This window comes from Lissotriton vulgaris, chromosome 6 (genome assembly GCF_964263255.1).
Source record: "Lissotriton vulgaris chromosome 6, aLisVul1.2, whole genome shotgun sequence".
Lineage (NCBI taxonomy): Eukaryota > Metazoa > Chordata > Amphibia > Caudata > Salamandridae > Lissotriton > Lissotriton vulgaris.
In genome coordinates, this window is record NC_141694.1 from 1,905,116,948 (window position 1) to 1,905,189,036 (window position 72,089).

Sequence of the window (72,089 nt, forward strand, 5' to 3'; positions counted from 1 at the left end):
TGAGGATGGCTTCAAAATTCCCGGGGAACAGCGCCTTCCTTGCCACATACCGTCATGCCCAAAAAGCATTTAGGAGGGCAGTCTCCCAAGAGAAACAGGCTCAGGAAAACCAATACTGGGTAAAACTGGTGTGGGAAAGCAAACAAAAAAACTCAAGGAAATTCTGGTCCCTTGTTAACCACACCGACCTGAACCTAACAAACTTTGGCTCAGCCAACATCCAGGAAGCAGAATGGTCAACATACTTAACAGCTCACTTTCAGGCACAATACCATCACGACTGCACTAGACCACCGAGGGTATGTGGGAATGGAGATGATGTATCATTGAACACCGCCCTCAGTACAACCCCAGGCCCCAACCTTGCACTTGTACTAACAGAGGAACGAGTGGTCAAAGCAGTGACAAAAGGAAGACAAGACGGAGCACCAGGCCCGAATGGCCTGCCACAAAGGCTATATAAATCAGACATCCCTTTCTGGTCCACAGTCCTATTAAATCTCTTTAATTACACCTTGAGGTCATCGACAATCCCGGACTCATGGAGGGGCGCAATAATCCACCCCATTCACAAAGCTGGATCTCGAGCTTTGCCAAACAACTACAGATTAATCGCCCTGCTGGACATAGAGGCGAAACACTTTGCAGGACTAATTCTGGAGGATTTGAGGCAATGGACAAAGGATAATGATCTGATTCCTCTGAATCAAACAGGGTTTGTCGCCAAATCAGGTACCATGACAAACTTACTGGCAGTTTCCATTATCATCGACAAAGCTTTACTAACACGCAGGCTGGTCTTTTGCTGCTTTGTTGATTTCAAAGCAGCATTTGATAGAGTACCCAGGGCGGCCCTTTGGAAAAAACTGACACAGTGGGTTATTCCAAACAAGATACTGAACCCAATCATTCAACTCTACTCTGACACCTGGGTTCGAGTGAAGCTAGGGTCCGGCTCGCACCTCTCGCGAAAAATCATGACCTCACGTGGTGTCAAACAGGGATGCGTACTGGCCCCCCTTCTCTTTCACCTATTCATAGCCGACCTGTCAAGTACCCTAGACAAGGTAAACAGTCATCCACCCAAAATAGGAAGTGCGGCATTATGCAACCTTTGATATGCCGATGACCTGGCCCTGTTCAGCCTTACTAGAGTAGGGTTACAAAGGCTTCTTGACGCACTGTCGCAATACACGTTTGACAACCATCTAGAAATTAATATGGAGAAAACCCTGATAGTACCATTTGGTAAGAAACGCTACAGTGGCGGTGGCTGGTCAATCAATAAAACAAGTCTTAAGATTGACCAATCATACAAATATTTAGGCGTTCACTTGGACTCCAGGGGCAATTTCACAAAGCAAAGCAGTGCGATTGCAGCCAAAACTACGGCTCTAGTGTTATCCTTGGCCAAACTATCAAAGAAACTTTCAGGCCCAACCCTTGCCCCCTTACTAGAAGTCCTTAGAGCAAAGATCGGGCCAACACTCTCATATGGCATAGAGATCTTTAAAGGTAAAATGAATACTGCCTAAACAAACACACCACTAAAATCTACAGAAAGGCACTTCACTTGCCGAGTACCGCTTCCCCGGCCCAGATTAGATTAGAGCTAGGACTAACTAACTATGAAGCCTCTAATGCCGGCACCTATCTTAAGCTGTGTCACAAATTAAGACAGGCCGAACCAGGTACACTAGAATCTCTAACCTGGAAGGAAATCTGTAAGACCAACCTAGGGGGAACATTCGGCCGCCTCTTGAATGACTATATTCACCAAATGTCAGCTGTCGAACTCTGGGCCCTTAACCCCAGTCAGATTGTTTTTAAAAATGTAATAAAAAAATGTGTAAGAATGAAATCTCTGGCTGCAGACAAAGCTCTAGTCACAAAGCGTAGTCACTCCTGGGCAGTAGTCAATTCCTACAAAAGACTAACCCCTGCTGCCTACCTCTCCACGACTTTTTCACTTCATCTAAAGCGCTGTCTGATTGCTCTAAGAATGGGAGACTGGCGCTTTTTTCAAAATCTACCCACTTGGCGCCGCAAGAAGGAGGCCACAACATGCAGAGGATGCGGGTTAGCAACTGAAACAATTTTGCACGTGGTCTGCCTCTGCCCTACATTTAATTCTCAACGCAGGCGTCTGCTTAAGCCAGAATGGAACAGGCTGGGGGTTCGGTCCTGTAGGCATGCCATTACTGCTGCTTTGTCTTTAGATAATATTATTTTAAACATAAATTTGGCCAAATTTATTCCGCAAGTATACCGTAACCTAGACAAAATGGACACTGCTGAGGTCTCTGCTCATCGCTAAACCTGAATATGCACTCTAATAGAACTTGCAAAGACCGGAAGGGCTAACCTTCGAATTGTAATGTTTTAACTGGCATGCTTTAAGCCACATTTTATTGTCTGCTTTTCTTTTAATCATTCTTTTACTTCATAAAATTGTATACACTGTGATTTGTGCGACCCTTTAAAGATATGTTTTATATCTAAATGAAGGAATTATTATTATTTTAAAAAAAAACAGAAGAAAACAGACTGTAAATTCAGAGCTGAACCTTTAATAACCACACAGCAAAAAGGTACGATGATAACAGCCGAATCAGAGAACAAGAGAATTACACAGAATGTCTCACATTTTCAAAGGTGCACTCCAGCCGTTAAAGATGCCCTCAACAAAGCGATGGAACGGCTGGCTACCGAGAGGCCTGAAACTGTCTCCGCAGCACAGATTCCTGAGAATCCGACGGAAGCTGAATCTGAAAGCGGAGGTGTGCTCCTGCGGCCCAAACGAACTGTTCGCCGACCTACCTGGTTAATCGAAGAACTTTAATCAAGTCAGACTTTGCTATTTTTCATTTGTTAACAAAGGGGGAGATGTAATACGGTGCATGCAGTCTAGTCTTTGGTGGGTGGAGTTAGAGGGGTCACAGGAAGAGGATGAGCGGTGACAAGAAGGGGGCAGTTAGGATAGGGACGAGGTCAGGAGCAGAAGCATGAATAAAGGCTCTGTGAATAATATAAAGCGTGTCTGTCGGGATTTATAGCAAGACACTACACTTGCTTAATTATTATGTTTTCTCCCATTATGTGGTACTTTAGCCCGTCACCATGGTTGCACGGCAAAGCTGTCAATTAGGAGCAGCGCCCGCCGATGACTCCCGATTGCTCTCGACTCCTGTTGTAACAAAAGCTGCCTTCTAGCCTCAACATGGAGACAGCAGCGGAAAAGAAATGCCTCTCCCCTCACACTTCTACACACCAGACGCAGCCAGGCATTCACAGAGCATTTAACACGCACGTGTTGGTAAAGTTTCCCAGCCCCTTCCCTCTGTTGGCATCCTGGTGACTTCGAGCTGGGCTGGAGGGGAAAGGAGCTCGCGAGGCAACGGAGCACCTCTAAACCCAGCAGAAAGACGGCCCTTTATGGCACCGGGTGCTTCAGAGATTGAGTCCCTGCCACGGCCCCTTGTATGAGCACCAGGAGCCCCAGCACAAACCCCCCCCCCCAAAAACAGAGCATGTGTCCCATAGCGATTAATAAGCGTGAATGGCAAGGGTGTCCCGGCACAACGAAACAGAAAGCTTTGCGCTCAATATAAACACAGCACGTTGTCCTGCCCGCAGCGGGACAAAGTTCCTGTTTTCCAGACTTTTGTCGCGCATGCGTACTATGTACGGTATCGCGCATATAAAATGTTAATAAGGGCAGCTGCTGTAAAATGTATATGTAAAGGAAGTTGTGGGCTCCAGGGAGGCTCCAGCGAGGCCGAAGTAACACGCCCTGCCAACCACAACCAGGCCCAGGGGGGACCGCAAAGTGCATTCTAATAGAGAAGCACTCTAGTAGGCCCCTGCTTGTGCCCCACAATACCCTGGAAATAGCCCAAGGACTAGTCCATGCATCAAGCATGTGCCAATGAACAGGAAGTAGTGGTGTAATACTTGGTGTCACTGTCATGGCTTAGCCTCAAAGCACAATTACAGTAATAGCAGAGTCATGTAATGAGCACCTTCATTCTTTCAGACCAGATCTGGGCAACACTTAATACACACTGCATACTCTAAAATGCATACATTTACCTTGGAGACATTTGACTTAGTGTATGAGCTGCAGAGCTTGGAAAGAGCAAGACGTGGGTACCTTTCCCTGCCTTTAAGCTGTGTTGTCTACAGCTCAAAGAGTGATTTTCTTATTTATTCCTTCACTGCGGCGTCTATTCCGCCGCAGTGCTAAGGGGGCGGGGCGGCCGCACGGCGGTTGCGCTGTGCTCATGACGGAGCTGTTCCGTCACAGCCCCGCCCACTCAATGGAACGCTTGGTTATTCCTGCGCGGCGTGGATTCCGTGCCTGCTCTGAGCGTTCCATTGAGCGGGCGGGGCTGTGACGGAACCGCTCTGTCATCAGCACAGCGCGACTGCAGCTGATGACGGAGTGGTTCCGTCACCAGCAGGGGAGGGGTTAAGGCTTGCATTTTAAACAGTGAATGTCTCCAAAATATTTGCATAGCACATCAGCACACCCTTTCATAATATGACCTCCAGGTTATATCAAGGGAATGTGCGTGTGTGTAAACAATTCGCTACTTTCTTAAAAAATCAAGCAAAAGTTATCAGCACTGGAGCTAATGCATATTTAGACTATAAATCAAATAAGTACCAGCTCTACTTCCTTATGTGAACTGCTTTAAGATGTGTGCAAACACCTTTGCACAGGCGCATCCTTCTTTGTAACAACTCAGGGCATATATCATTCAGGCAAGTAACTGATTCTGTGCGTTTGTAATGTCCAACGCTCGTGCTTGTAACACTGACCTGCACCAACTCCAGACAGCACATGTGTGAAACAGTGAGCACTGATTGTCTTTCCCTGTTTCAGAGATGCACTTTCTGAAGTCCATGAATTAATTCAGAGTTAAATCTATGGTCGTTATTTCAACTACAAAAAAACAGGTGCTTCGCTCTGTGCCACGCCAGGCCAGCCATTCATAATATGGCATGTAGGGGCGTATCATGATGGCTCTGTGCCACGCCAGGCCAGCCATTCATAATATGGCCTGTAGGGGCGTATCATGATGGCTCTGTGCCAAGCCAGGCCAGCCATTCATAATATGGCACGTAGGGGCGTATCATGATGGCTCTGTGCCAAGCCAGGCCAGTCATTCATAATATGGCATGCAGGGGCATATCATGATGGCTCTGTGCCAAGCCAGGCCAGCCATTCATAATATGGCATGCAGGGGCATATCATGATGGCTCTGTGCCAAGCCAGGCCAGCCATTCATAATATGGCCTGTAGGGGCATATCATGATGGCTCTGTGCCACGCCAGGCCAGCCATTCATAATATGGCACGTAGGGGCGTATCATGATGGCTCTGTGCCAAGCCAGGCCAGCCATTCATAATATGGCCTGTAGGGGCGTATCATGATGGCTCTGTGCCAAGCCAGGCCAGCCATTCATAATATGGCACGTAGGGGCGTATCATGATGGCTCTGTGCCACGCCAGGCCAGCCATTCATAATATGGCATGCAGGGGCATATCATGATGGCTCTGTGCCAAGCCAGGCCAGCCATTCATAATATGGCCTGTAGGGGCATATCATGATGGCTCTGTGCCACGCCAGGCCAGCCATTCATAATATGGCATGCAGGGGCATATCATGATGGCTCTGTGCCACGCCAGGCCAGCCAATCATAATATGGCATGCAGGGGCATATCATGATGGCTCTGTGCCACGCCAGGCCAGCCATTCATAATATGGCATGTAGGGGCATATCATGATGGCTCTGTACCAAGCCAGGCCAGCCATTCATAATATGGCCTGTAGGGGCGTATCATGATGGCTCTGTGCCACGCCAGGCCAGCCATTCATAATATGGCACGTAGGGGCGTATCATGATGGCTCTGTGCCAAGCCAGGCCAGCCATTCATAATATGGCCTGTAGGGGCATATCATGATGGCTCTGTGCCACGCCAGGCCAGCCATTCATAATATGGCACGTAGGGGCGTATCATGATGGCTCTGTGCCAAGCCAGGCCAGCCATTCATAATATGGCACGTAGGGGCGTATCATGATGGCTCTGTGCCACGCCAGGCCAGCCATTCATAATATGGCATGTAGGGGCATATCATGATGGCTCTGTGCCAAGCCAGGCCAGCCATTCATAATATGTTATGCAGGGGCATATCATGATGGCTCTGTGCCACGCCAGGCCAGCCATTCATAATATGGCATGTAGGGGCATATCATGATGGCTCTGTGCCAAGCCAGGCCAGCCATTCATAATATGGCATGCAGGGGCATATCATGATGGCTCTGTGCCACGCCAGGCCAGCCATTCATAATATGGCATGTAGGGGCGTATCACGATGGCTCTGTGCCACGCCAGGCCAGCCATTCATAATATGGCATGTAGGGGCATATCATGATGGCTCTGTGCCAAGCCAGGCCAGCCATTCATAATATGGCATGTAGGGGCATATCATGATGGCTCTGTGCCACGCCAGGCCAGCCATTCATAATATGGCATGTAGGGGCATATCATGATGGCTCTGTGCCAAGCCAGGCCAGCCATTCATAATATGGCATGCAGGGGCGTATCATGATGGCTCTGTGCCACGCCAGGCCAGCCATTCATAATATGGCATGTAGGGGCATATCATGATGGCTCTGTGCCAAGCCAGGCCAGCCATTCATAATATGGCATGTAGGGGCATATCATGATGGCTCTGTGCCAAGCCAGGCCAGCCATTCATAATATGGCACATAGGGGCGTATCATGATGGCTCTGTGCCAAGCCAGGCCAGCCATTCATAATATGGCACGTAGGGGCGTATCATGATGGCTCTGTGCCACGCCAGGCCAGCCATTCATAATATGGCACGTAGGGGTGTATCATGATGGCTCTGTGCCACGCCAGGCCAGCCATTCATAATATGGCACGTAGGGGCGTATCATGATGGCTCTGTGCCAAGCCAGGCCAGCCATTCATAATATGGCACGTAGGGGCGTATCATGATGGCTCTGTGCCACGCCAGGCCAGCCATTCATAATATGGCACGTAGGGGCGTATCATGATGGCTCTGTGCCACGCCAGGCCAGCCATTCATAATATGGCACGTAGGGGCATATCATGATGGCTCTGTGCCAAGCCAGGCCAGCCATTCATAATATGGCCTGTAGGGGCGTATCATGATGCCCTGCACAGAGTCACGCACCGGTTATTTTCGCTCTAAAATTCAAACCTTCTACTCACCTTTTGTCCGAGTTGATGCTGCACTTTAGACAGGCCACGTAGGAAACACGGAGAGGGGCGATCTCTGCTCACTGTTTCCAACTTGTTTAAAGTTCGTGCATAAACTCGGAGACATTCAGAGTTAAATGTTTTAACTGTAGAGGTCTCCAGCTCAAAAGAACAGACGATCTGCTCTGCTAAAATCCAGCATTGTGCACCCCTGGTTTTCTTTAGGAATGGTGTACTCTATTGTATGAACTTCGTTAAAACAAAATACCCTGCATTTGGTCTTAGAGAATACATGTTTCTACAAATTTAAAACATTCATGGATCAACATGAGAAAGCATCTCATTGCATATTATTTGAAGGAATTGTCCCTGACAAATACGACATCCCCATATTAAAAAAAACTTGACATTGCAGCATTCCGAATATGTGACATCGATTGCGATACATGGGTATAGCAGAGCCTTCTTGTTTCTCCCACCGGAGAGACTGACGGAAATGAAGCTGCCACTGTACCTTGTCCCTTTGCCGAGCCCCGATATAGCACCGGTTATCACCACCACTCTGTTGAGCACAGCTGGCTTGGACATCAGTCTGACAACTTCTTGATAAATGTAAATGATCCCACTTGTTGTGTTCTAGCTCATGCACGCCTGTGACGTAACAGGCGTGCAGCGTAAGTTGCACGTGACCCGGTTTAATAAAGAGGGGCCCGCACGCACGCTCGTCACTCGGCGGCGGTGCGCAGAGCCACAAGCATAACCTAGTGTCCGAGTGCTCATTAATGTAAGGCCACGTACTAGGCCTAAGTTCAGACCCCAGGTGCCCCCTGAGAGTAGGCCCCCATAGCTTTGGCCCCCTAGCTGTCACTGGCCCCACCCAGCGACACAACAACTGGCGACGAGGGTGGTCGCGCCCTCGCTGTGCGTGTGCGTGGCATGCACCCTACTTCAGGGCGGCTGCGAGCTCCCAGCCTCTGCTCGTGGTGCTCGTGCCCCTTCACGGCACACGCTGCGCGCGGGAAGGAGAAACGCTAAGCCTCCCGCTGGTGCCACAGGTGAGCTGCTGCCGCTTCCTGCGGCCCGCTCCCGTGCACAACGGCCTACAGCCTCTACAATTGCTGGAGTGTGCTGCGGCACCTACCCTGAGCTGGCCCCATCCCTGCCGTCCGCCGGACTGCTTCGCACGCCTACCTCTGAGTCCCGTGCAGCGCCGCACACGTGCAGCTTGCCGGTGCGTGAATCGCGCTGCTCGGGTGAAGCGGCGCCGCGGCACGTACAGGCCTTGACCACGCCCCTCGCTACTAAACATGCGGGGCGCAGCCTGCCATACTCCACGCATCGCGCGGACGCGACTGCACGGGGTGACGCACGCGGCTGGCTCCCTCTGGGGAAGCGCGGTTGGACCGCCATGCCCCAGGGTGGGCAGGAGAAGAAACTTGCAGGTCGGTGGGCACTGCTGGGAGGACGATTAGCAGGTCAGCCCCGGAAACCATACGCATGAGTTGTACAGTCTCTCGTCGGCACCACACAAGCACTGGTAGCGGCGCCGTCCATCCCCAATTCGAGGGTTACACTCAAGGGAACCCACGACTCATCGCTTGGCACCCCGGATATGGTGATCCTACACCTGAGGTATGGCTACAATACCCCCCTCGAACCCTTTGTGGTGGAAGGGTCGCCATCGTCGCTACCCCTTAAGTGGAGAGACTGGGTAGACCGCCTGCTCATATTCTTCGAAGCCACGAAAGTTCATAAAGAACAAAAGAGGGCCTGCCGTACTACAGACACTCCTACTACCCTGAGGATCCTGAATTTGAATGTTAGGTCTGCGCTGAAACACTATCAGAACATCTATGACCTTATTGAGGAGGAAGCTCCAGACATATTTGCCATGACTGAAACATGGCTACAGGATGCTGACACCGCTATTACTAATCTAGCCTGCCCACCCGGCTATTCTATGTACACCTTGAATAGGCTGTCTAGGGGTGGGGGTGTTGCGTTAGTGGTAAAATCCATCTATTCCTGTGTCTGGAGTGCCCTAAGCATCTCTGGGTGTGAAAGTGCCTTGTTCAAGGTTTCTGTCAGCCCTGAGTTTACCCTGTCCGGGATGGTCGTTTATCGTCCACCCGGCAGTGATGTGGCGTTCAGAAATGCTTTCCCCGATATTGTTGGCCCTCTGGTCGCAGACTGTGCCAACTTTTCTATCATGGGTGATTTAAACCTGCATTTCGACACTCTCTCTGGCTTGACAGTGCGTTCCATCTCCTCTGACCTAGAGGCCTTTCAACTTCCCCAGATGGTTTCCCAGCCTACCCATTTGGGGGGGCATATTCTGGATCCCTTGTTCACCATTTCTGCCGGGGATTCAAATCACCTCTGTTTCTCCGGTGGAATGGACAGACCACTTCTTGGTGTCCATCCTATGCCCTGTCTCGGCCACTCCTTCCATCTTTACGGCTAGACGGGTTCAGAAGAGGGCTTGGAAAAAGCTTAGGTTAGAAGACTTTCATCGTCTTCTATTAGAGGAGCCGCTGGGCCCTTCGACGGATGTAGAAAAGGGGTATGACCTCTTCTGTTCTTTGATCACTAGGGCCTTGGACTCTCTGATACCTATTGTATCAACTAAAATCAACTCCAGAGAGTCGAGTCCCTGGTACGATGGCGCACTTCGGGCCCTAAAGGGTGCCTGCAGACGAGCTGAGAGGGCTTGGAGGAAAACCTATGGGGCTGATCTAAAAACTGCATATGCCAGGTCCGTCAAGCTCTACCATCGAGCCATCTGCCGAGCCTGTGCGGCTTTTTACGCCACTGAATTCCGGAACAGTTCTAATCCGTCGAAAGCCATCTTTAAGGCCGTAAAAGATCTTATGATGAAGCGGACTACCTCTATGACCGTAAGCTCTCTTTCCCACTGTGAATCCCTTGCATCCTACTTCTTGGGGAAGGTCCAAGCTATTTATCGGACATTCCCTAGCATAGGGTCCAGTGGGGAAAGTACTAATGGGGCCCACCATCAGACTACTCTGCTTGTCTTCCCCCCCCTTACTTTGGACGGCTTTGACAAACTTGCGTTGCAAGTCAAATCTGGATCTCCATCCGATCCAGTAAGGCCTGCTCTCTTCCGAGATCAGGCTTTTATGGGGCGTCCAGCTGTATGTTCCCTCGTCAACCTTTCCTTGGAAACGGGAGTTGTTCCAGCTAAATGGAAACAAGCCGTGGTGTCCCCAATTATCAAAAAGCCCACCCTGGACCCATCCAAGCCTGAAAGTTATCGCCCCATCTCGTTGCTACCCTGGCCAGCCAAGATCACTGAGGCCCATGTCAATCTGGCCCTATCTGAACATCTGGTACGGACCAATGCCCTCGACCCCACACAAAACAGATTTCGCGCCGGTCACAGTACGGAAACCGCGTTACTTGTGATGGTGGAACATCTCCGGGCAAGGCTGGATGCTGGTCAAATGGCGGCGCTTATTTTATTAGACCTTAGCGCCGCCTTTGACACGGTAGACCACAGCATCCTCCTGCATCGGCTCGAGGAGACTGGCATTGGCGGTCAGGCGCTGCAATGGTTCCGCTCCTTCTTAGATGACCGCTCCTTCTGTGTTGCCATCCCTCCCTTCAAGTCCAATTACCAACCGCTGGCCATGGGGGTTCCGCAAGGGTCCTCGCTGAGCCCCACGTTGTTCAACCTTTACGTGAGACCGCTGGCTGTTGTCGCTAGGCAGTGGGGCCTAACTTTGGTCTCATATGCCGACGACACACAGCTGGCGGTTACTCTCAGCGGGGATGCGGAGATTGAGGCCCCCAGGTTTCAGTCTGGACTGAAGGCGGTGGCTAGCTGGCTGACAGGCAATTGCCTTCAGCTAAATGCCACAAAAACAGAGGTGATGGTCGTCGGTAAGGGAGTGGAGCTGTGGGGTGACCACTGGTGGCCCTCAGAGTTGGGACCTACTCCGATCCCGGTATCGGAGGTGAAAAACCTGGGGGTATGGCTGGATGCGGGCCTCTCCTTTGTAGGGCACACAAAAAAAACTGCGGCCTGCTGCTTTGGACTCCTGAGGGGCTTGAGACCTGTTCTCAAGTTCTTTGACGCCCCAACCAGGCAGTTGGTGATCCAGGCTACTATCATCTCTCGCCTGGACTATGCCAGCTCTCTCCTGGCTGGGGCTAACCAGGCCGAGCTAACCCGCTTGCAACGGGTTCAGAATGCTGCGGCGAGGGCGATTGTTGGCCTGCCCAGATTCAGCTCGGTGACAGGTGTCCTTCGCTCCCTACATTGGCTTCCGGTTAGGAAGCGCATCCTCTTTAAGGTTCTGTGTCTTGCCTTTAAGATCTTGAGAGGTATTGGCCCGGAAATCCTGTCGAGCTGTCTTTCCTTTTCTGTTCCCACCCGTAGCCTCCGTTCCCAGGGCTTGGCCCTCGCGGTGGTCCCCAGATTCAGGCTCAGTCGCATGGGAGGCCGCTCGTTTAGGGTAATGGCCGCGTCAGCATGGAACTCCCTGCCTGTTGAAATCCGTCTGATGGAGGACCTTTTGACCTTCCGGAGGGCTATAAAAACCTTCTTGTTTTAGCTGTTTTGTTTTTATTCTCCTGTTGTGTTACGTTCTACCTTGTCTCTGCGCCGGGACGCTCCTTGGCTGGAGTATCTGTGCGCATAATAAATAACCGTAACATAACATAACATAACATAACTTAGGAGGCAAGGATGTTCACAATATTGCCAAAACGTTAGTTGAGGCCACACCGAAGACTCACCACTCACTCATCAATGCCCTGAACGCATACTTTGAGCCCATGGCTAATCAGGACTACGAGAGGTTCCTCTTCAGACAAGCCAGACAACTGCCGGAGGAGTCGATGGACACGTATCACGCCAGACTGAAACGGCTGGCATTGTCATGTGGGTTCGCAGACACCACGGAGGAAATAAGGGGACAGATAATTCAGGGCTGTGCCTCAGCCAAGCTCCGGGAGCGAATTCTGACCCTAGGACGCACGAAGGAATTGTCCAAAGGTCCAGCCGCTCACATGGAGGCGGCTCTCCAAGCGCCGGTAAAGGCTGAACCAGTCAACAAGATCCAGGTAAAATCACCGGCAAAATGGAACAAAAAGGTCCCTGGGAACTCAGCGGGAGCAACTGGGAAGTCCTGTGGATACTGCGGGGGCCCACCCCATCAAGCATCGGAATGCCCAGCTCGAGGGAAGTGGTGTTCAGGATGTGGTCGATTTAATCACTTCGAGAAAGTGTGTCGCTCAAAGAAGTTCCGCAAGCCACGGCATGCGGTGAACACCGTGCCAGAAGGTGACCCCAGCCAGAGTGATACGGACGACGACGAAGAAGAAGAAAGGATCGTACACAAAGCACACATGATTGGCACGGCTACTCGGCGAACAAGGAAGCTTCCTCAATGCTGCATCAGAGTAGCGGAACAAGAGATCATGGCTGTGGTCGACACAGGAGCAACCATCAACCTCATGAGTGCAGCCCTATACCAGACAATGGATCATCCACCAATGCTGAGTCCCTCCCCCATCACCGTATTCGCATACGGCCAGGACACTCCTCTCAGAATCAGAGGAAAGTTCAAGACGGCGATAAACCATGGCGACAGGACTGTCACCACCAACGTGTTCGTGTCAGAGGATGGGCAGGGCATGCTCCTCGGATGCCGGGCTGCAGAAGACCTGGGAGTCGTCACGTTTACATTCGGAGTTCACCAAGAATCAATACAAAAGCTCATAGCTGATTTCTCGGACATCTTCAAGGGCATCGGAAAATTCACAGGTCGCGAGGTACACCTAAACATCGACCATGCTGTTCAGCCAATAGCCTTGCGACATCGCCGCATTGCCTTCCATCTCCGACCCCTTGTAGAAGAAGAACTCAAAAAGCTAGAAGCAGCGGGCATCATAGAAAAAGTGACAGGTCCCACACCGTGGGTATCGCCCATTGTGGTCACCCGGAAACCGAAACAACCGGGAGCAGTTCGGATTTGTGTGGATATGCGTCTTCCCAACGTTGCCATCAAACGGGAACGTCACATCACGCCCACAATTGATGACCTCATCGGAGAAATGGCAGGAGCGTGCTGGTTTTCGAAATTAGACCTCCGGTCCGGGTATCATCAACTGGTACTCGATGAAGATTCAAGGAATATCACCACCTTCTCCACCCACGTGGGACTCCAGAGGTACACCCGACTCGGCTTCGGCGTGTCCAGCGCTGCAGAGGTCTTCCAGAATGTGATCCAAGAATTGATTGCTGACATACCGGGTGTGATCAACGTCAGTGATGATATCATGGTACATGCCCGCACCATAACGGAGCACAACCAACGGCTGATACAAGTATTCAAGAAACTGAGGGAAGCTGGCCTCACCTTACATCGGGGAATATGTGAATTCCTGAGGCAGAAAATAGGTTTCTTTGGGTATACGTTTTCAGCTGAAGGGGTCAATCCTGACCCCGAGAAGGTAAAGGATGTCAAGGAAGCTGCTCCCCCCACCACAGTCACCGAAGTCCGCAGCTTCCTGGGAATGGTCAACTACTGCGAGAGATTCATCCGAGATCTCGCCAACCTCACACTACCATTGAGAGAGCTCACGAAAGACTCCACGCCCTGGACCTGGGGACCGGAGCAAGAAAAGGCATTCAAGGACATAAAAGAAGCTCTTTCAGACACCACCACCCTGGCATTCTTTGACCCCCGGAAGCTAAGCCTAGTGGCGTTGGACGCTGGTCCAGCAGGTCTAGGTGCAGTACTCATGCAAAGACCACGGGACGAGATGGACTGGGCCCCGGTCGCATTTCCCAGCCGTTCACTCACAGACACTGAACAACGGTGTTCCCAGATCGAAAAAGAAGCGATAGCCATACACTGGGGGTGCAGACATTTTCATCTGTATCTATACGGGAAGCCATTTACAGTAGTCACAGATCACAAACCATTGGTCGCCCTCTTCTCTGGGACCTCGACAAAACCCCCACCTCGCATAGAAAAGTGGATGCTACAGCTCCAAGACTACAACTGCCAGGTGAAATACCAACCAGGATCACGTAATCCAGCGGATTACCTCTCACGGCATCCAAGGACAGCCACACCGGCGGAAATGGAGGATGCTGAGGATACAGAAGCCTACGTCAGGTGTGTCACTGCGCGATCATGCCCGCGGCCTCTCTCTATCAGCAATGTCGCGGAGGCCACGCTGAAGGATGACTGTCTACAAAGAGCGCGTAAGGCCCTTCAGAGCGGAAATTGGCGCCGAACCAAGGAGGAACGGAAAATACTAACACCGGATGCCCAATGCATCATGGAAAGCCTATACCACGTGAGAGGAGAATTGAATGAAGACAATACCGGATGTCTGCTGCGAGGTCACCGGCTGGTGATACCCTCTGCCTTGACAGACCAGGTGGTGCAATTGGCTCATGTCGGCCATCAAGAAATGGTTAAAACCAAAGCAAGGCTGAGGACCAAAGTGTGGTTTCCACTCATGGACGACCTAGTTGAGAATACTGTAAGATCCTGTGCAGCCTGCCAAGTCACAGGGGATGTCCCGCGAGAAGTACCAGTCATAGTCGAGCCTCGACCTCAACAACCATGGGAGCGTGTCAGTATGGACTTTGGGAGCCTTCCTGATGGACGACACACCATGGTTGTAATAGATGATCACTCAAAATATCCGGAAGTGGAAATAATAGCCACCACCAGTGCAACCGAAGTAATACCCAGACTGGAAAAAATCATAGCGGCCCACGGAGTCATGCAAGAATTTAGAACGGACAATGGCCCGCCATTTCAAGGCCAGAATTAGCCAACTACCTGAATGCCCTAGGAACCCGGCATCGCCGCATCACTCCTCGTTGGCCCCAAGCCAATGGTGAAGCTGAACACTTCATGCGGACTCTTAATAAGGTAATCCGGATTGCGCATGACAAAGGACAGTCGCTGGAAATGGCGATATTCACATTCTTGAGAAGCTACCGACAAACACCCCACACCAATACGGGGGTGGCTCCGGCACATGCTCTCATGGGACGGGTGGTAGCAGACTCCATCCCTCATCATCCCCAGTGGACACCTGCAACGGCCAATGAAAGCAAAATTGGGGCGAAGCGACAAAAGTCACATGCACAAGCAAGCCGGAGGAGGAGAGCTGCTCCTGCCCGAATTGAACGAGGTGATTTGGTGTTGCTGAAGAACAGAATAACCAGTGGAAAATTCAGACTAACATATGAAAAGAAACCATGGAAGGTCATTAGTGTGAAGGGCACTCGCATCATTGCTGCCAGAGGCTGCGAAATAGTGACCCGAAATGTGCCTCACTTTAAACTATTTCACTTGGGGGCAGAGACAGCTGTACGTCCCGAACGTCCTGAGTTTTGAGTGACTGTGCGTCCAGTGGTCGAAGCAAGCCAGGACCCTTGTACCGAACCTCTGAGGTCCACCTGTCCGGACGAAGCAAGTGAAGGCCTAGGTGATGATGAATCCTCCAAGGTGGAACCAAAAGGTCCAGTGGGGGGTCCCGCTGGCCGATGTCCCTCCCCAGCCGGGGGTGAGGTCCCCACAGCTCGGGGGACCTCTACGTTAAAGCTGAGGAGCAACCCTGAACCGTCCTGCCGACTCCGTGACCACCTCATGTAAGACTGTTCTGATATATGTATGTGTATTTTCATATCGAACTACCATGTATGCTAGCTGTGAACCAGAACTGTGCAGTCCCAACCAAAGATCCGGACAGTTAATTCAAAGATTGCACTGAAGTGCCTTTCCGTGTATGCATGTCTTGTTTTTTTTATATTTTAGGAGGAATGTTGTGTTCTAGCTCATGAACGCCTGTGACGTAACAGGGGTGCAGCGTAAGTTGCACGTGACCCGGTTTAATAAAGAGGGGCCCCGCACGCACGCCACTCGGCGGCGGTGCGCAGAGCCACAAGCATAACCTAGTGTCCGAGTGCTCATTAATGTATGGCCACGTACTAGGCCTAAGTTCAGACCCCAGGTGCCCCCTGAGAGTAGGCCCCAATAGCTTTGGCCCCCTAGCGGTCACTGGCCCCACCCAGCGACACAACACCACTGATTCCAAACAGAAGCAGCGGCAAAACCAGAAAAGCCAAGACGCCCATCGTTCACTGCAGAGGAAGAAAAGGCGCGTTTGCTTTACAGGCCCTATGCTAGGAACACAACCGTTAATAAATCTGACAATATTTACACCACTCCCAATCGAACTATTATATCCGAACCATAACGACTATGGTATAAATGGTGGAAGCAATCCTGTTTTTAGATTGCCAAGTTGTCCTGCCCGTAGCGGGACAAAAGTTCCTGTTTTCCTGTTTGAGGTGGAAGTAACACGCCCTGCCAACCACAACCAGGCAACTGCTGCCTGACTTTTGGGGCCCTGCCTACCACAACCAGGCAACTGCTGCCTGACTTTTGGGGCCCTGCCAACCACAGCCAGGCAACTGCTGCCTGACTTTTGGGGCACTCCTGCAGCCTCGCTCAGACATGCTGAAGTGGATGCCTGCTTGTGCCCGGGGGACAACAAAGGGCATTCTAATAGAGAAGCACTCTAGTAGGTCCCTGCTTGTCCCCCAGGGGCACTGCAAAGTGCAAGCAATGGAACCAAAGATAAACCCCTTTAAGAGGCTTGTTTTGAAGCAAGGAGAGGTGGCATAACATGTAAAGCTGCAGACTTTGGACCTGCAGAGCAGGGTTCTTGAGCTGTATTAATTATAAATAATTAAAAGGTCTGTATTAATTATAAATAATTAAAAGGGCCACGCGGGCTGTGTTAATCATATATAATTAAACAGAGATCTGAGTTGAGAGACAAATAAAAAAGCATTGCCAGAGACAAATAAAACAAGCATTGGAAATAAAACAAGCATTGGCACAGACAACTAAAACGCATAGACAGAGAAATAAAACAAGCATTGGAAATAAAACAAGCATTGGCAATGCAGTATGGGGGGTGTCAGTTTGGGGGGGTGTGAGAAGGCATCAGAAGAAAGTAGTCGGTGCAGTAAAGGGGCCAAAAGCCGTGGAAGGACACAAATGAAGACATGTCCATCATAAGGTGGGACTAACAAGCCTACAAACCAATCCGAAGTAACCATTTAAGACACCAGCCAATAAAAATGATGGGTGAAGAGTGGGCAGAGCTTATATACACTATAGTATATACAGCATGTTTCAACGAGACAGCGCAAGCGCTGCCTAGGCGAGACCTAAAAAGTCAGTCCTAGAGCTTGGAGTGAAATTTGTTCCAGTAACAACAACAGACCTAGTTAATCTGAAAATCGAAGCATTAGAATTTTGCAGGAAAATCCGGCTAACAGCCTTTTTCCACAGTAAAGAGAGCGTTGAGATTCCAGAGCCATCAGGCTTGTCCAATAAATCGTCTTTCATACTCCCGGCATATAGCATTCCTAAATAAATATTAGCTTTCGAACAAACAGTTCTATCATCTGTTACACAACTTGAAAAGAAAAAGACATACTTCAAAAGAAATATCACACGGCACCAACAAGCTGCCATCAGAGACTTCCGAAATGATGATACAATAGTGATCAAACCCGCTGATAAAGGGGGAGCACTTGTCATGTGGTCGAAGGAGAAATACATTGCTGAAGCAAATAGCCAAATATACAATGTTGAGTGGTACAGACAGTTGAAGGAAGACTCCACTAGTCCTATACAGGAAGAAATACATAACAAATTCACATGGGGGCTAGAACAAGGGATTTTGGGACAAAAGGAGTTTGAATTCTTAAATAAAGCCAACCCACGAACCCCAGTCATTTATTTTTTACTGAAAATACACAAAAACCTCAAGGAACCACCCGGAAGACCAATTGTGTCCGGGTGAACTTAGTTCTGGAGCCAATTGCCAAATATGCGGATGTATTCCTGAAACCGTTCATGAACCAAGTTACATCATACCTTAAAGACACCACAGACTTAAAAAAAAAATTGACGGCCATCCATTTGAGGTCAACAAAGAATGGATGGTCTTGTTCGACGTCACTTCTATTTAGACCCAGATCCCTCAGGATGAGGGTCTGGAAGCGATAGAACTCTTTTTAGAAACCCTACCAAAACCGCAAAGATTTCCTTCAGAATTCATAATGGACTTAGCTAGAATAGCACTTCAAAAAAATGACTTTCGATTTATTGACACGTTCATCATGCAGGTCAAGGGGACTGCCATGGGGTGTCCCTAAGCTCCGGTGATGGCGGTCCTCTTTGTGGCCCTGTTTGAAGATGTTTCATTCACCACAACAACCCTTACTGTCAATACCTACAATGTTGGTATCGTTACACTGACGATATTTGGTGCCAGTGGGGAGGCACGGCTGAACAACTATCGCAATTCTATGAGTGGCTAAACACGAGACACCCAGACATTAAATTCAGCATGACTAAAAGCCATACGTGGTTGGCGCTCTTAGATGTTGAGGTTTTTCCACAAGATCAGAAATTGACAACTACATTACATAGAAAACCCACTGATAAAAATACCATCCTTCATTATCAAAGTTTCCACCTACAAAGTTTGAAAGCAAATCTTCCATACAGTCAATTGCTAAGAGTAAGACGCAATTGCTCCCGAAAGGATGACTTCATGGCGCACACTAAAATCCTGTACGACCATCTGAAGGCAAGAGGCTACCCGAAGAAGATGCTCAAACATGCCAAAAAAAGAGCATGGTATACACGAGAGAAGAATTATTAACTAAAAAAAACAAAAAAACTTCTCGATAAGCTCATGTGCGTGACAAGATACGGTCCACACACTATTACATTCCGAAAGATCATTTTGAACAGATGGTATCTATTGTACAGATTAGAGTGCCCAATGGAAAGACCATTATTTGCACTAAAGAAAAATAGGTGCATTAGAGCTGACCTGGGCACCTCCAAAGTCAAGACGGATTTATGAACAATATGTAACCTTAAACCAGAGAAAGGAGACCACAAATGTGGTAATTGTACATCACACACCAACACAGTGGAAGGGATAGAGTTTGAATTCAACTCTATTAAATGGACTCACAAAGAGTTCACAAATTGCAAAAGTAGAAATACAGTGTGTGCAATTATGTGCCCATGCCCCAAGCTGTACATTGGGAAAACCAATCAACAAATAAATCAAAGACTGACACAATATCGGTCTAGAATTAAACAAAAAGTGTTGACAGCACTAATGGTTCAACACTTTATTGACATGAATCACACTGAAAAAGATCTCAAGTGGACCGTGCTCTCGGGTATCAAAACCCCACCCCGAGGAGAAAGTGTGGAATCAATACTTCTCAAGCGAGAAGCCTATTTAATACTAAAATTCCACTGTGTAGTAGATGACAAAACTTCAACAAACATTGCGTTGAGCCCTCTGTACTTATGACTCACCATTTAATTCGTTTGCTTAACCTAATCCCAAACAAGCTTTTTATTTTGCTCAAGTAAATGAGGTTCTGTTGTATACATAATTTGTTTACACTAACTAGTCAGCCACCACGGGAATAATTTTTTTCAGAAAGTATGTAAATACAACAAAATGAATATACACTCCGAGCAGGTAACCCGTCGTGGCCACACCTCCTCCCAAACACAGAAACTACAACTCCCACAATGCAACGCTCTGACATAAGCAGTTCCTGTTCAAAGGTACAAATTTAAGTGGTAGTCTCCGCGCTCCCGCTCGAGGCAACAGAACGACAGGACGACCGTTAAGGCATGACAAAAGTTATGAGTTAAGGTAAGGTCCACTGACCCTGTTAAACCGTTAGTAAGAAAATATCCTAAGGCGCACAAACTAAAACGCTCATTTGTGTTTCCCCTCCTCCTTTGATTAGACTAACTGAATCAAGTACGTGTCAAAGGTTTCCCGCATTTCCGAATACAAAGAGACCCAAGAGCGTGCACACTATTGTAAGTAAGTCCAAACGCGGCATAAACATACATAATGCAACAGCACACCACTTTTGTGTGCATTATTCAGATTAGCAAATATGTATCACAGGTATTCTTTTAAACAGAAGGTGCCGCAAACAAGAACCGCCCTTCCCCTTCGTACAGAATGTAGGAGAAAGCCACTGACATGCTCTGAAGTAGCTTTAAAATTAAAAGCCCATCCATACGATTCTGTTTTACTGCTTTATTGAACTAAAACACTGTGGTGTTTCTGTCGTTAACTCACACCTAGGTTAAACTGTTGAAAAGACTTGAGGCCAACTATCTACAAACAACCCAAATCAACATAAGTTTCTACGCTTTTTAGTTTTACTGGAGCAATATATATTTCATGGCCGAATATTATTCGATACTGAGACAAGATGTCTGTGTCTCTTTCCGTTTTTTCCACTACAGGTCCAGCCTTAAGGTTCTTGAGAAACTTGACTGAGTTTCTTTACTGATAAAGGTACTTTACCCACTCCAATAATTAATAGTCTCAATAGCGAGAAAGAGCCCATATTTATTTGTCTATTCTATTAAACCAACAGGTTACACCGTGCCCAGCCCTGATGAAAATCCCACGACATAACAACGGGATTGGGAGCACGTCAACTTTTCCTTTTCATTCACAAAGGGTCATTCACTAGTCAATGTCTAGCTAGTTTTCTGAGGAGGCCTTCACCTAAAGATTTAGCCCCACAGAAACACTGCCCTTGTGATAGCAGTCCTAACTAACTAAGGCGTTAAGTAGCAGGCTTCAGGATTGCTTGTTGTAACTGATTATGCTGGTATAATTATTACATGATGTTATTTAATTTTTGTAACATTATTTGTTGTAGCTTGAATAATTCATGTCTCTTGCTCACTATTCTTCAACTGTTAATTGTCTAAAATATTGGATGTAAACTGATTGTGTTGCGCTCAGATATATGCTAATCAAATGGAGAAGGATCACTTGTCCTGCACAACCTTTGGTATGCAGGAGGAATGTGGGGTGTCCCAAGTAAAAGACCCTCATGCACGGGATGGGTATGGTGGTAAACTGAGCGGTATATCTTGGTTTTCCGCTTTTTTAATCGCGTGTGTGCATAATCATCAGGTCAGTCAGGTTATGCAGCCTCCACCAGGAGGTTCTTACCCAAGGTTGGTACAGTAGTGAGCCAGTGACGGGGGAAGGGGGAAAAAATTAAAAGTCCCGAGAAGTCAGATAATGATTTTATTAGTTCTGTATTCGGGACTGGTAAACTCTGTAATAGTGCATCTTGTGGAACTTGTTATGAGTAGTAGATGTACTTAGAGTATTAAGGTCATAAAAAGTAAGCTAAAAGATGGTTGACATGTTTCTGCCTCAATTGCCTTGACTAGGACTTACGGGCATTCATCAGGACCCATAGGTGAATAAGGTGAGGAAAATATAAATATACAAAGGTGCTCTTGAAAATGGTGATAAGAAATAGGGATTTTTTTAAACCTGTTTCTCTGTTAAGGAGGTCACAGTGTACCTGTAAAAAATAAACAAAGTTGCGTATTGACAAACAAAGGGCGGGGTACAAAGGGACACACATTGAGCAGAAATCTGCTTTGTCCGTCTATTCCTTAATAGACTCATTCACAACTAAAAAATGGCAATACTTCATAGATCAGCTAGTATATGGCAATGTCAACTCTTTCATTACCATTCCAAACTCATGCAGGGAACTGTAGCATTCCTGTGGTTGAAAAAACATGCATGTATTAACCAGTGTTTCACTTGTGTTACGAGCGTTCATAGAATTATGCAGACAACAGTGAACATGCGTATGTCCTAAGGATACCAACACAACTCATTCCGTAAAGTGAATATATCTAGGTGGTTCTCTTTTGGTTTATATCACGTGTATTTTATCCTTAGCGAGTCCCGTCCTGATCTTAAGCTACGATCGGGGAACTCAGTTATCTCGCGCGCTTTTCTAACGCGCTCCAGTCGGGTAGTGGAGCTTCAGGCAGACTATGGGAGGAAAAGGTATTGGATTAGTGGTTTGTTGTTAGCAGAATACTTGCGGTTTTCGTTTTCAAATCTCTGTGCGACCGGCACCTGTTGCGTCTTGCACTGGCGGCCTCTGTGTGCGCTCTGCTCTCGCTGACCCGGAAACGGTGAAGGTGAGTTTCCGGGTCGGGATAAAGACGCTGCTATCGCGTCAACAGAGCTGATTGGCTACTCGTGATGTTACTATGGAAACCGCAAAGTTGTTAGCGACTCTTTTCTTTTAGTTAGTGCATTTTATCAAGGTGAACAGAAGAATTTGTGAGAAGTGTTAATTGCTATGACAGCGCTCAATTCGTACACAGACTATAAAGTGCCAGATGGATTCAGATTTTGTTTGAGCGTTTTCTATGTCGCTATTGTGAATTTTGGAAAAATATTGGAAAGGTATCCTCATTTTTCTCTCATAGGGAGCAATTATTATGGTGAATTCATCTTGATTATAGGTCACCTAATCATCTTCTTGTGAGACTAAGCCACGGGATGTTATCATTCAGTCCTTCACTGTGGGTATTAAGCCTATGCACCCACCTCTGCTCTTTCTCGAAGAGAATCTTTTCGGCATTTCTATCTTTTGTGGTTAAGGTCTCGAGGATGACCCACTGTAGATCTTCAGTTGTATGGCCGATCTCTAGGTAGTGGTTTGCCATTTTAGTGGTGCTCTTTTTGCACTTCACGTTACTTCGGTGTTCACACAATCTCTGCTTAATCTTCCTGCAAGTCATTCCGATGTATCTGAGGTGACAAGGGCATGTGATCATGTAGACCACATGACTGGTGTTACAGTTTGTGTGACTCCTTAAGTACCATTGGAAATCAGGTCGTAGTTGTAACTCTTTGGTGGCTTTCGTTAGACTACAGACTGAGCATGAACCACATGGGTAGTGTCCTGTCACCTGTGGGTTCCCCCATAGATTCGTCATGTCTCTGGGTTTCTGTGGGGCCGGTCTAGTATGGACTAGGATGTCCTTTAGGTTTCGACTCCTTTTGTTAGCGAACCTTGGTTTTGGCCAGGTCAGATCGCCCGATGTCAGAAATCGCCAGTTCTTGTTAATCATTTTCTTGATGCCATTCGTCATTGAACTGTATGTCGTTACACAAGTCAGTATTCCCTCAGCTGGTTCTTTTGGGGTAGTTTCGAGGAGTGCTTCTCTATTCTGATTTCTAGCACGTTTTTTGCATCTGTTTATCGTTTTTCTTGGGTAACCCTGGGCTTCCAGTTTTTTGCAGAGGTCACTAGCCTGTGATTTGTACTCGGTGGTGTCGCTGCAATTCCGCCGCAACCTGAGGAACTGGCTGTATGGTAAATTTTCTCTCAGGGAGCGGGGGTGAAAGCTATTGTACGAGAGAAGGCTGTTCTTGGCCGTCGGTTTAAAAAAAGTCCGGGTTTGAAGTGTGTCGGGCTCAGCATAGATGGTCACATCTAAAAAAAATGCCTGGGGGTTTTGTAGGTCCACACAGTACCTACAAAACCCCCAGGCATTTTGTATTGGAGTGTTGTCGGATGGCCATTATGGAAAAAAAATTCCAATACAGAGACACCCTGTACCTACAATGCCACGGGACCTCGATGGGCAGTACATTTGCCCCGAGCGTGGCAGGACTCTATGTCAGCACATATGAGGACCAATACATTCTGAACGAGGAAACCAACCCCTATTATCATCATATATTGTTTTGGAAACGATATATCGATGATATTTTTGTAATTTGGCAAGGAGATCAGAACAACCTACTACAATTCCACACCTGGATGAACGAGAGAGATGAATGCCACAGATTCACTTACTGTGCGTATGAAAAAAGCATTGATTTTTTAGATGTGACCATCTATGCTGAGGCAGACACACTTCAAACCCGGACTTTTTTTAAACCGACGGCCAAGAACAGCCTTCTCTCGTACAATAGCTTTCACCCCCGCTCCCTGAGAGAAAATTTACCATACAGCCAGTTCCTCAGGTTGCGGCGGAATTACAGCGACACCACCGAGTACAAATCACAGGCTAGTGACCTCTGCAAAAAACTGGAAGCCCGGGATTACCCAAGAAAAACGATAAACAGATGCAAAAAACGTGCTAGAAATCAGAATAGAGAAGCACTCCTCAAAACTACCCCAAAAGAACCAGCTGAGGGAATACTGACTTGTGGTCTACATGATCACATGCCCTTGTCACCTCAGATACATCGGAATGACTTGCAGGAAGATTAAGTAGAGATTGTGTGAACACCGAAGTAACGTGAAGTGCAAAAAGAGCACCACTAAAATGGCGAACCACTACCTAGAGATGGGCCACACAACCGAAAATCTACAGTGGGTCATCCTCGAGACCTTAACCACAAAAGATAGAAATGCCGAAAAGATCCTCTTCGAGAAAGAGCAGAGGTGGGTGCATAGGCTTAATACCCACAGTGAAGGACTGAATGATAACATCCCGTGGCTTAGTCTCACAAGAAGATGATTAGGTGACCTATAATCAAGATGAATTCACCATAATAATTGCTCCCTATGAGAGAAAAAATGAGGATACCTTTCCAATATTTTTCCAAAATTCACAATAGCGACATAGAAAACGCTCAACCAAAATCTGAATCCATCTGGCACTTTATAGTCTGTGTACGAATTGAGCGCTGTCATAGCAATTAACACTTCTCTCAAATTCTTCTGTTCACCTTGATAAAATGCACTAACTAAAAGAAAAGAGTCGCTAACGACTTTGCGGTTTCCATAGTAACATCACAAGTGGCCAATCAGCTCTGTTGACGCGATAGCAGCGTCTTTATCCCGACCCGGAAACTCACCTTCACCGTTTCCGGGTCAGCAAGAGCAGAGCGCACACAGAGGCCGCCAGCGCAAGACGCAACAGGTGCCGGCCGCACAGAGATTTGAAAACGAAAACCGCAAGTATTCTGCTAACAACAAACCACTAATCCAATACCTTTTCCTCCCATAGTCTGCCTGAAGCTCCACTACCCGACATGAGCGCGTTAGTTAAGGGCGCGAGGTAACTGAGTTCCCCGATCGTAGCTTAAGATCAGGCCGGGACTCGCTAAGGATAAAATACACGTGATATAAACCAAAAGAGAACCTCCTAGATATATTCACTTTACGGAATGAGTTGTGTTGGTATCCTTAGGACATAGCGCATGTTCACTGTTATCTGCATAATTCTATGAACGCTCGTAACACAAGTGAAACACTGGTTAATACATGCATTTTTTTCAACCACAGGTATGCTACAGTCCCCTGCATGAGTTTGGAACAGTAATGAAAGAGTTGACATTGCCATATACTAGCTGATCTATGAAGTATTGCCATTTTTTAGTTGTGAATGAGTCTAATAAGGAATAGACGGACAAAGCAGGTTTCTGCTCAATGTGTGTCCCTTGTACCCCGCCCTTTGTTTGTCAATACGCAACTTTGTTTATTTTTTACAGGTACACTGTGACCTCCTTAACAGAGAAACAGGTTTAAAAAAATCCCTATTTCTTATCACCATTTTCAAGAGCACCTTTGTATATTTATATTTTCCTCACCTTATTCACCTATGGGTCCTGATGAATGCCCGTAAGTCCTAGTCAAGGCAATTGAGGCAGAAACATGTCGACCATATTTTAGCTCACTTTTTATGACCTTAATACTCTAATTACATCTACTACTCATAACAAGTTCCACAAGATGCACTATTACAGAGTTTACCAGTCCCGAATACAGAACTAATAAAATCATTATTTGACTTCTCGGGACTTTTAATTTTTTCCCCCTTCCCCCGTCACTGGCTCACTACTGTACCAACCTTGGGTAAGAACCTCCTGGTGGAGGCTGCATAACCTGACTGACCTGATGATTATGCACACACGTGATTAAAAAAGCGGAAAACCAAGATATACCGCTCAGTTTACCACCATACCCATCCCGTGCATGAGGGTCTTTTACTTGGGACACCCCACATTCCTCCTGCATACCAAAGGTTGTGCAGGACAAGTGATCCTTCTCCATTTGATTAGCATATTTACCCAGGAAACTGAATGGATCAGTCTTTCCACCTCCCTATTGTGATTAGATTAAAAAAAATCGCTCAGATATATGTAATTGTAAAAAAGCATTTAAGTACATAATAAATATATGTGATAAAAGTCACATTTTGCATATGAATAGTGTGGTCAAGGCACTAAGTCTGCTTAAATAAATAGCAGCATTCTAAAGTAGTTACTAGGGGATCTTCTTTCTTTCTTAATACTTTCTAAAAGTGGCATTTTCAAACGCACAATTTAAAAACCATCTTTAGTAAAAGATGTATTATTAAATTCTGAGTTCAGAGAGCCTAAAACTTTATTTTTCTATCTTATCCCTATGGGAAGATATGCTTGTAAAATGTTACAAAGCATTCTCCATTCTGTCCTATGGGGCAAGATAGCCTTTCAATCGTGAAAAACGAAATTGCCAGTATTTCACTATCAGGACATGTTACACACATCAGTACATGTCCTACCTTTCACATACACTACACCTTGCCCAGAGGGGTACCTTGGGCCTACCATAAGAGTGTCCTATATGTAAGAAAAGGGAAGGTTAGGGCCTGACAAGTGTGTGCACTTGCCAAGGCGACATGGCAGTTAGCAGACTGCGCACAGGCACTGCAGTGGCAGGCCTGAGACATCTTTTTAGAGCTACTCATGTGGGTGGCACAATCAGTGCTGCAGGCCCTCTAGTAGTATTTGATTTACCAGCACCGGCACACCCAGTGCATTCTACTAGGTACTGACCAGTACATCAAAATATGCCAATCAGGGAAAACCAATCATAATAACAATTTACACAGAGAGCATATGCACTTATGCACGGATTAGCAGTGGCAAAGTGCCCAGAGTCCTAAAGCCAAGAACAACAGGTTAGGAAAAAATAGGAAGAAGCAAAACGTTTGTGGATAACCCTTCAAAAAGGGCCACATCCAACAGCTCTCAAGACCTGGGTGTTCGAATAAACCTACAGGACCTGCAAGCGCCTGGATAACCTATTGGGCGATTAGCCGCGCTTTATGAATCCTGCTCAATTGAAGCCTTGATCACTGTGGAATTAACAGTTAGCCTTTTCATAATGAAGTAAAGCGAAGCGACCAGTTTTTTTATAGCCTTTATTCAAGTATCAATGTCTTCAAGATGGTGAAACACTGACCCATCAATTGCTCCTTCTGTCCATTCAAGGACTGAGGATTTAACTTCGTATTCTTCCTGCTGCAGTTCTTCGGTCACCAAATGGGCCCATACAGTTCATTAGTTTTATGTTTTTTATCATTGTTACTTGGTGGGAGCCCAGTTGGAGAGGAGTATGGTACAGCGCTGTTGAATTTGTCATTACAGTTTATCATAGTAGACTTTGGAACAGGAACAGGGCTTTGTCATGCTCCTTAGTGACAATGAGTCGGCTTTGTAAACAGGACACATCACTGGATGTGTTATCTCGTCACCACACCCAGAAGTGACATCGTAGACCACCTCAATCTACGTATGCGGGCATTGAGTTGATAAAATTGATAAAAGGTCTTTTGTCTTGTGTTGATGGTTTAAAATTTGTATTGTGTTTGTATACCTAACCAAAAGACACACAAATGATAGACGGAATTCGGAATATTTCAAACATTCACCCCCAGTCAAGTGATCTGGGTAAAATCCATTGGTCTTTTGCTCACCATGCCACACCAGTTAAGACTTAACCATATTCAAATCATTGGCCCTGCTCGACATGGGTACAGTCCATCTTGAACTTTCAAGTCAGGTCCTCCCTGGACCAGAAACTGGGACCGGTTTCGGGGTATCACTCCTCATCAGTCATCTTGAATCCAGTGCACAGTGATCCCGGGACCCACATCTAGGCATACCTGTAGCCCTTTATATGGTTCCTCCCCAGGGTGGTCTTTCCTATGGTACATTGGCTCTGTGGGGCCTTTCTAATAAATGCCTTGTCACTTTCAGTAGATTCATACAGTTATTTCATTAAGAACACTTTGTAACATTCTCAAGGAACTCGCCCAGAGTGCTGCAAAGCCAGCCCTTACTTCATCACCTAACTCGCCATTGCCTCCGCACACAACATATTCATAGCAGATCTCAGCTTCCACATGGAAGACCTTGGCGACGTCAGCACAGCCAACCTAGTAGAAAGCATGAACAACATTGGCCTCATCCAACTCGTCATCGACCCAACACACATCGTTGGGCACACGCTTGACTCCATCCTCATCTCCAGAGCAACAATCAAGTACCACCATCTCACAGAACTCACCTGGACCAACCACTCCATTGTCCACTTCACCATCACAGGGCACAATACTACGGAAACCAAAGCCAAACAACCCAGCACAACTGGAAAACTGTCTCAGACGAGAACTGAAACACTCTCCATGCCAACTGACTGGACACAGCTCCAGACCTTAAAAAGGAACTTCACAGACTGGATCACCGAGTATGTCACCCCCACGGAGCTGACCAAGATTAGAGGATCGGCAAAGAGTGTCAACTTCTTTACCCCGGAACTTCAGACCTCTAAATGAAACTGTTGTTGGCTAGAAAGAAGATGGCGTACCAATAAGTAACCAGTGCACTACACCACCTTCAGGGCATCGATTAACCACTACCACCTCCTCCTTAAAGAAGAGAGCCCTCACATGCTGGATAAAGTTCAGATCTCACCACAGCAATTAGCTTTATACCATCATTATGGAATTCAGCAACCCTGCAGCCACCGAGATATCATAACTCCCTCTTAGAATATGTGATAAAGGTTTGCTGACTACTTCCATTAGAAGATCGCTATCATCTACAGGGACATTGAACCTCAGCTCTCTACCAGTGACAGCCTCGACCTCCTCACACCCACTGACACTAACTCTGACCTCCGGCCCGCTTCCTGAGATATCCTCATTGCACAAGCCACCACCTCTATAATGAACTCCATGCAGTCTGGGGTTCCCACTGATCCATGCCCCCAACATATCTTTAACCTCAGGAGCAAGGTGATCAGCTTAGAGCTCACAAACCCACGTAGCAGATCGATCACCTTGGCCTCCTTCGCAGAAGAGTGATAACATGTAGAAGTGAAACTCCTCCGAAAAAAAAACATTCAGCAGACCTAGAGCAGCTGAAGAACTCCCGACTGATACCCATGCTCTCGTTCCTGGACATAGTCTTCGAGAGGACAATCAACAGTAAGCTCAACAGACACCTGGAGCACAACAACCTCCTGGACTCCTCCCAGTCAGGCTTCCATGCCAATCAAAGCACAGAGACTGCCCTGATAGCAGCCACAGATGATATCAGAGCCCTCCTGGACCTCAGTCAGAATACAGCCCCCATCCTCCTTGACCTCTCGGCTGCCTTTGACATGGTCCGCATCAGATCCTGATCGACAAGCTCACATCGGAATCGAAGGAAATGCCCTTAAATGGATCTCCTCCTACCTCACCAGAAAAACTCTGAAAATCAGACTCCCGCCCTACTCGTGAGCCCAAGGGCATCATCTGTGGTGCCCCACAAGGATCCTCCATCATCCCCACCTTCTTCTACACTTACATGATACCCCTAGCCAACATTATTAGATCGCACAGGCTGAAAGTCATCTTCTACACCCACCTCACCAGCTCGAAAGACAACTTACATAGGTGCCCGGCCAACATCACCGACTGGATCAAGCGCAACTGCCTAAAACTGAACACAGACAAGATGAAAGTCCTCATCTTCAATAACCACGCATCTCCTTAGAGCGACGCATGGTGGTCAGCAGAACCTGGTTTCTTTCCCTCCCTCACAGACCATGCCCATGACTCACAAGGCACATGCACTGCAAGATCTTTAGATCTTGCAGCTCCCCGTCAGCACCAGACAAATGATCACCCAAGTCCTGGTGAGCAACTGGCTTGGCTACCTAAACACTGTATGTAGGAATCAACACTAACCTCCATGGACAATTGCAGACAATACAGAACTCAGCAGCAATGCTAATCCTCAACCTCCTGAAGCAGACCCACATCACTCCCCACCTCAGTAAACTCTACTGGCTCCCAGTCCAGAAAAGAGGCAAGATACCGACCCATGCTTGTAAGGCACTCCACAACGAAGAATCGTCCTACATCAGCCAAAGTTTATTCTTTAACCAGCCCACCAGACACCTGCGTTCCACCTCCCTCTTGCTCGCTCACACTCCCAGAGTCTGAAAAACCAGGCACGGAGGCTGCTCTTTCTCCCACCTGGCTGCAAAGGCCTGGAATGAGCTTCCCCTGCAATGGAGATCCGACTCATCAATGAATCTGGAAAGAACTCAAGATCTGGCTGTTCAATTGATCGGCCCCTCTGGACAGCAACTCCTCCCCCGGCGGTTTGAGAATCTCACGGATGGTTTGCTGCGCTTAATAAATACCCATTGATCGATTCAAGCCCGTACATTCATATAGATTTTTCCCAGTGGGGACTTGGATGTTGTTTAACTCTCCCTTGCTAACAAATGCCTTGCTTTAATCAGTGCAGTCTTCAGGGTAGACTATTGATGTTGCGTTAGCTCTCCATTTATGAATTAATGGTCACATTCAATACATTTATAGAGTTTCTCTCCTGTGTGAACATTCTGATATATTACATTTTGTTTTTTAATCGATCCCTTGCCACATTCTATTTATTAATAGGGTTTCTCCCTAGTGTGGATTTGTTGATGCTGCATTAGCTTATACTTCCTTGGAAGACTTTATAACACTCTGTAAATACATAGGATTTTTTGCCATGTAGATTTTCAGACATCGCTTCAGTTGTCCATTTATTATGAATGCTTTGTGGTATTCAATACATACATTTTCTCTCCTGTGTGAACTTCCTGATTTTGTATTACATTTTGCTTTGTGATGAATGCCTTGTCACATTCTGTAAACTGCTAAGTTGCATTCAGTACAGCCCTATCGTTTCTAACCAGTGTGGAATTTCGGATGTACTATTATGTACATACATAGGGTTTCTCCCCTGTGTGGACTATCTGAAGTTGCCTTAGACATGACATTATAATAAATGCCTTTTCACATTCAGTGCAGTTGAATGGTGTCTCCCCAATGTGGATTTTCTAATGTCACTTCAGGTCTCCCTTTGTTATAAATGCTTTGTCACATTCAGTGCAGTAATACGGATTCCCCGCCAGTGGGGACCTTTTGATGTTGCTTTAGCTGTCTATATTTTATAAATGCCTTGCCACATTCTGTACGTTCATACGGTTTCTCCCCAGTGTGGATATTTTGATGTCGCTTCAGCTCTCCATTTGTTATAAATGCTTTGTCACATTCTGTACATTGATGTGATTTCTCCCCAGTGTGGACTCTCTGATGTTCCATAAGTTGTGACTTTCTAATGAATGATTTGTCACATTCTGTACATTGATATGATCTCTCTCCAGTGTGGGTTTTCTGATGGTTTTTTAGGACTCCACTGAAAATAAATGCCATGTCACATTCCGTACATTTATATGGTTTCTCCCCAGTGTGGATTTTCTGATGTTGTTTTAGCTCTCCATTTGTTTTAAATGCCTTGTCACATTCTGTACATGCATACAGTTTCTCTCCAGTGTGGGTTTTCTGATGTCGCTTTAGCTCTTCTTTTCTTATAAATGCTTTGTCACATTCTGTACATTTATATGGTTTCTCCCCAGTGTGGGTTTTCTGATGTTGTGTTAACTGTCCATTTGTTATAAATGCTTTGTCACATTCTGTACATTGATATAGTTTCTCCCCAGTGTGGGTTTTATGATGTTTCATTAGATGTGACTTTCTAATGAATGCCACGTCACATTCTGTACATTGGTACGGTTTCTCCCCAGTGTGGATTTTCTGATGTTGTGTTAGCTTTTCATTTCTTATAAATGCTTTGTCACATTCTGTACATTCATACGGTTTCTCCCCAGTGTGGATCATTTGATGCCGCTTTAGACTCGCCTTCCATCTGAACAATTTATTACATTCTGTACATTTATATGGTTTCTCCTCTACGTGGACACTATGATGCTGCATTAGGTCTTTCATTGCAAAGAACATGTTTCCACAGTCAGTCCATCAATCTGGTTTTTCTCCAGTATGAAGTTTCTTATGTCACACTTGCTCTTTTTTTGCCTAATAAATGTTTTGTCACATTCTAGAAATTCATATGGTTTTTCTCCTTTGTGTTCTTTCTGATATCAGGTTATCTCTTCCTTCGTAATGAGCACCTTAGACTTGCTTCAGTATGCCAGTGCGTTGTGTCTCCAATGTCTATCAGCTGATATCTAAGAGCCAAGTACAGACCTCATTGGGCAGTTTGGGTTTTCTGCTGTATAAAAAGACTTCGGCGAGGCATTAGCCTTCAAGGGAAGAGTTTTTGAGGCATACTGTTTTTACATCACTCCCCACACCAGTGATGTTTAATAGCTTTACTTTTTTCACTTATTACTGCATTTATTTCACCTGTTAGATTAAGAAAAAGAAACAATGATTAAGCTTAAATGCAAAGCCCATCAGAAAAACCTATTGGCATTTAATGATACATTTAAGTGTTCATATAGACAAGTGCGCTGAAGAAATTCTAGGTTCCACTTTCAATGTAAAGATGCAATAGGCAGAGTAAGGGTATACGATCCTTCTGCGATCCCCTTCTATTGAGGAGTGTGGACTCAAGGAGTAACCAAGAGACCAGAGACTGTTGCTTGTTCAGTGAGTGAGATCTTCTCCCAAGAGACACTACAATGTTAAATTCACAGCAACAAGATGCCACCCTTCTTATCCAGGGAACGGTTCCTATTATCACACGGCCTAACAAATAATGCAAGATGGAACCTGTTAGAAACCAGATCTCTAGTTGGCAGAGGTATGCACCATGTCCAAGTAGGGCCAGCAATAAGTATGGGCGAATTTTGCGAATCTCGCGTTCGCGAATTTTGCGGATTTTCGAACTCGCAATCCGCAAAATCCGCGAATTCTTGCGAATTTGCGGATTTTTTTTGTGTGTTCGCAAGAATTTCTGCCAGTTCGCGAGGGTTTCGTACCAGTTCGCAATTGCCAACTTACATTTCAGCGCGCAACGGTCGCGATTATGTTGTTTCTACGTCTGGTTCATCATCACAGGTTCCCAGCACCCTCTGTTTCACCACTGCAACCCTCTGTTACATCAATGCCACCCTCTGGACCTGGTTCATCATTACTGTAGATTATGGGGAGGAAAAGCAAGCACACCAGCCCTGCTTCAACTGAGATGAATTAATTTGGGGTTAGTTTATTAATGTGTCACTGTTTTAAAATTCCAGTCTGGCACCTGCTTCCTTATCTGTAATTTTGCTTTCTGTTGCAGTGCATGTTTTTTCCCCAGGACCTTTGTGGCCTACTTGTAGCTATTCTATGAGCCTGCTGTGAGGGTCATACAATTGTTGCAACTAGCAACTGAATTCTGGAGGGGCCCCAGTCAGGAAGCACTACAGGGAATTGTTACTAATGATGAGTTTGAACTCTTGCCCCTGCCGAGTGCTTTCAGTTTTGAAAAACTCGTTTTTCTGCAATTTCGCGGGGTTCGCGGGGCGCGAACACGCGCGAGATCGGATTCGGAAGCCGCAAATTTGTGCGAATATGCAATTTGTTTTTTTTGTGGCGTGTTAGTTGGCAAGGTTTTGTGCGTTTTTGCGAGCCGCTCGTAGCGCAAGGCGCGAAGTTACCCTTGCGGTCGTTCAAGGGCGCAGCCATCTTGTTTGCCTGACGTATTTCCGTTTCCGGGCGCGAAGTGTAATCTCGCAAAGTCGGCGGCTTGCCAATACAGTTTCGCGCATGTTCGCAAGGAAAATCTCGCGCGAACTTACCCGCGCGATCGTGAACGGGCGCGGCCATCTTGTTTCTCATTCATTGCTATGGTTCTGGGCATGGTCTTTGTATCCTCTGTCAATCTCTGCCATCCTTTGCTTGTTTGAAGTTTTTTTTTATCTATTTTACTTATTATCTATCCCTCTATTTTTCTAGCCCTATATTTTTGTGTTTACTGCTACTTTTGGTTAATTTTAAACTACTTTTGTAAACTCTTTTCTTCTCTTCCCTATTCTATTTTCTTTATTCCTTTCCGCCCAGACCATGGTGAAGGGAGCCGGGAAGCATCCCGAGAAGGGGAAGGGTCCCGCACCCCGTGCCCGACTCCCCTGCGGGCGTTTGAGGGGGGAGCTAGTGATGCCACGGGAGATCTTTACCCCGGAGGAGGTGGGCCAACTCGTTTTTTATGTTCAGCGCTGCCTCCCCAGGACCATCATGGGAGGCGGCAAGATCAGTGCCGGGTACGGGGCCCGGGAGCGCCGGAAGCGGTAGGAGAAGGTGTGCCAGGCCATTTACCACCACTCTCGGGTCTGGCGCACCTACAACCAGGCCACCCACCGCTGGACGGATGTCCTGACCCGTGAGCGAGATCTGCTCGACCTCCTTGGCCTTGAGATCCCCTGGCTTGGTGAGTAGTAGTAGCTATTTCTTTACTACTATGTTTTCTCCTGCTGTGTTATTATATTGCAAATTTTGGTTTTTTACCAAGAGCAATAATGCTGCTCATTACATTGTAGGTAAATTATATTTCAAAATCTTCTGTGCATTTCAGGTACACTGCTCTCCTTCTTCTCAGTAGTGTTGCTACTATGCTTATTTGTTTTAGATTTTGTGTTCATTTCATTGGCCTGTGAAATTATGTATGAGTGTAGTTTAAAGAACTGCGTAATGCTACATACTAAGGTTCAGATTTTTAATTACCGGCGCATCCCTGCAAAGTAGCAGGGATGCGCCAGTAATTGTGCGTCACGCCACCATCACCCATGGTGCGCCGTATTTACAATGCGGCGCACCATGGGCCCAAAACGTCACCAAAGCGTTACGCATCTGTGCTGTAAAGGCGGCGCATTGCTGGAGTTGCGTCGCAACGATGGTGCAGCTCCATCAATGCTCTGGGGTGCCCTATCTCCCCAATGCTGCATCAAGCCGTACGTGTGCTTCAAGCAGGCGCAGGGTTTGAGTGACGCATCATTGTCCTCAAAGTGACTGATTGAAATCTTGTAGATTTCCCTCAGCCACTTTTAGGATGCGTTCCTGCGCAGGAACGCCCTCCCTTGCGCCGGAACGCCCCCTATTGGCGCAGGGCTTTACAACGTGATGCATCTCCCATATGCGTCACGTTGTTAATATACGCCGCACCATTGCGCCACTTTTGTGCTGTCCCTGCATCACAAAAGTCACGCAACAATGGAGCAAAAGAGCTGCAAGGGGCTTCTAAATCAGCCCCTACAGACTCAAGTCCAGTCCTTCCTTTGTACACATGGCGATAAGAAGAAATAGTGGTGGTGGATTAATAGTTTGAGTATTTTAATGACTGGTTAATGTAGTAGGAAACTTTAGTGTTGTCGCTGATCTTCAATCACGATGGACTTTGGCTGTCACTTTGCGTGCTGCGGACTGCTGCCTGCCAATCCTAGGCAAACCTTTTTAGTACTTTGTTTAGTGAGTTACATAGGGTAGTTTCCAATTCGACGGTCCGCAAATCAAGCAATACTAAAGTAATGACGTAGTCGACCACATGAGATTGGTCAATAATATATCCCGTGGAGTCGTTCCCTATTTGCTATTTCGCAAAAATATTTTGTTACTTTGTTAGTTCTTTTGAAATGTTTGATTTGGTTGAGAAATATCATCCATGTTTTCTGTTTTTCTTTCTTTCATGTTGTACATCAGCTTCCCCCAGGGGCAAGAGGAGGACACAGGAGGAGGAGGAGGGTGCTGTTGGCGATGCAGGCCAGGACCGGGCAGGCGAGGGCTCCTTTGCTGGCCCCAGTAAGTTTTAATTTTAATATAGAGTACTTATTTTTTCCTAGCGTTCCTCATTCGATTGTTTCTAAATCGTCTTTGATCTTCTTGTAGACAGGATCTAAATTCTTATCCTGCCTCGACTATGACTCTATGTGGTATTACTAGATTATTCTTATTAGTCTGTCTGTGTAGCTAACTAAGATTGCACATTTGGCATTTCCATTGGACTCCCATTCTAGTCAGCAATAGCTCTATGCACTGAGTGCAGTCCTCTGGGATTGTCCATAATGTCTTTTCAAGTATTCTAAATGTTTATGCTTTGACCATTGCCAACAATAAAAAGGTGAATGACCACCAAGAAAGAATAAGATACTACTTTACTTTTGGTTTGGATAGGAGGACAATCCATTCTACTACTGTTGCAGGGACAAATCCGCACAAACAGAACTATGGACACTAAATAATGCATTGCTTAGCTTATCAATTATAATAGGTGCTGTTAGACTTTCCACATACCTCAGTGATAACAGACTTTGTAGTTGAACCCCCAATCTCCTTACTGACTAGATAGTGTGGCAGAGTCATTTAGCTCCCAAAGTCACTGATGGCCGAGGCACGGACTCATGCTTGCAAAAATTCGAAAACCTTTAGCTCATCCACTCTAGTCTGGAGGACCAAAAACCACAGAGTCTATTTAAGTTTAAAAGCTTTATTAAAAGTAAACACATTTATTAAAATCAAGTTTGTCATAAAAGTGAACGTGTAACTGAAAATGGAAAAGTGCTTAGTGCTGACGATTAAGTGGACACATTTCTTGTGGTCGAGCCGACCTCTCACCTGGTTTGAACTTGATCCTGCTCGTGTTCTTAGAAGTCAAGCTTCTGTCTGTTAGGAGAAAAAGTGGTGCGTGTTAAAAAGTAAAAAGCAAACATTCATCAGTTGTGCCAAAAAGTGCAGCAAGAGGAAAGGGACATTTTTACTCTAGAGTACACAGTCATAAATTATTAAATTGTATACTGTTTTTTTCACATTTCTTTCTTCCTCCTAGACCAAATATTATATAGTAGTGAGTGGTGTATTCTAACATTATTAAATGTACTTTGTAGGTGGAACATCTGGAGACGGGGCCAGCGCGGAGGTGGTGGTGGCATTGGACGAGGAGGACAACTCTGGGGAGGAGGCGGTGCAAGTGTCGGACAAGGACATGCCTGTGAGGGTTCACACGGTGGTGGCGGGCAGAGGTAAGCTATACATTCCTTAGTCATTGAGATTGAAGACTGCAGAGTGTGCTTTCTGCACGGGTGTATTATAAAAAAACTAGGTAGTAGCCTCCTCTAAATGTACTTCGACTTAGCTGTGAAGTTTTTGGCGAGAAGAATCCCAATCAGATCTGAGGTGAACTTGATGGATGGGATGAACGAAAAGCGAAAGAAGGGTGTAAGTAAGTGTGGAAGCACAAGAAATGTAATGATGACTGGCAAAGAAGAATGATATGTGTTTGCTTGGTCCCCGAGGTGGCTGGGAAGGTAAGAAAATGGTATGGTGCATGGCTGGGTGAATGATGAAGCAAGGCTGGGTGAAAGGAGAACAGCCTGGGTGGGTGAGACAGAAACTGTATGTGTACATATACTTTGAATGGATGGATGCCTGGATCATTCATGGTACTATCTGACTCTTAGATAGCATATGTGTATCTAGAGAGAGTAGACGGTCACTGGATGAACTAAGTGTTACTTTGAAGAGCATGTAACACCGCACCCGCACGTCCGTTCCAGTGTAGGAAAGGCAAGGAAAAGAAGTTGTAACGTTGTCCAAATACTACCATGAATAGTAGAAGTAGTTTGTTTTGCAACTGCAAGCACAGCATATATCCGGTTATTACGGTGGACACTTCCTACCTCTCTTAATAACTTTAGTTTAGTAGTAGTACGTCATTCATGTGTGGGGGTATCACTGTTCACTCAATAATAAGCAAAGCACCTAAAGTCATCCCATATGTCATCAAATACATCCCATGTGAAGTGATAGATAATCAGATAATTTAGCTTCTTCATTTTCCTTTTCTAATACTCATTTGCACTGTACGGTGAAAGCTAAATTAATTAAGCAGTAGCCCTTTTAACAGAGTATTCTCAGTGCCACCCGTAATAGAAAAGTAAGAGCTTCACCACCTGCATGTACTGGACCGGTACAGTAACACAAGTCTGTCTCACTCACCATGGTGTGCGTCTGTTTTTCTCGGGTGCAAGTTCACTGCGCTGGCATTATGCCAGCTTGCATAAGATAACGTACCAATTTTCCTAAACAAGAGAGAAGAAGAAGAATAAGAGTGGTGTACTGTCATAGTCGACTGTAATGGAAGTCCATAGTGCTCGTAGAATTTGTTCCTGAAACTCCCACTAATGTTAGAGCAAGGATGAAGAAGTAGGAGGTTACATAGATACTGTCCTCAATAGTTATGTACTGTGCTTTCAATTTGCTACTTGTACTGTGACAACTTTCTGCTCAATCATTTTGTGTTAATCTTAAGGAGCATTGGTTACAGACTATGTCCTTCTTTTTTCATGTAGTTGCTCCTTCAAAATCCAAGACACCATCAAGGAGGAAGGAGCTGGCTCGAATGGCCCGGCAACGGAGGCTGGATGCCACTGTCGCTGAATATCGGCGGCTGGTGGCCCTGGAGGAGGAGGAGACGCAGTCTGGTACAACAACAACAACGTCCACTGGGACAGCTGCATCCTCCTCCGTGCGGGCTGCCAGCCAGCGCAGTGCTCCAGCGGTACGGAGCCGGGCTACCAAAGCCAAACGCCACCGCCGAGCAGCAAAGAAAGCAGCTGCCCCTCACGGGATTTACAAGGCACACCGGCGCCGCTTATCCCTCAGACTGTCCTACCTGGAGCAGGAGGTCCATAACTATAAGAACGTGGTGGAGGGCCTCCGCTTCGAACTTGCCATCCTCCGCAAGGAGCATGATGCCCTGGCTGCTAATTCCAACAGCACCCTGCCATAGTGTCCCTTGCCCCTTTTTTAGAGACTTTTGGGGGGTGGGAATTGGGAGTTGGGATTTTTGGGGACTTTTGAAGGACAATCGTTGGGGTTAGGGAGGGTCTTGCGGGAGATTCTTTTGTTAGGGCTATAAAAATATACTTTTTGAAACTTTATCTGACCATACCTGTTTTTTACTGCTTTTGAGTCTGGTGGGTGGGGGTTTAACAGTAAGTTTGTTTTCCTGAATAGTCCTAGGACTTTAGTAGTACTACCGTCAATCCAATCTCTCGTCTCTCCTAATACTCCATTATACTACCTCCAACCAAACGCCTATCTTACCTGTAATTTCTGTTTGCAAGTAGGGCTAGGCCCAGGGCTGGCTCCACGGGAAACAGCGAATAAGGTTGGCAATCCTGGGCGGATAAAATTTCCTCATAGCGGTGGTACTAGTGGTGTGACTCAGTGGCAGTTGCATGCCTATGAAAAAAAAGAAAAGGAAATCTGGTTTGTCCTCCTGAGCAATACAACGGTACAATAGAGAATATAGCAGGTGACAGAAGTACACTAGAACAGTGGCACATTGTAGCCTAACAAATGTTAAAGTATAACTAATTTGGTTGAAGTTCTTTGACATTAGCCATGGGTCTTTGTCAAGCAGAGTAAGAATATATCCTCGGATTTCTTCACCAGCCTGTTGCTATCACCTTATCCTCCCCAGCAAGTGTGTGGATTTATTGCTGTAATTTAGTCACACATCAATGAAAACCACACAGCCCGGGGGAAGAAGAGGGTTAGGGTTTGAAAAATGGATGGGTACGGGGGTTTTTGGGAAAGGTTTTGGGAGACTAGAAAAAATAGCACAGCATGGACAAACAATTGTGAACATAAACAAATCTTTGGGTACAAACCTATCCATCAATCTTTGAAAGTGCATGCACTACTGCATGCATGTCAGTGAAAAGTAAGTAGTACTTTCGACAACTGTGGAAGAAAGAATGCGACAGTACAGGGCGTGTGTGGAATTATTGATAACTATATTCAACATAAGGTCTCTGTTGCCAGATACCTGAGAGCCTTGCTGGTCACTATAAATCCATTCACAACACTCAATGGGGTTGGTCTGGAAGGTATAGTAGATAGAAAAGGAGAAATTGCTCTTTTTCTAGGTGTCCCCTCACTCACCAGGGTTGCCCCTTGGTGACATGCTTCATCATTGGGGCCATCCCAGTCCTCTACGGGCTGGGGTGTGCTGCGACTTGCGAATTACGTAGGAGCACTTACAAATGACTATGTGTGGTGCAGATGTGATAGTGGAGTGGACTAGGTGATGTGTTAAGGGATCAATTTAGAAGCAGAGAGAGATCCAAGAAATGCAGTCACAGTCAGAGAAAAAGACAAAGGATACTGTATCTGTATGTTGTTGTAGTTGTCCTGTTGAATTTGGTAAGTAAGTTGCCTGCAGAAAAAAAATCCTCTTATTAGCGGCACTCCTCCATTGCAGCCGACGCTTCGTCCATCGATGTTGGTCACCAGAAGACACCCTGTAAAAAAAGCACAGCATGGACAAACAATTGAACATAAACAAATCTTTGGGTACAAACCTATCCATCAATCTTTGAAAGTGCATGCACTACTGCATGCATGTCAGTGAAAAGTAAGTAGTACTTTCGACAACTGTGGAAGAAAGAATGCAACAGTACAGGGCGTGTGTGGAATTATTGATAACTATATTCAATTTAAGGTCTCTGTTGCCAGATACCTGAGAGCCTTGCTGGTCACTATAAATCCATTCACAACACTCAATGGGGTTGGTCTGGAAGGTATAGTAGATAGAAAAGGAGAAATTGCTCTTTTTCTAGGTGTCCCCTCACTCACCAGGGTTGCCCCTTGGTGACATGCTTCATCATTGGGGCCATCCCAGTCCTCTACGGGCTGGGGCGTGCTGCGACTTGCGAATTACGTAGGAGCACTTACAAATGACTATGTGTGTTGCAGATGTGATAGTGGAGTGGACTAAGTGATGTGTTAAGGGATCAATTTAGAAGCAGAGAGAGATCCAAGAAATGCAGTCACAGTCAGAGAAAAAGACAAAGGATACTGTATCTGTATGTTGTTGTAGTTGTCCTGTTGAATTTGGTAAGTAAGTTGCCTGCAGAAAAAAAATCCTCTTATTAGCGGCACTCCTCCATTGCAGCTGACGCTTCGTCCATCGATGTTGGTGACCAGAAGACACCCTGTCCACTGCCTGCCTGATGCTGAATTGTGGCTCGCTAATGTGAAGCCTGACTCCATCCTTTTTTCCCCATTGCACAGACTGAAACCCGGCCTGTAATTATTCAACGAAAAACAGGAAGTGATATAATATTACAACACCACTGATAAATAAATATAAGGTATGTAGGCTGTGGAGTGCAAAAAGTCACACTTTGATTTTCCTAGTAGACAGTACAATATTTTTGAAAGTGCGTACTCTGTCAGAGTCACCTTTTGAAGGATAAATAAGTATGGGCAAATTAATGTAGCGGATCTTTCCCCTCAAGCTAGGTGTCCTGTAAACTGTGTTTTAGAACAAAATTAGACCTTCCCAGCAGTGCTCCCACCCAGACCCTTACTAAAGCCATTCGCAAAAATGTAGAAGACCCCCAATCAAATCTCAAAAAACTAGGCCTAGCAGAAAACTGGTGACAAAACGTACTTTGAAAGTAAAAGTAGGCCCAAGTACCCCCTTACCCACCGTGGATTGCATTCAAACCACTTGCAAGCAACCAAGCAAAAGTATCCATAGCCAGCATCGCTTCAAGACTCGAAAACCCCCCCACCCAAACACATGCAATAGAAATGCTGCTAACCCTAACGAACCCTAAGTTAAGAATAGTGGCAAAGGCTTTCTTTAACTATGCCAAATCCCCCCTTTCCCTCCATGGATTTTCTTCAAATGACTTGCAACCAAAATTACACATTCTCACGAGTGCTCTAAGACCCCAGAACTCAGTTGCAAAAATCTAGAACACCCCGAAACACATGCAATCTTGCTGCTAGGGCTAACCCTAACGAACCCTAAGTTACAAAAAGTGCCAAAAGGCTTTTCCGCGAGGATTTTGTCCCAACCACTTCTACCCGGTATTAGACCTTCCCAGGAATGCCCCAAGACCCGCCAACCCACCCGCCAAGAAGCATAACACCCCCAAACAGGCCAAAAGCAAAATCTCATACTTGCAATATTTCTCGGCCTTCGGTCCAAACGCGCTGCGTAGCTAGGCCATAAGTCGGGGTTGCCACCACGGATTTCCTGAAAAGCAAATGCAATCAAGATTAGAGTGTCCCAGCAGTGCTCCCAGACCCCGAAACTCACCCACAAACACCAGGAAGCCCCACAAACAGGCCCCCGAAAACGCTACATTGAGCAAAATGTCAGAAATAGCACAAAAAAAATCGGCCTGAATTTTGTCCCAACCACTTCTACCCGGTATTAGACCTTCCCAGGAATGCCCCAAGACCCGCCAACCCACCCGCCAAGAAGCATAACACCCCCAAACAGGCCAAAAGCAAAATCTCATACTTGCAATATTTCTCGGCCTTCGGTCCAAACGCGCTGCGTAGCTAGGCCATAAGTCGGGGTTGCCACCACGGATTTCCTGAAAAGCAAATGCAATCAAGATTAGAGTGTCCCAGCAGTGCTCCCAGACCCCGAAACTCACCCACAAACACCAGGAAGCCCCACAAACAGGCCCCCGAAAACGCTGCATTGAGCAAAATGTCAGAAATAGCAACAACAAAAAAATCGACGTGGATTTTGTCCCAACCACTTTTATCCGGTATTAGAGCTTCCCAGCAATGGCCCCAGAGCCGTCAACCCAGGAGAAAACGAGTAGAAGACCCCCAAACAGCCAAAGAGCAAAAGTACAAAAATGGGGACTTTGTCATTTTTTTCCAAATTTCCCAAATCACTCCGCGCGCGCTCTGCAGCTAGGCCCTAACTCCCCTCTGCCACCATGGATTTGCTTCAAACCTCTTGCAAAGTAAAGTATATATAGCCAGCAGTGCGCCCAGACCCCGAAACCCACCCACAAACACCAGGAAGCCCCCCAAACAGGCCCCCGAAAACGCTACATTGAGCAAAATGTCAGAAATAGCAACAACAAAAAAATCGGCCTGGATTTTGTCCCAACCACTTCTACCCGGTATTAGACCTTCCCAGGAATGCCCCAAGACCCGCCAACCCACCCGCCAAGAAGCATAACACCCCCAAACAGGCCAAAAGCAAAATCTCATACTTGCAATATTTCTCGGCCTTCGGTCCAAACGCGCTGCGTAGCTAGGCCATAAGTCGGGGTTACCACCACGGATTTCCTGAAAAGCAAATGCAATCAAGATTAGAGTGTCCCAGCAGTGCTCCCAGACCCCGAAACTCACCCACAAACACCAGGAAGCCCCCAAACAGGCCCCCGAAAATGCTACATTGAGCAAAATGTCAGAAATAGCACCAAAAAAATCGGCCTGGATTTTGTCCCAACCACTTCTACCCGGTATTAGACCTTCCCAGGAATGCCCCAAGACCCGCCAACCCACCCGCCAAGAAGCATAACACCCCCAAACAGGCCAAAAGCAAAATCTCATACTTGCAATATTTCTCGGCCTTCGGTCCAAACGTGCTGCGTAGCTAGGCCATAAGTCGGGGTTGCCACCACGGATTTCCTGAAAAGCAAATGCAATCAAGATTAGAGTGTCCCAGCAGTGCTCCCAGACCCCGAAACTCACCCACAAACAGACGGAATGCCCCCTAAGAGCACCTCAAAGGCAAGCAAGTCAGCAAAAACACTAAAAAATGTGCGCCTCGGATTTGGTCCAAACCACTTTTATCCGGTATTAGAGCTTCCCAACAATGGTCCCAGAGCCGTCAACTCACCTGCAAAGAGGTAGAGCAACACCCCCACAAGTGCTGAGTCTTTCTTCATTGGGCGTAAACCAGCCCTCTGGTTTGATGGAAATAGGAGTCTGGAGGAGGAGGATAGAGGAGCATGTTCTTCTGAACTTGTGAACCTGAGGAATGCAGACTGCGGCAACTTCAAATCAATTAGCAAACCAGTGAAGACAGTTCTGCTGATGGGCTTGTTTTTGTGATTATCTGATTAAAGTTTGAAATATATTAACTGTGCACAACAAAGAAAGACAGACCCACAGGAATAAAAGTGAATAAGGACGGAAAAAAAAGTTATTGATTCGTTGTCTCATTTTCAGGGCTCGGTATCACGGTCCAGGAATGAGAATAAGGCTTCGTCATCATACTCTGCGAATTCAGGCAGGGTGAGCTCAGTGTCACCTGACAGAGTAGAAATTCCCTCATCTATGTTGCTGGCCACCTCCTCTTCATCCGGCGCGCTTTCTCGTACTCTGAAATCTGGTGGTATGAGGTGCTGATTCATCTTGATCATTGTTAACCTCTCCACATTTTTGGGCGAGAGGCGGCTCCGTTTGGGAGTTAAGTTGCCACCAGCAGCACTGAAAACACGTTCAGAAGACACGCTTGCGAGTGGGCAAGACAAGTAGTTTAAAGCCAGGTTGGTGAGCTGTGGCCACAATTCTTTTTTCCCATGCCAATACGCCAATGGGTCAGAATTAACATAGACCTCTGTTGAGTCATTCAGATAGTCCTTCACCATCGACTCAAGGTCCTCATCCAAGGTTCCTCCACTTTGCTTAGCTCTTGCTGTGCCTCTGACCTATTGAGAACCAAACCCACGCAGAGCTAGCCAATTCTCTTCAGCCTCCAATGTTTCTGTTGTGTCTGGTGCAGATGATCCAGTTGCCGGTGTCTTTAACGGCTGAGAGGTCACTTGTGCCACAGCCACAGGTGCAGAAGTGGATTGTTTTGACTGGGGATGGCCTGCTGATGTACTGCCATTTCCTTCAATTTTCAGCCGTTCTCTTTCAAACCTCTTGGCTGACAAGGCTAGCCAACGTTTGTACTTTGGAACATTTTCATCATCAAAAGGAAAGAATGCTTGGCCTGCCAGCGCCTTTTTTGTAGCGTGGATCCAGAATAGTAGCACAAATGTAATGCTCTTCTGAGTGGATCATTTTAAGACGTTCATCACCTTGTAGGAGCTCTAATAATTTCTCAGCCAGAACAAAAGAGTCTTGGTTTTTTACATCTTTTTCAAACACAGAACACACCTCCTTCAGTTGGTCCTCCAGCATGTACAACAATGGGATAGCTTTTCCCAAATTACAGTCCTCCTTGCTGACTGCACGTGTGAAGAACTCAAAAGGACAAAGCATGCGTGCCAGGCTTTGAACTATGTTCCATTGCGCCGCACCCATCCTCAGGTCATCCTGAGCTGTAACCTCTGTTAAGAAATATTGATCGAGTACCGTATACTGCTCATACAGACGCTCAAGCATGTAGAAGGTTGAGTTCCAACGTGTTACCACCTCCTGGATGAGTGCTTTCACTGGCATTTGACGTTGATATAGCAGGCTCCTCAGCTGCTTCCGGGCCTTAAAAGAATGGCTGAAATGGTTGCACATTTTTCGGCAGGTGTCCAATACTCTGTACGCTGCACTGCCTTTATTACCCAAGAATTTTTGGACAACCAGGTTTATACAGTGCGCCAAACACGGCACTCTGAAATAGTTACCCTGCCTCATGGCCTTAACTATATTGGCGCCATTGTCCGTGGAAACATAACCAACCTGGCGTTTTAGTGGGGACAGCCAGTTAAGGACCTTTGTGTTGAAGACATTCAAAATGTTTTCTGCTGTGTGACGTTTCTCCAAACCAAACATGGCTAGTGTTGCATGTTTCCGAGCAGCTTTAAAAACAATGTCCGTGTCAACACCTGTGTTTAGCTTTGCTTTAGCCCCTGAAAAAGAGACTCAGTGTGCAGTGATGCACATGTAATCAGCGCCTGCGCCACTGGTCCACATGTCTGTTGTCAGATGTATAGTGTGAACAGCACTCTTCTGCAAAGCTGCCCCAATCACCTCCAGAACATCTTCATGTAGTGCTGGAACCGCAACTCGGGCAAAATAGAACCGGCTAGGAACCTTCCATTTAGGGCAGAGCGTTGCCACTAATTCTAGAAAACCAACCCCTTCTACAAAAGAAAAAGGGAGAATGTCCAGAGCTAGCATTTTAGCCAGCTTAGTGTTATACAGACGCGTCAGTGGGTGGTTGCGTTCATATTGCGCTTCTGTAAACAACATCTTTTTAATGTTGCCCTGGACCAAGGATTTACGGGATGATGATGATATCTTCGACCCAGTTACGCTCGCTGATGAACTTTTCCGCATTGATGTCTCACTCTCTCCCACACTCTTAGTGTGCCTCACATGGGGTGTGCTGCTGACAGGGGTACTGGGTGTAAGTGAAGTGTTTGAATCGTCTTCTTCCTCCTCCTCATCATCAGAGGAAAAATCAACGTTTTCATTACGTGCAATTCGGGCTTCCTTGACCGCCTCTAGGTGCGCAAACCATTGGACAGGGTGCGCTCTCCTAAGATGACCTCTCTGGCCTCCGGTACCATAGTTGGTACCAAACTTACCACGACTAACTCAAAACTTACACATGCTACAAATGGCTACGTTTTCCATTCTTGGGCAAACACTAAAGAAGTCCCAAACTGGAGACTTGAAATGTCTTTGGGGGCCGGAGGAGGCGGCGATACTGGTGGTGGTGGTCCTGCTGCTAATGCCAGATGAAGTGGAGGATGTGGATTGCCGAACTTCAGTACGTTTTGCACTTTCACCACTACGAATTGAGGTCGAGGTGGATGGAGGCCCCTTCTTGCGAGGAAGAAATATGGAAGCGGTAGGTGTTGGTGTACTAGTTAACTCCAAATCTAATGATTGTTGTGTTTCCATTTCCATTGCCTCCTCATCGACATCATCATCACGCTCAGCAGCTTCTCGGGATAGGGTCAAAATGTCTCTTTGCTGCATGCCCGCTGGGGCTGCAGTGACCTTTATGATGACTGGCTCGTCATCATCGTGAGAGGCTTCACCAGCAGCAGTATGCGTCACTTCTTGTTGTGCCTCATCACACTCCATAGCTATGAGTTTTTCGACGACCTGCCATTTACGCTTACGTATCTTTGTCAGATCATGGTGTGCCTCACTCTCAAGCTGCCGTGGTGGTACCTATTCGTCATCCAGATCATCAGAAGGCGGTGGGCTTGAAGAAGATGTAGACACCAACCTTGATCTTTTCCTTGCTAGGGATGTGGAAGACAATGAATAATCATCAGGAGGAGTGGCTTCCAATGATACCACGGCTTGATTGTCGATTTCCTGATGTGCCCCTACTTCGGGAGGGACAACTATTGTGGGAACTTGTTGTGACCCTCCATGCACCTCTACTTGAGCATCTCCTTGCGCTGCCTCTCCTTCCTCATGTACTTGGGCTTGTACTACTTGCACATGTTGTTGTTGCGGCTGTGGTTGTTCAACACTTGTCAGATGAGTTACAACAACCTGTGTTGTTTCAGGGACATTGCTGCTACTTTCTTGCGATGAGCCAACATCACTGGTCGATGGTGATTGGAGAAGTACACTGACTGCCTCTGAAGCACTCAAGGGCTTTGACTTAAGTTGGCGTGGTGGTGGAGGCACTGAACCCAATGGAGCAGGGGTGCTGCTCCCAGCCTGGCACACCAGCCTCCTTGGTAACTTGCTTCTTCTGCTCCTTACTAGCAACTTTCTTGCTAGAGGAGCTACGGAGACCTTTTTTTGGGGCCATCTTCTTTAGAGCAGGTCAGACAGCAGGCCGCAGTTGCACGAATTGTAGAGTTGTCTGAGGCCAGACGTGACGTCGCGTGACGTTATGCTGCACACACACACCGCTGCAGGACTTCTTCCTGGCACTGGTGGTTCTCTTGAGTCTTGTGCACCTAAAAACAATGGAAGACAGAGGAACATCAGTTCAGTTATACACCCCAAAAAAATCGAAAAAACCCCCCAGAAAAATCAGCACAATCCCATTTCATCCATGCCCTCCATGATGTTTAAGTTCAAGACACCCCACAGAAAGACTAGGCCCATGCAAGACTCAATACCCCTGGTGAAAAGGCCACAAGTGCAGCCCCAGAAAACGAAAATCACTGAAAAATGATCACAATCCCATTCCATCCATGCCCTCCATGATGTTTAAATTCAAGACAACCCACAGAAAGTCTAGGCCCATGCAAGACTCTCTACCCCTGGGCATGAAGGTTGAAAAGTAGGCAAAATGGTTGCAGGCCTAACAACAATGCCTACATTCAAAATGGCCACTTGCCTCCCAGCACATGGCCAGGGCCTGTAACAGCACTCAAAATGGCCCCCAGCCACATGGCCTGTCCCTCCCCATGAACACCCCCAAAAATCGAAAAACACTGCAAAATCAGCACAATCCCATTCCATCCATGCCCTCCATGATGTTTAAGTTCAAGACACCCCACAGAAAGACTAGGCCCATGCAAGACTCAATACCCCTGGTGAAAAGGCCACAAGTACAGCCCCAAAAAACGAAAATCACTGAAAAATCAGCACAATCCCATTCCATCCATGCCCTCCATGATGTTTAAGTTCAAGACACCCCACAGAAAGACTAGGCCCATGCTAGACTCAAATACCCCTGGTGAAAAGGCCACAAGTACAGCCCCCAAAAACGAAAATCACTGAAAAATCAGCACAATCCCATTCCATCCATGCCCTCCATGATGTTTAAGTTCAAGACACCCCACAGAAAGACCAGGCCCATGCTAGACTCAAATACCCCTGGTGAAAAGGCCACAAGTACAGCCCCCAAAAACGAAAATCACTGAAAAATCAGCACAATCCCATTCCATCCATGCCCTCCATGATGTTTAAATTCAAGACAACCCACAGAAAGACTAGGCCCATGCAAGACTCACTACCCCTGGGCATAAAGGTTGAAAAGTAGGCAAAATGGTTGCAGGCCTAACAATGCCTGCATTCAAAATGGCCACTTGCCTCTCAGCACATGGCCAGGGCCTGTAGCAGCACTCAAAATGGCCCCCAGCCACATGGCCTGCCCCTCCCCATGAACACCCCCAAAAATCTGAAAACACTGCAAAATCAGCACAATCCCATTCCATCCATGCCCTCCATGATGCTTAAGTTCAAGACACCCCACAGAAAGACTAGGCCCATGCTAGACTCAAATACCCCTGGTGAAAAGGCCACAAGTACAGCCCCAAAAAACGAAAATCACTGAAAAATCAGCACAATCCCATTCTATCCATGCCCTCCATGATGTTTAAGTTCAAGACACCCCACAGAAAGACTAGGCCCATGCAAGACTCACTACCCCTGGGCATAAAGGTTGAAAAGTAGGCAAAATGGTTGCAGGCCTAACAACAATGCCTGCATTCAAAATGGCCACTTGCCTCCCAGCACATGGCCAGGGCCTGTAGCAGCACTCAAAATGGCCCCCAGCCACATGGCCTGTCCCTCCCCATGAACATCCCCAAAAATCGAAAAACACTGCAAAATCAGCACAATCCCATTCCATCCATGCCCTCCATGATGTTTAAGTTCAAGACAGCCCACAGAAAGACTAGGCCCATGCTAGACTCAATACCCCTGGTGAAAAGGCCACAAGTACAGCCCCAAAAAACGAAAATCATTGAAAAATCAGGACAAACCCATTCCATCCATGCCCTCCATGATGTTTAAATTCAAGACAACCCACAGAAAGACTAGGCCCATGCAAGACTCACTACCCCTGGGCATAAAGGTTGAAAAGTAGGCAAAATGGTTGCAGGCCTAACAACAAAGCCTACATTCAAAATGGCCACTTGCCTCCCTGCACATGGCCAGGGCCTGTAGCAGCACTCAAAATGGTCCCCAGCCACATGGCCTGTCCCTCCCCATGAACACCCCCAAAAATCGAAAAACACTGCAAAATCAGCACAATCCCATTCCATCCATGCCCTCTATGATGTTTAAGTTCAAGACACCCCACAGAAAGACTAGGCCCATACAAGACTCAATACCCCTGGTGAAAAGGCCACAAGTACAGCCCCAAAAAACGAAAATCACTGAAAAATCAGCACAATCCCATTCCATCCATGCCCTCCATGATGTTTAAGTTCAAGACACCCCACAGAAAGACTAGGCCCATGCTAGACTCAAATACCCCTGGTGAAAAGGCCACAAGTACAGCCCCAAAAAACGAAAATCACTGAAAAATCAGCACAATCCCATTCCATCCATGCCCTCCATGATGTTTAAGTTCAAGACACCCCACAGAAAGACTAGGCCCATGCTAGACTCAAATACCCCTGGTGAAAAACCACAAGTACAGCCCCAAAAAACAAAAATCACTGAAAAATCAGCACAATCCCAATCCATCCATGCCCTCCATGATGTTTAAGTTCAAGACAACCCACAGAAAGACTCAGTCCACCCACCACTGAGTACCCCTGGGCAAAAGGCCCCAAAACAGCCCAAAAATCGAAAATTCCAAAATTGTAGTTGCAGCAACTGTAATGCCTCAAACAAACTTACTTGTAAAATTTCTAATCCAACAGTGATCCAAAGAAAGTCAAAAAGGCCTCAAATCCAAATATCCAGCAGCATCCACAAAAAGTAATCCTTCCAGCTCCAGATCCAAATGAAAAGTGACCAGGAGATGGACAAAGCACTGGGAGGAGCCTGCTGGACAGGAACAGGAAGTTGAAGATTGTGGGGCACTTCCTTCCTCCCACCCCCCTCCCCCCTCCCCAAAATGGACTCCTCGCTAAAAAAGTGCAGGCAAATGTCAACCTGAGGAGTTATTCAGATTAAAATCATAATTTCCAGAAGGTTTATGCTGCTTGCTGGTGGATTTCTTGTGCAGAATTGCAAATTTTATATTTTCGCTTGTGCGAGATTGTTGCTGTTCGCCGCATTTCAAATCTCGCAATTGCGAAGTACCGCGAGACGTGATCTCGCCGTACTCGCGTTGACAAACTCTCGCTGTGCAAGTTGGCAAGCCGCGATGACGTAATCGCGCTCGCCAAATTCCCGCGGGATCACACAGCAAGATCCAAAATGGTGCAGCACTCGCAAAATATCGAGAAAAACAACTCAGCAAACGATGATAAACGCCGCGCGCCGCAAAAATTGTATCACCAACGCGCCGCAAAAAAAATCCGCTGCGTGCGAATTTGCGGATTTTGCGGGAAATTCGCAAATCTCGCGGATTGCAAATTTTCCGAAAATCCGCAAAATCCGCGAGCGTAACGGATTTTCCGCCCATACTTAGCCAGCAATCCTGGTCAGGGTAAGTCACAACACAATTCCAAATTATTCTGTGCTCACCCCCTGGTAGCTGGGCACAGAGCAGGCATGCTTAAAAGGCAATGTTTAAAGGGTTTGTGCAATAACTCATGCAACAACACAGTGAATACCTCACAGAAAGACTCAGTTTAGAAATATAGAGAACATTTACCTGAATAAAACAAGTCCAAAACGATCATCAAAATCAATCAAGTAGAAGCTGAGATATTGAATTTTGAATAAGTAAAAGCTAATAAAACGATTAAAAGCAGGTAACACTAAAAAAGGTTACTTCAGGTTGGTCAAGAGGGACCATTACAATTTCAAAGTGCAGGCCGCCTACTATGGAGCGCAGAAAGACTACAGGGACCCATTAGGGCCCACTGAACACAGTACCTTGGAGCTTGGGGTGCAGTGTGCGTGGGGAGGCCTTGTGCCATCTAGCGGAAGAGGCTTTGCTGGGCTTCGCGCTGCGTCACATCAGATTTGGCAGAGGCTCAGCTGTCGAAACTACTTCTGAGGACCGGAATTTGGAGAGGGCACCTCAGACAAGGGTAGGACTTACAGAAGGGAGAGTCCAGCAGCATCAGCAGAACTGCAGGAAGTCGTTTGGGTCTCTGACACTTCAGAAACAGGAGGCAAGCTAACAAGCCCTTGGAGAACACTTTGGAGTGAAGGCAGAGTCTAGCTCTCCTTCCAGGAGTCATAGAGCATGCACTCCACAGGGAAACACACAGAAAAGCAGTTATTCCACAAAAACAATCCACTTGAGTCTTTTCTAGAGCACCACCGTTCTTCTGACAGTGGTTCTGTGTAGATCCAGTTGACGGGTCCAGAGACTTAGCACTTATATCCAAATGTGCCTTTGATCTGAGGGAAACTCCAAAGAGTGGTTTTGAAATGCACCAGTATCCCTTTCAATCCCAGCACTCACTCCAGACTACCAAAGGGAGTAATCATTCCGTTATATGGGGACAGTCTACTACCCTGTGATGTGTTAGGGTGGGCCCCTTCCTCCCATCTGCACAGGAAGACCCATCAGAATGCAGATGGATGCAGATGGGTGCTAAATCACACCCAACCCCTGCACTGCTTGTGGCTGTCTAGACGGAAGGCACAAAGGGGTCGGTCACCTAGCCCAGACGTGTATTAGAGACAGGGTGTAAGGCACAAAGAGCAGTACAAGCAGAGAAAAGTCCACTTTCTAAAAGTAGCATTTTAAAAATAAGAATGTTACATCAGACTTTACCAGTAATGAGGATTTATCATTACTATTCCAAAGATATAAAACATGAAACGACTTCTCCTTTCCAATCAGGAATTACAGCTTAAAGGTATTCTAAGGAATTCCCAGTTCTAGCCAATGAAAGTCGGCCTTACAGCAGTGAAAAATGAGTTTAGCTGTTTGTCACTACCAGGACATGTAAAACAGAGTATATGTTCCAACTTTTACTTACATAGCACTCTTCCTTTTGGTTTACCAAGGACCATCCTTGGGGGCGACTTATATGTAAAGAAAGGAGATTTGAAGGCTTGGCAAGTAGTTTTAAATGTAAAGTTGATGTGGCAGTAAACTGCACACACACAGGCACTCCAGTGGCAGACCTGAGACATGGTTTCAGGCTGCATACGTGGGTAGCACAATCAGTGCTGCATACCACTAGTAGAAAATAATTTGCAGACCCTGGGCACATGTAGTGCACTTTACTAGGGACTTATAAGCAAATTAAATATGCCAAGTGAGTATGAGCTCATGTTACCATGTTTAGAGGAGAGATCAACACTTTAGCACTGATTGGCAGTGGTAGCGGGTGCAGAGTCCTAAAGTCAGCAAAAACTAGCACAGAAAATGGAGGGAGGCAGGTAAATAATTAGGGAAAGACCACCCTATGGCTGTCAGTTCTAACAGAGCCTTTTCCAGTGACTGGACCGCACAACACAGAGCATCACAATAACAGCGGGAAACATAAGCAACTGCCGCAAGGGAGTCCTTTATACTATCAGGGAGCCTGGGATAGGACCTGGACAGGTAATCTGAGCATATTCCACATAGTGTACCCAGAGATCAGAGGCTCTGACCAGATCTACACAAGGAACAGGAGGTTTACAAGCATAATAAACACACATTGGCAAAGTCAAGAAGTCTCACCTTTTAGATGTATAGGCTTTCCCAATGCTGCACAACATCAAGAAAAAAACAAGCATTTGCAACTCAAAAGGTCTTGCATTTGTTAGAGTTAGAGCTATTGGCATTGTAAATTTACATATTTTTAGTAGTAGATGGATGTGATGGGAATTGTGTGATTTACAATTAATTTATAATCAAGCGTATGGGTTGTGTTGTGTTTCTGGTGTATGGGGCTTACTGGGATACAGTTCAAAGCAATCCTGGATTTGTATTAGCAAATGAATACTATGCAGTTATTAAGGACACAACAAGAATGCTTCATTGCATAAAGGGAAATGCTGGGTGTGGACATATTGAACCCAAGAGAATAAGAGTCATCTGATTATTTTATTTGTGGATATTTAATAACGTTAAGCAGTATGATGGTGCTAATTTTACCTGATTTTTAACACCCTGTTGGGTGGCTGCTATGAATCTGATGCGAGTATCCCTAGGGCCCCTCAACGAGCAGAATAAAGAGAAAATTCAAGGTTGTAACCAGTAGGTTTGTGCACAGACTAATGAAACATAGCCGGAGGTTGTAATGATAGGATGAGCATGGAGACAGACTGGGGAAGCACTGGATGCATAGGCATGGGGAGCAAAGACACGATGAGCAGAGACACGATGAGCAGAGACACGATGAGCAGGGACACGATGAGCAGGGACACGATGAGCAGGGACACGACAAGCAGAGACACGACGAGCAGAGACACGATGAGCAGAGACACGACGAGCAGAGACACGACGAGCAGAGACACGACGAGCAGAGACACGACGAGCAGAGACACGACGAGCAGAGACACGATGAGCAGGGACACGATGAGCAGAGACACGATGAGCAGAGACACGATGAGCAGAGACACGACGAGCAGAGACACGACGAGCAGAGACACGACGAGCAGGGACACGACGAGCAGAGACACGACGAGCAGAGACACGACGAGCAGAGACACGACGAGCAGAGACACGACGAGCAGGGACACGACGAGCAGAGACACGACGAGCAGAGACACGACGAGCAGAGACACGACGAGCAGGGACACGACGAGCAGAGACACGACGAGCAGGGACACGACGAGCAGAGACACGACGAGCAGGGACACGATGAGCAGGGACACGATGAGCAGAGACACGACGAGCAGAGACACGACGAGCAGAGACACGACGAGCAGAGACACGACGAGCAGGGACACGACGAGCAGAGACACGACGAGCTGAGACACGATGAGCAGGGACACGATGAGCAGGGACACGATGAGCAGAGACACGACGAGCAGAGACACGACGAGCAGAGACACGACGAGCAGGGACACGACGAGCAGAGACACGACGAGCAGGGACACGATGAGCAGGGACACGATGAGCAGGGCTACAGTTAAGCAATGTGAGCTGAAGCAGACACAGGAATTACAGGTTATCAAGGGAGCGATCCCATGCAGTGAACACACACTGAGGGCACAGTGAGGAACCATAAACCAAAGGGGGTGCATTTGGGGGTTGGATACACATTGGAGCACGGGGTATCAACCAGGCATAAGGTAAAAAGAGGAGGATGAACACCCGTCAAGGCACAGAGACTGGGGGTGCAAGCAACGATGACTGGTGAGAGCTAGCAGATTGCAGGGAGGCAGGGATATGCTGAGCACATACAGCTGCGGAAAAACCGAAGTGATGTATCTCTGCGTAAACCCATTAGGAGGTAGCAAAGAAAAGCCACATAGGAGTGTCCTGAAATTTTACAGTTTGTCCCTAATTTCTTCTCTCATCGTCCTAAATTTACACCAATTCCAGTTGGTCACCCTGGGTGGTAGGGGTGCATAGAGTGCCTTGGTGGGCCAAGGAGAGGGGGCAGCGGCTAGTGCCTGAGAGGAGGAAAACAAATAACACCACTGGGTTTGGGCTCCAATAGTGAGACCAAGCCACTGACCAATATAGAACTGAACAATTGCCAATACTGTTACATCAGCAGATACTTTTATATTAACACCAGCATATTGGAATTCAACACAACTGTCGTAATTGGCCTGGCCGCGTAACGATTAGGTGAACCTACACGTTGTCCTCCTTAACTTGGCTATATACGAAAACGCCATCTTGAATACTGCGGCGGCCATCTTAGATCATAAGCGGCCTCGTGGCCGGCGTGCCCTTTAGTCCGTTGTCCGTTCCAATGACCACTTCAGTCTGCCCAGCAACAGGCTATTTTTAGTACTGGTCAAGCTTGCACATGCGCAGTCCCAACTGACCAGTAAGCCTTTAGGAATGTGCGCCAAACTGGCCAGCGGAGTTGTGCCCCCCTCCAATGAGCTGGCAGTGTTCCAAAACATGACCATATATGTACATAAATGTGTCCTAACTTGTGCCGCCTATCTTTTATTGCCCCAAACTGTATATAAATCGGGGTCACACCGGTGTTCGGTGTGATACCTCTTGCATTACCGAAGGGTGCTGTTTGAGTGTACCACCACCCCATGGGGTCTTAATAAACTTGTTCTTTGCCTTTTACAGTTTCCGTGCCAACAGTTCTTGAATGTAAGTGGGTTATCTTCGGAGCATGTAGGCCTTGGGAACCCTGATTTACTTCAAATTGGCGACCACGAAGGGACTCATCGGCGACTCGGATGCCCGAAGGAGAGGTCGTGACGAAGGCTTGGAAACTCGCCATGGACGCGCGCTGTCACGAGTGACCCGAGTCTTGGCTGCCACGGTGTTTCTTCCTTTCCTTCCGATCTGACCTTCCAGGTGGAGCCGGTCTCCGACTGAGTTTTCGAGTGTCTGCATCGCTGAGACAGTGCCGTTTGGCTGATTTGGCTTACAAGACCTTGGCAGTTGGAATCTGGACGTTTGAGAAGTTGGGTAAGCTTTGTGTTCGGTAAGGTAGTCTTCGGACGCTTACTGAAGTTCTATGATTTGTGATCGGTAAGGTAGTCCTTGGACGCTTGCCGAAGTCCTACGATCTATGTTTTTGATTTGAGTTAGCTAACATTGTGATTTTGTGATCTTTGAACTTATATGTGTAGTGCACTTCACATAGGCAGGCATGTAGAGATGTTTCTCTAACTTTGTTTCTTCCTCTGAGCGGCACAATCGTGTGAAGTACTGTAAGTGCCATTTTGTCCGGTGTCACGTTTTCGTGATACTTTTCGAACATGCCTGTTTTCAGCACACTCCGAGGGATGTGCTGTCTTGGAGAGGGTACCTCAATTAGGTTAGCAGAAGCACAGCCGGCTCCCCCAGAGGGAACACCAAATCGTGAGATGTATATAAAATTTGGCCTTCCCCCTATAATGTACAGCAAATTATGGCATAAGTATACAAAGTCGGATCCTGAATTGCAATGGCCTCTACATGGGTCGTTCGATTTACGTAAAGTACAGTTTGTGGAACAATGTTTGTTTCAACGCAGGTCTAGACAAAATATGTTTGATTGTGTGCGAATGTGGGAGAAAGCGGTGCGTGAGCGAATGAAGCGTGAAGTTGCCTTGGCGGACAAAGAGCAGCGCAAGGCTGCTCGGGATAAGGCTTTACAGCTTGAGGAAAAGGAGGCTCAGGAGAAGAAAGAGAGGGAGGAACGGGAACGTAAATTGCAAAGGACTGGTCAATTTCCTATCCGTCGACCGCTTTATCCTGTCCTTAATAATGAGACTGATGATTTTTCATTGCTAGATCGGTCACCGCCTCCGTATGTTTCGCCGACGGCACCAGCTGCAGATTCGGAGGACGATGGACAGGATAAGTCGGAACAGAAGGGGGTATCTGCTCTCAGGTTTACTGCGGAGAGGTCCGCACATTTACGTAGTTGGGCTTGCAAAGTGAATAAGAAGTGTGTTTCTCAGGATCAGTTGCTTGCGGAGAAAAAGGCGTGGTCGGATCTTGAATTGATGTATTTTTTATCTAGTTTGGCAGATGAAGTTGTTGCTGCATATCGTGAACTTTCTGTCACGTTAGAACCTAAATCGTTGTCAGTGTATCGTGAGAATTCGGTTAAAGGTGTATTTGATCTTGCAGATGTCGATGACCTATTCACGCAACTGATCCAGCTGCGAGACGAAACGACGAAATTGCGGGAGGAGCGGAAAAGGAGGCAAAAGGAGTCCGAATTGGAGAATAACGGGCAGGCTAAGGAGTGTTCTCTCCGTGGTTCAGATAAGAGTTCTGCGTTGCATGTTATGCCTATGCGTGAAGCCGCGCCTTTGTATGTTCCACCTAAAGGGGACGGTACAGATGATGATATATTATCGAAAGATGCGAAAGGGTATTTTGTATATAACTGGGTATACACGCCTTGGAATAGAGCAGATGTTATGGCATTGAAAAACTCTTTACCTGATCTTCGAAAAATCCGGCGGCATTTTATGAAGGGGTGGAAGGGGCTATTTCGTCTTGTGTGATGACTCTTGTGGATATAGATTTGTTCTTTGGGCTAATTCTGCCACCTGATATGTGGAGACAAATTCGTAAAAATAATGATGAAACGATACTGGGGGGCACATGGAAGGAAATAAATGCTGCCGATTTAGATAGGGAACCGGCATGTAAGCCTTGTCAGTTAATTCTAGATCTTCCGGCGGCTATTTTGAATAAATTAAAGACTCTTGTTCCCTCTAAAAAGATTGATTGGACTATGCTAACGTCGTGCAAACAGAAACCCGATGAAACGGTCTCAGACTTCTTTACACGCTTCGAGGAGGCATTCCATGATTACAGTGGTCAATCTTTAACAGACGATACGGGTCTGCATCTGTTTGTAGATAAGTATGTGGCTAATCTCCTACCGGAGATTGCAAAACGATTGAAGTCGAGTGAAAGTTCTTGGGCCACGGCGACCCCTGCGTCCTTGTTAACTATGGCTCAGTATTATGAGCGGCAGGAATTGGAGGCTAAAGAAAGTGTTGAGAAAAAGGCGAAGGAATTGAAAAAGAAGGTGATGTTGGCGCAGGTTCGGGGAACACAGGGTAGAGGGAATAATAGAGGTAGACGGGGTGGAGGAAATACGTCGTATGGTCGTACGGACATTGCGGAGGATCAGTGCGCTTATTGTAAGGAGTTTGGGCATTGGGCCGAAGATTGTCCGGTACTTCGTGAGCAGCGTAGTCAGCGTGGTCGAGGAGGTGGAAGGTCGAGAGGAGGTTATACGGGAGCGAGAGGTAGCGGAAGTGATCGTGGAAGGGTTGAGGAGAGGGGCCGTGGCCAGGATGAACGAAATACGTTTGATAGGCGGAATCAATATCAGATTTCGGAGGGATAGAATGTGGAACACCAGGATTATGTGCATGCATAGGACTGCGTAGGATGGGGTAAGGAATCAGTTGAAGTGCCGGTAGATCAGCAGGGTCCATATGTAACAGCGGGTATTCTGGGTTCTACTGATCAATTTCTTGTCGACACTGGGGCTACACGTAGCGCTTTGTCGAAAAACTTGGTTCCGAGGGCTCCCCTGTCTGGCGAAATGATTACATGTGTAGGGTCTGATGGCACACCCTCCCCCAGCCCATTGTCCAAGCCCCTTGCACTATGTCTTGACAAATACTTTAGTTTTGGTCAATTCTTGTTATCACCCCATACACCAGACAATATCCTGGGTATTGACTTGCTTAAATATTTTCGAGCAACGATACGTTGCGCCCCTGAGGGAGTGCGGGTTATCCTGAATGACAATTATCCTGACCCCGATAGGTTTTACGCCATCTTAGATGTTCCAGCTTTGGCCTCTTTACCGCATACGTTATGGGCGACCTCAGATACGGATGTGGGAGAGATGCGTATTCCACCAATACACATTACTGTTAAGGAGGGGGCCCCTCTACCACGAGTGCCACAATATAAGATCTCGAGAGAGGGTGAAATTGCATTGACACGCATTGTTCAGGATTTGATTTCTGCAGGGGTTGTGGAGGAGGTCCGTTATAATGTTTGCAACAGTCCTATTCTTCCGATCCTTAAGAGAGACACTGACGGCAAAATCTATCGCTTTATTATTGATTTGCGAGAGATCAACAAAATTGTCATTCCCCAATACCCGGTGGTGTCCGATATTACGACCCTGCTTACCCTGGTTCCACCAACGGCCACCACGTTTAGCGTCATTGATTTAAAGAATGCGTTCTTTTCCATCCCTGTTCATCCTGATAGCAGATACCTGTTTGGTTTTACGCTCAATAATAAATCATATAGATTTTGTCGTGTTCCCCAAGGTTATACTGAAAGCCCTAGCATCTACAGCCAGGCTTTGAAAAGGCAGCTTGATTCGTTTAAATTGCAGTCTGGCGTTGCTCTCATCCAGTACGTGGATGACCTTCTGCTTGCTGCTGACACTTATGCACAATGTGAAGAAAGTACAATTGCGTTGCTTTCCTTTTTGGCGCAGAACAATCATAAGGTTTCGAAAAAGAAGCTCCAATATTGTAGACCCCAGGTGACCTACCTCGGTCATCTGTTGTCTAAGGAGGGGCGTGCATTAACATCTGATCGAATTCAAGCAATTCTAGACACACCAGTCCCCTGCACGCAGAGAGATGTACGTGCCTTCATAGGGTTGACGTCCTTTTGTAGACAATGGATTATGGGTTTTTCACACATTATAAAACCCTTGCTAGCGTTATTGTCCAAAGCTACACCAATGCCCTTAGCATGGACAGATGAATGTCAGAAGGCTTTTGAACAGTTGAGACAGGCCCTTTGTTCCGCACCCGTGTTAGGCACACCAGACTACACGAAACTTTTCACATTGTACGTGCACGAGAATGATGGGTGCGCGTTGTCAGTGTTAGTGCAACTACACGGGGATAAGCAGGGACCATGTGCATACTTCTCTGCCATTCTGGATCCTGTAGCGCGAGGGTTGCCTGGGTGTTTTCGAGCGGTAGCAGCAACAGCAGTGGCCATACGACAGAGTGAGGGAATAGTGTTATCACACAAACTGTTGGTGTTAGTTCCTCACGCAGTAGATGCCCTGCTAAACCAAACAAAGACCCAATACCTTACGAGTGCACGGCTAACAGGATATGAGCTGACACTCTTGGCGCCACATATTACACTGAAAAGATGCGCTACTTTGAACCCTGCCACTTTATTGCCCTATCCGGCCGAGGAGGGTCAGGAAGAAAAACATCATGATTGTGTTTTCCTGACCGAGGAACAGACAAAGGGTCGTGTTGATTTACAGATTTGTCCCACTTCCAGATGTGGATGGGGAACTGTGGGTTGATGGATCATGTGTAAGGCTGCCAGATGGTACGACTTCCGCAGCCTATGCGATCACGACACTTAAGACAGTGGTAGAAACAGCTAGGATACCACAAAAATCGGCTCAGGCAGCAGAGCTGATAGCCTTAACAAGAGCCTGCGAATTGAGTACTGGTCTATGTGTGAACATATACATGGACAGCCGGTATGCCTTCGGAGTGGCACATGACTTCGGGCTACTCTGGAGAGAACGTGGGTTTTTGACATCACATGGAGAGCACATTATGCACGGAGAGCTAGTGCGTGATCTCCTAAATGCGCTGCTTGGCCCAAAGAAAGTAGCGATAGTGAAGTGCAGTGCCCATAAAAAGATCACGGATAAAGTGGGCCAAGGAAATGCCTTTGCAGACAGCATAGCAAGACAAACGGCTATGTCCCGAACTAGCTCCCCCATGTACGTGATACAATCGCAGGCTGAGCGATGGAGTGATGCTAGAGCAGAAATACTGGATATTCAAAAATCAGCTACTGAATCTGAACTTGCGGCATGGGCAGTAGATGGGGTACTAGATGATGAGGGTTGTTGGAGAAGCAAAGACATGGAGAAGTGGAAATTGCCTGCGGCTTACTTGCAGGCGATGGTCCAGATGACACATGGACTGGCGCATGTCGGAGCTCTTGCAATCACTCGGCTTTTAACACGAGTTCGGGAACATCCTGAGATTGCTAACACTGCGAAGAGAGTAGTGCAGACCTGCCTGGTTTGTTTACAGCACAATCCTGGAAAGGGGACCCATACTCCGAAAGGAGGGTTCGTTCCACCTTCTGCACCATTTGAGGTACTCCAAATGGATTACATCCAACTCGAGCGCTGCAATAACCTGAAGTACGTCCTAGTGGTGGTATGTGCTTTTAGCAAATGGGTTGAGGCCTACCCCACGAAAGACAATACGGCTCTGACAACAGCTAAGGTGTTGCTTAAGGAATTCTTTCCTCGCTTTGGAGTTTGTAAATTTCTGTGGAGCGATAATGGGCCCCATTTTGTTGGAAAGATTGTGGAATATGTACTGAAGGGGTTAGGGATTCAGCAGAAGTTCCACGCTGTATTCCACCCTCAGTCAGCAGGTCTGGTCGAGCGGTATAATGCGACGTTGAAGCTTAAACTGGCCAAAATTGTGGCGTCTACATCGTTGAAGTGGCCTGATGCTTTGCCGCTAGCACTACTCTCTCTTAGATCAGTACCCCACTCACGAACCGGCCTTACGCCCTATGAGGTGGTGTTTGGGCGCCCGATGAATATCTGGGGGGTGCCCAAGCCGCGATTAATACATGATGTGCCTTGCGTTATGATGAATGACTATCTGGCACGATTAACAAATGATTTGCTCTCTATTCATCAACAGGTTCGAGAAGCGCTCCCTGACAACTCTACTGGAGAGGGCCATGATCTCCGCCCTGGTGACCATGTGATGATTCGCTCGTTTGAGAGAGCAAGCAGTCTGGAGCCCAGGTGGAAGGGCCCCGAACAGGTCCTCCTTGCAACCCGCACCGCTGTACGAGTGACCAACAGGAAGCGGTGGGTGCATTCGACACATTGTCGCCGTGTCTCCCCGGATCTGGTGACTCCTGCTGTATTGACCGACTACAAAGAGATCTTGGAGAAAGAAAAGAGCCCAGCTGTGACGTCGGCCGAAGTTGAGGGAGCCTTCCCGGACCACGCTGCTGCTACAACTTGCGTCCTCGATGAGAAGATTTTTTTGTATTTTTAAGACTGGTTGGTTACCTCTCCAGGTTTGTGAAACGGAAACCGGGAATTCCAAGGGGGGGGGATCAGTTCTGCCAGTGTAGCGACACCCGTCTTGGCCCGGAGAAGAAAACAACGGCTACCTCGGAGTTCAGCACCGTATTTTTCTTTTTTAGGTATACACGCACGTGTATCTGAGACTTTGCGAACAATTTGTGCTATTTAAGACTTTGCACGAACATTTCTGAACTATGGCAACAATGGCTTCACGTGATAAGAAAGTATTGGGTGCCTTTCTTTTTGTTCTGACTATTGTGGTGATAGCTGTTATAGCCTGGGTAGTTGAACTTGTGGCGCCTGTACGTGAACATTTGCTGCCGACTACCCCGGCTTCGTCTGAACATTTTCATTTTACATTACCCTTTCATGAAGAACATCATAGGCAAACGTATCTAAATAACAGCTTCATTCAGATCCTTCACCACACACATAACATGACCAATACCTCAAATTGTTGGGTGTGTGAGATGTTGCCAGGGCACCAAAAGAGAGGGGGCACCCCACTTATTCCACTCCCGTTTTCACATAATGGATCATGCAACGCTTGGTACACCCTCCTTTTTACTCTGAGATGGCCAACCAAAGGGGGGGTGCTTTTCCGTTTGAATAAAGTATGTTCCCATGACAAGGATGGGTTTCCACGGGCTGAGGGTACTCGATTTGAATGGGAAGAGTACAGGCCCGATAACGTGTCTGCCCCACGTGTGTACAGCAACCAGAGGAATATTAATGTATCAAGTGCACATGTCATTAATGTCATTGCCACAAAAGCCGATTTATGTATCAGAAATAAGGGTTCGATTGCAGTGGGGAAAAGCGAATGTAATACCACTCTCACTTTTGATAGCCCGAATGGCATCTCATTTGTTGCATCACGGAATACGTATTTTATTTGTGGAACGAAGGGTTACCATCAGCTTCCATTGGGGTGGTTGGGCACATGCTATGTATCGTTTGTACTACCTCCTGTATTTATTGCCCCACCAATGTTTTACAATGATTACACGTTATATCATGACTTCGTCCTGAATAGGGTTAAGCGAACTGTTGTTCTGGATGACATTGACCAGACTGATACTGCCTTGCAACAGTATGTGGACTTTAATTTGGGACTATTCTCCTTTGTGGGGGCCGCACTGAACAGCCGGAAAATCAGACGACTGACACGTGTTGTCGAGGCTGTAGCGAATGACACTGCCATTGCCCTGGGGAACATTACCGAGGAACTACAGATTTCCAGGATTGTTACGCTCCAAAACAGGATGGTGTTGGATGTCGTTTTGGCTGATCGTGGGGGGGCATGTAGAATTATCGGAAGCAGTTGTTGTGTATATGTTCCGGACAATTCTCCATCTGTTTATGATGCCATCTCCAAGCTTCACAAGATTGCAGCTGAAATACACCCAGACAATGGAACTTGGACACTTTCGGGATGGTTCTGGTCCATGCTTGCTACTTGGGGCTGGAAACTGTTGACGATTCTGTGTATACTTGTGGGAGCAATGTTTTTCATATGCCTATGTATTCAATGTGGCCAGGCCCTATGTTCTATGTGCCTATCAGCCTGCATACCATCGAGACGAGCTCTTGCTCATGACAAAATGATGCTTCATAAAGAAGTAACACAAATCATGTTAATAGATATTGAGGACGAACATCCTGATTATGTTCATTATGAGGTAGATTCAGCTAAACGCTAAAAGGGTCGTCTGTCGTAATTGGCCTGGCCGCGTTAGCGATTAGCTGAACCTACACGTTGTCCTCCTTAACTTGGCTATATACGAAAACGCCATCTTGAATACTGCGGCGGCCATCTTAGATCATAAGCGGCCTCGTGGCCGGCGTGCCCTTTAGTCCGTTGTCCGTTCCAATGACCACTTCAGTCTGCCCAGCAACAGGCTATTTTTAGTACTGGCCAAGCTTGCACATGCGCAGTCCCAACTGACCAGTAAGCCTTTAGGAATGTGCGCCAAACTGGCCAGCGGAGTTGTGCCCCCCTCCAATGAGCTGGCAGTGTTCCAAAACATGACCATATATGTACATAAATGTGTCCTAACTTGTGCCGCCTATCTTTTATTGCCCCAAACTGTATATAAATCGGGGTCACACCGGTGTTCGGTGTGATACCTCTTGCATTACCGAAGGGTGCTGTTTGAGTGTACCACCACCCCATGGGGTCTTAATAAACTTGTTCTTTGCCTTTTACAGTTTCCGTGCCAACAGTTCTTGAATGTAAGTGGGTTATCTTCGGAGCATGTAGGCCTTGGGAACCCTGATTTACTTCACAACATGGGTCCAAGACTTATAATTCAGTCTGAATTAATCTTTTTGTTTTATTTCTATTTCTCAACACATTTCTTTGTTTTAATTTCACCACATTTTCATTTTGAACATCTACATCACAAATACAAAAAAATCTTACATTTAATAAAACTATCAGCTTATATATTCATAATCATTTCATACACACTGTCACTCACCCTTATCAAGCATTCAGACACATCACTCTCACATCACAGCACCAAATATTTATTTACAATTCATTACTGGTATCACTTTTTACAATTTTTACAAAAACCATAGCAAACAATTAAACAATTGTATTCTCTGTTTTCATGAATTTGGAGCAATATTTTTGAATTTCACGTTCTTATGGCTCAACAAAAAAATGGTCTACCCGTTTCGAACTCCTACTTGCTGTGGAGTTCTCATCAGGACCCAAAGGCTTTTACAATGTAAGCCTGACTTTATATCCCCGACGTTGAACATTCAAACACACCCATACACGCTCTTTAGTTTCTCCAAATGATGCAGGTAACTTGTTTCATTTCCAATGTCCCCTTTAAACAATCAGTTGATGCGGGCGCTTGGGGCAAACCTTTGCGCGCCGCTTTTTGGATGAACCGATTAGAACGGCGTCTCCTTCGATAGCGTTCTACCAAATGCCATAGGATACCGCAGGCTGCAACAGCACGGAACTGGAGAGCGGCTGCCACGCTGCAGAGAGGTCGAGCCTTTACACGCGGCGGATAGGCCGTGCGTCCGAGGCGAGGCATGGAGACCCTCCCGTGATCGGAAGGAGCCTGGCCGAGCCTGTCAGAGGTCGCGAGCTAAAGGGAAGCAGAGGAGGCAACAGCGACGTACGGTGCTGGAAGGTGCGTAAGACACAGCTTGATGCCGTTCCCTGTCAGAAAGTGAACGCTGTAGTGGACAAGAGTGTGGACAGACGGAGCACTCATTGGGGCACTGTCTGCGGTCACGGCCGCCAGAGCACCATTGTGGGGGCGGCAAGAGCCAGCGAAGAAGTGATATGAGGGAGGCAAGCTGCGAGAGAGGTGTTGCGGGCCCCGTCGCACCGCACGGCATTGAAAGAGAGTGGCGTAACGAGCGCCGCTATCGGGGGCAGAAGCGGTCGCTGTCTAACTGAAGTCCCCTACCTATGAGCTGCGCCACCAGCATCGGTTGGTGACATCAGATGAGGAGATCCTGGGGGCCAGCAAGAGGCGACTGCGGGCTGAAACGCTGAGAGGGAGAGGCAGAGCGGTGGCCAGATGCCAAGCTTGGCTCACACGTTGCTGAGGCAGTAGGCAAGAAGGCCTATCGATGGAGTCTGCATAACACTGGGCTGTGCGGGAGTGGCGGGAGGCTGTTGACCCCCCTCATCTCCCCCCCGCCCGACCTGTGGGTACCAAAGCAGCATTCATATACAATTGAGAGGGTGCAGACTTTCCCACCCACGCCGGTTCCGCATGCCCTGACACTGGGGTATTGTGGACTGAGAGAACTCCTGCAGGAGGAATATTAATAGCGGTGCACTGGGGTCCCCGGAAAACAGTGGGACTGACACCCGGGGGATGCAAACTGAGAGAGCTGGGACTGCACTGATTGCAGCTGATTAAAAGATATGGAGCGCAATACTGGGTGAGCGGAAACGCACCGCCTTATTGGCAGAACTAGGTGCCATTACACTGCTGCGACTACATTGCAATGAAGGGGGAGGAGAGCAGGCGAAATGTGGAAAACGATCGGGCACTCCGTGGAAAGTAGGGCTGTGATAGCATAAAGCCCTTGCACATCAGAGACTGACCCTGCTGCTGGAGTGAGGAAACCACACGACTGCTGTGGACACATCAGGACTAACGCATCTAGGCAGACATGGGGAAGCCTGATACCAGGGAACCGAAACTGAACTTCGACGTGGCGAAGAAGGGGAACAGGCCCTCGCAAGACGACCAAGGCTTGGAGACTCAGATGCAGTCCGATGGAGGGAACACGTCACAAGCATCGGATATGAATAATATCCTACAACAGACACGACAAGGATTTGCAACAGTGGTGGACAAAGTAGACAGGATGTCATCCAGAATGGATGCTATAGCCCAAAAACTTGACGGACATGAGGACCGTATCAAGGAGGCGGAACGCAGGATTTCCAATGTAGATGACGTCACGGCAAGCCACACCACTCAACTGACAAGAATGGAAAAGCTACTGTGTATGATAGTGGCAAAAAATGAGGATTTGGAAGCTCGCAGCAGCCGCAACAACATACGCGTCGTAGGTGTGCCAGAATCGATCAATACTGGCAGAATGGAAGACTACATAGTGAAGTTACTATTGGCGACTATTGGAAAAAAAGCGTTCTCCTCAATATATAGTTGAACGAGCGCACAGATCATTTGGTCCATGGCCAACGCCGGGCAACTCTCCACGCACCATTATTGCCAGGCTGTCGAACTACTGGGATGGCGACGTCGCCCTCCGCGCGGCGTGACACAAGCAGTCACTGACATATGATGGCGTCACCTTCTCGATATACCCGGACTTCACTCCCATTGTGCAGGAAGAGAGACGGAAGTTCGTAGAAGTAAAGAAGAAACTGAGAATGGCAAAAATTGACTGCGCGCTACTATACCCGGCGAAACTCAGAGTGGCACATCAGGGGAGTCAGAGATTCTTCACGAACCCGCAGCAGGTGGAAGACTTTCTCCGAAACGTGAAGCGTGCAAATCGGAATGGAGGTGGTCTGGGTACCTCTCATAATCCTGAACGTAATGAAGATGACAATGATATGGAATGACTTTTACCCAGATCTGCTAATATGGGACGTTTGGCGCTGAGTGACTACCTGAGAAGCATTGGTGAGCAGAGAAGTGGAAGGCGGTGAGAAGTACTATATGGACTCATTTGCTAATTAGTTATTAATGTTCCAGGCTCTGCGTCCATCCCCCCCTGTGATGTAAGGTGAGATGCTGGGGGGGGGGGCTTAAGTGGAGCGGAGAGACTGCGTAGCTACCTAGAAATGTCCCCCCTGCGGGAGTTCCCCCACAGAAGGCAATGACACATTGTTGGGGAGGGAAGTGATGTTGTGTTTGTTTCGAATGCAGGAAGGGGGAGGGAATTGAATACTGGCAAATTTGGGTTGCTTCAGTGGGAAGGGGAGGGTAGAGGGGGAAGTTGCATTGTTACGTTTTTACGAAGAGGAATGTATACAGTTATTTCCTAAAGGGGAGAATGGTTGGTTAGGACAGGCAGAGAAAGGCATCTGAGAAGAGTATTTTCTGGAAAGATGACTGCAAGTGCAGAGTCGGGAACACGTTGCATGCATTACGACTATATATCAGGCAGAGAACAGGGGTTATGGTTAATCCGACTGTAGATATCTTAAACATTGTTACATGGAATGTGCGGGGATTAGGCGACCCAAGGAAGAAAAGGCAGATATTGTCCTATCTGGAAAGACATAATGTACATATAGCTATGCTGCAGGAAACTCACTTAGCGAGAAAGAAAGAACACACCTTTGCCGTTAGATGGGCAGAGCATAAAATATTCTCCTCTTACTCTACATACGCACAGGGAACGGCAATTTTGATAAAGAAACGGGTCCCTTTCAGGATGTAGGGCGAGATGGAGGACCAGGAGGGAAGGTATTGCCTCGCGTGGGGCCGAATGGGTACAACGTCTGTCACACTTGAGTGTTGCTACGGGCCAAACAAAGATGACCCAGGGTGCTTTGACACTCTTTGGGCAAAAATCATTGAGGTAAATTCCACCCATATTACATGGGGAGGAGATTTTAATGTGACTTATAACCCTTGTTTAGATAGATCGCATCCTGCCCCCCACCATTATTCTAAAGCGCAGGGAGTGTTAACGGAGATCATCAATGCCTACCAGTTGACGGATGCCTAGAGAAAGAAGTTCCCTAATGGGAAGGAAGGCACACATTTTACTGCACAGGCACAATCCTGGGCCCGACTAGACTATTTAGGGGGGCTGGAGTACTCAGGGACATCCTACATACCCTGTGATCCCTAGAAACAGAATTTAAAGCATTAGAGCTGGAACTTACTAGAGAACCAAAGAGCACCGCACAGGCGACATTCAGGGAGAAGCTCACAGAATATATGGAAGAGACTCAGAGGGAGGCACAGTTCCGAGGGAAGCATTGGGTTGCCCGACAATATGGCGAAGGAGACAGACCTGGTAAGACGTTAGCGCAAAAGGTGGGAAAACCTAGATGTAACACTTATGTAATGGAAGTGGAGGACCCAGACGGGGGAGTCTGTCAAGAGACACCTAACATACTCAATGCCTCTATGAAGCATTACAAAATGCTCTACACCACTGGATCTGGATGGCTTTCTGGGGGAAGTGGCATTGGGATGGCTTAGCGATGTGCAGAGAGCCTTCCTGGGTGCACCATTTGAGCTTGACGAGGTGCGAGAAGCTATAATGAGCTTACATTCGGGAAAGGCCACGGGTACAGACAGCATCCCGGCAGAATTTGATAAAACATACATACACATAATGGCCCCCATTCTTAGGGAAGTCTATGAAGATGCGTTAGATGTGGGCCACCTGCCATCCACCATGAGGGAGGCGTTCATACTGTCCTTGTTGAAGCCGGGTAAGGAACCCATATTGTGTGACTTCTATAGGCCATTATCGCTCCTGAATTGCGATGCAAAAATGTTGGCCAAATTAATTGCAACACGCCTGAGTCTTTAAATGGAAAAACTGGTATTGACTGACCAATCGGGCTTTGTGCCTGGCAGAGCCACCTCTCACAACCTTAGGACGCTGTTTTCTGTTCTAAATAACGTCTCACCTGATCTACCGGCTAGCGGCTATCTTTTTAGATGCCACCAAAGCATTCGACTCCATCGAATGGGATTATATTTTTGGAGTGATGGAGCGCATGGGCTTTCCCCCCCTGTTCCTGTCATGGATTAAATTATTATATTGCAGGCCAGTGGCAAAGGTCCTCGTCAACGGACACACAACACAAACCTTTAACATCACTAGGGGAACGAGGCAGTGGTGCCTGCTTTCCCCATTACTATTTGCTATAGCGACGGAACTGTTTGCGGCTAAATTAAGACAGCAGCACAATGAGAAGGGCCTCAGATGTAATCTGCGTCCAGTGTTGATTTCATTGTACGCCGACGACATCACGTTGTATATTCGCGACCCTCAGCAGAACTTGAATCTGGTATTAAGAGAATTTACAGTATTTGGGCAAATCTCAGGTGTACAAATAAACTGGGGGAAATCGTGCATTTTTCCACTGACCTCAGCTACGACCCTTTTTCCCCTAGACTTTCCTCTGGAATGGTGCCATGAGGAACTGAAGTACTTAGGAATAAGAATCACTAGGAATAGAGACAAACTTATGAGACTGAATTACGGTGCAGCTATAACTAAAATAACAGATTGCGTCACACGTTGGGTGGCGCTGCCCCTCTCCATGGCGGGTCGTGCATCATTGATTAAGATGGTGGTGCTCCCCAGGTTGCTATACCTTTTTCTGAATATCCCCTTTTATCCAGGGGCTTTTTTTCTTTAAATCACTGAAATCAGAGATGATCCGGCTAGTATGGGGAGGAAAACAACCTAGACTGCAATGGGAGGTGATGACGAGCCCTTATGAGAAGGGAGGGTTTGGGATCCCAAATTTTGAGCTATATTATATGTCCGCGCAGGCCCATTATGCATGGTACTGGGTGAAGCAGCCGGCATATATGCCTCAAGTGGCAGCGGAACACTGGCTGGCGCATCCCACGCCTATAGAAGGAGCACTATATGTAGTGGCTAGAAGTAGGGGTGAGGCGGCCAACACACTTACGGGCACTATAGCAGCATGGACATAAATACAGTGTATGCTGGATAAGCCCCTGGTATACTCTCCCCTGCTACCCCTTGTGTACCACCCCGAGGTACCTTTGTTACAGGAGGGGGTATTAAAAAATTTCAAGCAGCGGACTCAAATACTTGCTTGGGGAGATCTGTATCACGCAGGCCAATTCCATAGTATAGATCATATGTTCCAAGAGACCCAGAGGACACTGCTAGATGTATTTATCTATCTTAGACTAAAAAACGGGATACGCTCAATTACCCCTGAGTTCCCAGCAGAACTGACACTTTTGATTCCATTACAGCTCATGTTGGAGAGAGACGCACCCAAAAGGCTAGTATCATTAGATTATTATATCACACTATTCATACACAAGCGGAGGCAACACCCCCAACCTCGCGTAGGAGGTGGGATGAGGAGCTGGGGATGGTTTTAACTTATGAGCAATGGGAATGGAGCTGTCTACAAACAGAGCTTATTTCAGCCAGCAGTAGACTTCGGTTAATTCATTATAAATGTTTGCATAGACTGTATTATACCCCGGCCAAGATGTATAGGTTTAAGTTAAGAGAAGATGACAGATGTGACAGGTGCCGTGTAGCTGGGGCGGATTTTTTGCATTTGGCATGGGAATGAACTTTGGTAAACGAATACTGGGGCCAGATATTTCATGCATTGCGCAAAATGATTGACACACCTGTAGAGGCCATGCCACAGTTTGCATTGCTGGGACAAATTAAACTGCTCTGTCCCGAGCACCGTCAGTTCACAGCGCTGGCACTCCCCTGGGGAGGCGTAAGCTTTTGGCACTGCTTCAGAGTTACGATTTCTCGTAAATCTGGGGCAGTGTCAAAAGGCCATGGATGTTGCTGGGAACTCCCCCAGCAACACCCATTGCACGCCCCTTTAACGCAGAACACTGCGTTAAAGGGACTGATATTTATCAGGCAGCAGTACGCCACAAAAACTGGCGTACTGCTGCCTGATAAATACCACGCAGGCTTCTGGGCCACGGAACTTCATGAAAAGTGAAGTTCCGATGGTGCAAGGGGCCTCATAAATCAGGCCCCCAGTTTTTAGGTTCTTCCTGAAAGAGAGTAGGTCTGTGATTAGTCTCAGAGACTAGAGGAGGCTTTTCCACAATTTTGCACCTTGAAAGCCGAAGGATCTGCCTCCTGTGCGGGCATGTACAAAAGGGGGTGGTGATGGACGGAGCATCTGAATCAATCAAACACTCACACACAGTCAAAAGATCTGGGTTTAATCCATCACCGTTCTTTAGCCCACTCTGCCACCCCAGTTCCTGTGGCATATTTAGGCATGCTGGCCAAGTTGGAGGAGATGCTTCCGACTGCGGGGGCATTACTGCAGGGGCATTTTGCGGATACGTCATTACCGCCTCACCTACTGCACAACTCCTGGGTCCCTGACGCTGCCGGTCTCCTCTGCCGCCGTTCCCCATCGTTGTACGGCTGC

The 72,089-nt window shown here is 47.0% G+C and overlaps 1 protein-coding gene across 1 annotated transcript; it reads right to left on the bottom strand.

Annotated features, from left to right (window-relative positions):
- Window positions 1-31,356: 31,356 nt before the first annotated feature.
- LOC147709869 (uncharacterized) lies at window positions 31,357-32,705 on the bottom strand. The gene has a single exon (XM_086928320.1). It carries the CDS (start codon window positions 32,304-32,306, stop codon window positions 31,392-31,394), a length of 915 nt encoding a protein of 304 aa, XP_086784446.1. The 5' UTR covers window positions 32,307-32,705; the 3' UTR covers window positions 31,357-31,391.
- Between the last annotated feature and the right edge of the window lie 39,384 nt (window positions 32,706-72,089).

Bases quoted from the DNA above. Each gene is read 5' to 3' on its own strand.
- LOC147709869 (XM_086928320.1), bottom strand. From the start codon at position 32,306: ATGTTCTTTGCAATGAAAGACCTAATGCAGCATCATAGTGTCCACGTA.